Raw genomic sequence first — 72,089 nt, forward strand, 5'->3', positions numbered from 1 at the left:
GGTTATTTGGGATACAACCTTCTAGACAGAAAAATCCCTTTCTTCTACTTCTACTGGGACAATGACAGACTTGTAAGAGCAAAAAAACCAAAAAAGCCCAAATCCATTAGATTCTGCAACACTTTCAGAGAATATACATTTGTTTTATGCAAATATGTGTTATTTTTGAGTAATTTGATTTATATTTAACCTAATACTGACTTGAAAGTAATTCTTGGGCTGGAAAGGAGTTTAGGTCTCTACTTCTTCTGTCCTAGGCTGCAGGAAAAAAGTGCTGTCTTCCAGCCTTTTAAAACCAGCGTTTCTAAGAACTGAGACAGGAGTTAACAGAAGCAGATGCCTCTCAAACTGTGAGTTAAAAATTGTCTGCAGATAGATTCTCTTTCTACCTCTGTCTAGGACTTTCCTTTCTCCTATCAACGAGCTCACCAGCTCTTGCAATCTCCCACTTTCCTTTAGCTGGAAAGACATGTAGGGGGAAAGGGGAAAAGAGAAAAAAAAAACGAACAAAAAGAGAAATAAGATATGCAAACTTTAATTATCCTGCAAAGCACTGGAAGTTTTTCAAGTTAAACAAGAAATAGCTGGAATTTTAGCTTATAGTAATTGCTTATTTCTTAACATTTTATCTGTGTTTTTTGCAAAGTAAGCCACCTTTGGCTTTCAAATTCAAAGGCTCAGCTTCAACTTCCAAGATTTGGTCTCTGCAGCCACCAAGACTTGGCCTTGCTGCTGTCAGGAAAGGGAAACCCAGAATTTGAGGCACGGCCAGTGATTGAGCAGTCCCAGGGAGATTAACTCACACCAAACCCAGGATATTTGCTCAGCAATGACCAAGCTCCAGCCATGAGGCTGAGAGGAAGAGCTGCACAAAGAAATTGGTGATTCATTCTGCATCTTGCTTTAGAAATCACCCCACAGAGTGCCTGGGTGACCTCACCCTTTTGGTGCATTAACTCCTTTAAGCTCCCAGCTCTTGCTGTCCCCTGACTACTCTATTAAGGGCCAGGCACTCTCCTGTAGGACAGCGTGTGGCTGCTGAACTGTCACCTCCAGCACCCTGCTCCTTTTTTATCCCCACAGTCAGCCAGCAGCTATTCAGGCCCTGACAAAATTCCTCTTGCATTTGCAAATTTTTATTGTCAACTCCTAGGTTGGTTTAGGGGATCTCTAGGGCGTGTTTAGTGCATTGTGGAGCTTTTCTTCCTCGTGGTGTGGGTTTTGTTTTTTTTTTTAAAGATCCAATCCCTGGAGAGTGAGGTCACAAGACCCACTAACTATTGTGTTTAGCAACACAAAGACAACGCTCTGTTCTTATAAAATTCAGCAAAGCTTTAGGCAGGGAGATTTACATAGCAAAATCCCTTGGCAATAGAATTCATCAGCTTCTGGAATTATTGGAAATGAAGCAGGGCATGCATTTGTCAGGGTGTGCTCCATCCTTTTTTGCCCTGACAGACTTGCTGTACCACAGTTTAATCCTTGCTCTTGGAGGATGCTCAGGGTGCATCAGTCATACATCATTTAAACTGGACCTGAGCAAAATAAGGAAAGGAGAAAATATCCCTCTCATTTATGACGAGGAAGGCTGCAAGTGGCTTCTGCTGTTCTGGAAGTCATGTTTGTTACATTCAGAACTATTCATAGTGACAACATTATTCATATTTTGTGCTATTTTAAGAGTAAAGAAAATACTTGAATCATTAAAGCTTTAAAGTAGCAAATGAAGTTTTGTTAAATATTTACCTTAGAAAATATTTCACTGCAAAAATCTTAAAAGTGTTGCTTATGAAAAGGCAATTGCATTATTTCTAATTGAATATTGTAAGATTTTTGGACTGAACATACTTGGAAATGTCTGTACCATAGTCCTATAGAGACAACTGAAACAATTCTTCTAGAAGGGGACCAACTGCCCAAATTCTTGTTTCAGATTTTTTAACTAACTTCAGTGATCCTTTCAATATCTTTGAATCAGTAATTTTTAAAAAGGAAACAGGTTTTTGTCTTCAGAAGCATAGTTGGACGCCCATACCATAATTCTGACAGGTAATTTAACACAGGCAGATGGAAAATGTTACCAGTGATCTTTAAGAACCAGCAAAGGACTTTAGTGTTGTCATTAACATTTGCATCATTGTCAAGAACATAGTTTCTTACTTAATTTCTCATAACTGTTCTTAGATTTTTGTATTAATTTATTGGAAAAATGGTATAAAATGTAATAGAATTATGTATATTATGGAAAATAGCAATTTATAATTCATAATCTATCTCAGCTCTCTTTTTATTCACAAATTACTGTTAGAATGTTGCCTGGCATCAGGCAACTTTTTTTCCTCAGAAATTTAGGAGGTTTGTTATCTTATTTACTCAAGGTTTATGATAGCAAAATGCCGGACAAGTAACTGAAAAAAAGACTCAAATCCTGAATAGATCAAGAGCCAGTCAAACTAAAATGGACATATACCACAAAAAAAATCCCAAAAAACCCTAATTCAGAGTTGTGCTGCAGCTTTCTAAATCATTGCCACACACAAAGGCCCACCCAGAAATGAGGACCCCCCCCTGCAAAAGGCTCTGTACACAAACACCTTCAGAAGCTGTCATGATCTTGATATAAATTACCTGCTTATCTATGTGATAAGTGCTCTGAACAAGTTCATATTTTCATCACAGAGATATGAAACAGAAGTGTGGCAAGGCAGACAGATATTTTAATTTAATGGAGGAGAAAAAATATTAGCCAAGACCTCCAAGGTATCTTCTAACCTAGATCTAGGTCTTGACAGCAGCCAGAGATAACTGTAGGGGCAAGAAAGTGAAGAGAACACCAATTCTTCCTGCATATTTTCATTGGCATGGAATTACATTTCCATTTCCCTGCAGCCTCTGTGAGTCCCCCTAAACTACTGGATTTTGGGTTCCAGCACAGAAAGGGACATGGGATATGTCAGTACCAAGCAAGACTCCAAATCCTGTCCTCTTTGCACTCATTTGCTTCGTGGGGTTCCCCTAGGACAGCCAACAGATGTTTAAATGAAACCACATGGTGGGTTCTTTCTGCTGTATCTTGTAAAATTCTGTGACAGGGCATAGAGGAATTAGTTAAAAATGACTTGTGGTTTCATCATTTTCCAAGCTCCATGATGCTTCCTGCTTTGATTTTCAGAGGCCACATGTAGCATTAGAGAATAAACCAAATTTCTCCATGTTTAACCCTTTCTTTTATATACCAGCAGATGCTTTTTCTCTATAGACTCCCCTATTAATCTATGGAAGGTGTTTACTTGCAGAAAATATGTCACTATCCCACCTTTTTAATACAGAAAGCCATGACTGATGATGTGCCTCAAGAGTATGTCAACAACTGAATATGTACACAACTGAAAGATTCAGCACAGCCAGTGTTTAAAATATTTTCTTTTTTTTCTTTTTATTTATGGCAAAGGATCAATACAAAGCTGCATCTTGTAGAGTGAACAGCTTTTTTTGTTTTGTTTTGTTTTTTGTTTTTTGTTTTTTTGTTTTGGGGAAAAAAACTTGACTGGTTATTGTGGTTATTTATGTCTCAACATTAATGATGCTCCTATGACAGCGAAAGTTCACAAATGGATTGATGGTTAAAGCAGCAAAAGAGACAATGAGCAGTAAAACAGTGAAAGAAAAAGAAATAAACTGAGTTTTTTTACAGACAACTGGTGAATTTTGTTTGGTATGGAAAGCTGGGCTCCGACCATTCCTTGACAAAGTGAATGATGAATACAATAAATTTTGTATGGCAGAATTTGTTGTGACAATACTTTTCTAGAGCTTAAAATGCAACTGGTAATTATACAGATATTAATTCTGACGAGTGTGTTTTGAAGGTGCCAGAATACCAAATTTCCTCTTCACTGCAAGGAAAGAGAATATTTGTGTGCACCTCAAACAAGTTAAATATGAAGATGACTGATATGATTTTTTTCCCCCTGACAAAATTATTTGTTTTAAAATGAAAATTTTAGAGTCAGGGTCTGTGTTTACAGAAATGTGGGAATTAGGTGGGGAAGGAGAGGTCCATCATCATCTCAAACAGAAGAACAGGGGAACAAAATATTTCTTTGTAATCTTCTTGTGGAACCTGCTTTAATTCAGGGGCTTTCAAGTTATAAAACTTGCAGATCCCTAATAATTTTTCAATGGAAAAAGACACTTCTGTGTACTAAGTCCATTAAAATATGACTGATTTTCCAAGTGACTTGCTACTAGGAAAAATCCACATGTCTCTAAAGCTACCTATCTGATCTTAAGATACACATTTCTTTAGTCTGGAATGCTCAAGCCAGGATTAGTTATTCTAGGCACTTGCAACAGAAACTTATGGACTTTTACTGGTAGAAAAATCAGGGTGAGGGGGAAGGGAGAGAGGCTCTAACAACCCTGGTTACAGCCAGCTATGTGTAATAAAGTCTTTAATTAAGTAGTGCAAGTGAACTCTGTGAGCTCTTTTGGGATGGGAAGGTGGAGAGAGTGGGATTAGAGCCCACAGCACTAAATCAACATGCACAATTACAGGCACATATGGTGCAAGTGGAATTCAGTAGAAGTTTGAGACATCTGAGGCCAAATCAGCCTCACTGCTGTAAAGTTATCCCCTTAAAGGACAGCAGCAGAGGTCATGGCAGCTCATGCCAAATATAAAATTGAGAACTAGAGGCAGGAAACAGTGTTCAGATGTTACCAAGCTTTAAACCTGTTTTATGGCTGCTTTGGGCCCTCCATTTGTGCAGACACTGCACACCAAACCTGCTCTGACCACGTCAGGTACAGCACGGCCTCGTTTTTTAACCACCGTGAAAACAGCAGCTGTGTGCCCGCGCTATGTGGGATATTGGAACATGTTTGTGAAAATTAATTGCTGGAAATTAATGTATTTATAGCTTCCCTGCTCCCATTCTAATTCAAAATGTATTTGAATTCTTATCTTCCATATGTAGTAACAAAATATAAACCTCTCATCTGAATGAGACAGAGCAAAGTGGGACAGGATCAAGAAACAGGACACGGTTCCCAGCTGTGCACTGCAGAAAGTTCTCTGTGAAATGAACAGTGGCTACTAGGGCAGGATGAAAAAACCCCAGAACCTTTACTTTATCAAAGGTATCTTACAGCCTGAGTTTTAAAAAGGATTCTATACTTAAAATAAAATTTAAAAAAAAAGGAATACACTCTATCTAAGACAGAAGACCGTGTCTTTGTCTAAAATAGATTACTACATCCATTCCTTAACTCATAAATTTCAGCCCACAAGGTCAACTGGGTCTTATGGAGGCTGACCAAACCTTTTCTCAAAATCATCTACTTTAAGGAGGATAAGACTTTCCACAGCCTAAGGGCAACGGAGGTAGGAAGAGAATTGACATCAATTTCCAACTTGCAGAAGCAAGCCTTTGACTTTCAAACGCACCTTCCTCACTGAGAAAATGATATAACTGTGGATTTTTTTTATTCATTATTATCTTTTTCTAGAAACACTTTTTCCTACAAAACTTAAATTTCTGTGCTATATCTGACTTATGAATAAATTCACAAAGATTACTTTTATTAGCAAATTCCCTAACTTTTAGAACAAGTGGTATTAAAATCACTCATACACTCACTCACCTGGGAAAACTGAGGAAACTGTTATGAAACAATCTTTACATATGGTATTGAGGCCACATTTGCTGCAAGATGACAGACTAGTACTTATGGACTTTGCATACTGCTAACCACTTAATATCTGCTGGTATCATCATCATGACAGACAAACAATATTTCTGCTGGTCCCAGCAGTTCAACACTGCATTTATCCCATGTAGAATACAATACACGTATCCAAGTACATAGATGAAAATAGAATTTTGAATCAGTGCTGAACCTGCAACCATTTATCCTTTTGATCAAGGAGTCTGCTAAGAGAAACATTATTGATCTAGGGTTCAGTGCAGCTTTGCTGTGTAACTATTTTATGAATATGTGGTCTGGTAGTGCAGGGGATCTTGTTTCCATGCTGCCGTCAGGGGAACGTGCTTCCAGGGTTTCCCTGTTTTTTCAGAGTGGTAGCTCAGGGATGGAAAGGCTCCCTAGATTAATTAAAAGCTGTCTCAGAGGTGGTGAGACCATGGGAAAGGGGTGGGTTAAACCTCGTGGGCTCTCCAGGTGGACACAGGCAGCAGTTTTTGCAGCCTGACCAAGAAAGCAAACCACAGGGACAAGAGACAAGGGGAAATGAAAAAGGGGGAACAAAGCTGGCATGGATACAGAGCATTCCTTCGTTGGAATTGTACCTGCTTCTTTGTGGTTCCCTTCTACATCCATGTTTTACTTCATGGAGGTAATTTAGTAGTTAGTTATCATGAATATTGTTTCTAGGGCTAGAGACAATGAGCCCAGGGCTGCTAAGGCAGCAGTGATAAATCACAGGGAAGCCCAGCCTGTGCGTGGTGGGAGCAGTGTGAGTCAGCTGAGGGGTGATGGATTCTGGGGGTTATTTATTCCAGAGGATGCCAGGGTGAGCTGGAAGTGCAGTTGTCCCTGTGGTGACTGCAACAAATCATCTGATTAATAAAGTTTGTGTTTTAATCCCAGTGAATTTGAAAGGTCGATGTGTTTTGTAGTCCTCCCATTTTTCTCTCCTCTTGTTTAAAAGAGAAATGGCTGAATGTAAATATATTTAGCAAGCAGGTAGCAAAATGTCACTGCAACTGGGCATCTAATAACTAAACTAAAAGTCAGATTAGTACATAATAGTTATAGTTGCCAGCTGCCTGAAAATGTTGCCTAATATTAACATGAAGAGCACTTTGACTGTGGATAATTTTTATCACTCATATTTCTGCATCTAATAAAAGCTAGTTTAGTTCTCACGACTTCTATTTCCCTTGCAAAATGAGAAAAAAGGAGAAAAATTACTGCTTATTTCAGACTCCAGCATCCCCCAGAGTCTGAGTCACGCTTTACCCCTAGTTCAGCAGGGCAAAAACATAATCTGATTCAATCCTCCCCATAGGTAGCTGGAGATTGGTGGGATTTTTGAAAGAGGGGCTAATGCAGGGAGATAAGTTACACATGTCCAATGCAGGATAGCAAGTTGCTGCTGATTAGTGATCTTCTGTAATGGTAATGCAGCCCAGTCTTCAGGGGATTGCAATTGATCTCTTTTGAAGACACACAGGGTGCCCCTTCATTGACCCAGTCTCTGAGGCTGCGCAGCACACTGGCAGTGGAGGATGAGAACAACTTTGAAAAGCAATGTTAAAAATTCAGCTTAAATCAAGACAATTTCCAGGTTTTGTTTGTTTGCTTGCTTTTAGAAGTGTTCCATTGCTGTGTCAATGCTACTGCAGTTAATAGAGCTAAGGGCAACTTTAAATCCCAAATATCTGGGTTGTTTACCCCCTGATGGTTATGGCAATCACAAGTTTTGACAATGGCTGCTTGTTCAGTGGCATCCTGGAAAGAATCCTTTCCCTGAAATCAGAGAAATCTGCAAAATCAGACTGAGCTGTGCCATTCCTCCCAGAAATTTGTTTGAACTTATCTGCAGTATTTCACTGGTGGGGACTCTGCTAACTTCCTAGACATTTATTCCCACTGCTTGCTTAAACAAAGAGATTTCTGCATCAGAATTGGTGAGCACAGTTGACATAGATGCTCAGGGAGTGAGAGGCAGAAGGACACTTGGTTATATTTACAGAGGACATCTGTGCTGAAGTTGAACTTGGCTGCAGAGGGAAGCAGCACATTCTCAGTGTCAGGGGAAGAGGAATGCTTTGTTCTCTGTCCTGTGCCCCTCACAGAGTCTCTCAGCTCAAACCAAACAGCCCTGAGTGAATTAAACAAGTTCATGCTCTCCTCTTGCTCCAAAACAGCCTCAGCCAAAAGCAGTGGGGAAAAATCCTCCTTAGGGTTCACCTGTAATCTTCTCAGAAATAAATGGTGATCAGTGGCTAATTTAAAGTCCTGTGTAGCTCCCCAATTTCTGAGTTTCTCCAAAAGATCTCCTGTTAATAAGGCATTGCTGCTTCAAACTTCATCATCTCAAGCCCTGCACAACAGCTAGATGTCAATAAAATGCCCACAAACATTGTTGTAATGTGACATGGAATTTAGCAAACTAGATTAGAAAAGCAAAAAACCTTCTAGCTCCTTACAAATTTTCTACTGTCAGCTCCAAATTCAAACATTTTCCTATGAGCTATAAACCACCCCAATTTTGCACTTGATTATTTTTCTGAGGGAGAATGAATTCTTGACACATTTGAAACAGGGAGATTTTAAGAAAAAAAAATTTGGATCCAAGAGGTTGCAGAGCTCACAGGGCACCAACTATTTGTCTGTTGTGCCTATTCCTGATTAAAATCCTTTCAACCAAGCTATGTAAGCTCTGTACTCTTATCATCCTTGGCTAGCTCAGGCACATGGAAATTTACTAAAAATGGGTTTTGGCTGATCCTAGAACATCATAACAGGAGTTCCTAAAGAAGAGTATTTTCCAGGGGATTTTGGTGCAATTTGTCCTTTTGTAACTCCAAATATCTGCACCTCCATAGGTGCTGCTGCTTTGAAGAGCTTTGTGTGTTCTGTTGTGAGTGCAGGTGGTCAAACCCAGCACAAATCCATGTGCAGGGATGCACTTTGCCAATCACAATTCCAGCACTGAAGGGTTGTGTGCCGATGGCTGATGTGCAGCCAACCCACCTGTCAAGACACAGGGAGAAATTACTTAAAATGAAGAACCCCTGGTGTAAATCAAATATTGATGAAAGGAGGCCTTTAATCACCTGCCTGCAGCTCCACGAGGCACGATGAGAGTTGATTTCAGACTTATTTACTGAGTTCCTTTCACCTTTCCCCCCTTCATTAATTTGCTGGGAAATGCTAAATGGAGAGGTAGAAGCCTGTTGGCTAAAGGACAGATTTTTTTGCAAGCACTGCTGGTTCTGATACTCTTCCTCTCTACTTTCCTGCTTAAAGGAGACCTTCCCACATATACACACACTGTGCACAATGAGCTGTGCAGTCATGGCACTATCTACATTTTATTCAAAACCACAATATATTTACTCAGTGTTCTTCCAGCTGCATGTTTTAGACCTGCTCGTTAGTCTTGAGTCCTCTCTGGCTCTTTTTATCTTGGGAGATTTGACCATGGGTGCAGGTAAAAGGACTTCACAGCTTAAAGCTCCTTTAATCAGGTGGTTTGTCTTTTTCTGCTTGCTCACTTCTGCTTAGGGGCAGATGGGGGAGAGAGTTTGGAAAAAATTGGATAAGAGAATTGGAATTAAGAGATGATAGGCCCACATCTTTCCATTCAGTTTTAGGGATCTGACCACTAGCCAGGCACACTATTTTGGCCAGGGACGTTGCATTTTTTGATTGCTTGGCGCTTTTTCTCTGTCCTGGATTAAGAAGAGTTCAAAGCCAAAAAGGAAAGAGAGAATGGAATGAAAACAGTCGATTGGGGGGCTGTGAAAGACAACATTGCTGTGAAGCTGGGATAATAAACAGTGACCCATGATGATCATTACTGAGCAGCTACAAAAGCACTGGGAAAAAGGGAAACATCACTCAGCTGCAATAGAGTCTTTAAGTGACTGGTCTGAACATCCGCTCAGATGGTTGGGAAATCAGCAGGGCTTGAGGGAGCCCAGACATTTTGCTATTAAAAACCTTGATGTCCTCTCAGCACTGATGGCAGGAACACGTCTGGAGGTGCAGAGCATCTGTTCAGCTCCCTCTCCTGAAGCTGGCTGCAGTCTCAGCACGGAGAACATTTAACTGTTTCCCCCATGCACTTCCTGCCTGATGCAGGATGCTGTCTCCCACAGCAATAAAGGAAATGATAGCCTCCCATATACATTCAAGTAATAATAAAATAAGAAGTAGGTAATAATAACCAGAGCCATATGAAATATGCACTTCATGAACCAAAATTAAACTGGAGAAATGGCTAAGCAGGAAAGGTCAGGGCTCATAAACTGAACATAATCTCCTGTGCTTTACGCCTCCCTCCCCAAAAGCAAATTAAATTTTAATGATTTTTGGAAGCTTTGACTGCTAAATACCATTTCCAACCTTCTGTATGAAATGACAGCATAACCCTAAGGCCAGTGAAAGTGGCCAAGACCGTGTACTTTTACACTCAGTGTGTTGGATTATTCCCTGATGTATAGAACATACATCCTGGTGGGATGATGCAAGCAGTTAGGACTGGAAGTTCTGCTCAGAGCTCAGAGGGGGACTTCAGTGTCCACCAGGATCAGAAGGGAGGGTTTCAGGAGGATGTCAGGAGCTAAGCAAGGACAAGAGGAAAAGGCAGAAACTGATGGACAGGAGGTTCCACCTGAATATGTGGAAGGATTTTGCTGTGCAGGGACCGAGCACTGGGACAGGTTGCCCAGAGAGGTGAAGATTCTCCTTCACTGGAGATATTCCAGAACTTTCTGGACATAATCCTGTGCCGTGTGCTCTGGGATGGCCCTGCTAGAGCAGATGAGCCACTGTGGTCCCTTCCAACCTGACCCACTCTGGGATTCTGTGATCTCCGCTGCTCTAATGCTGACAGTGCCATGAAAAATCCCTCCTAGAGCAGAAGACAAGGGTGCTGTGTTCACTTTACATAAAATTAAACATCCACACTAACTGTAATATGTTGGGAGATAAGGCTTAAATTATTCTGCAAAGGTAAATTATTGATATAACTCAAAAACTGCAAAGCTTTGCTTCAAAACACAGGTACGCTTCTTTTTTTTGTCCTTTTTACTTATTTTTTTCACTACTACTCTATTGATATAAGTATTTCATATTCTGAACTCTATTCAGTATCCATAAATCAGGATGATAAAAGAAAATGAAAGCCTAACATGGTTTCTAAGATATTTCTTCAGCTTCAGATGAATTTTTTAGTCTTTGATTGAAATTACAGGTGTTAAGCTGGGAAGTAAAACAGCACAAAATTTATGTGGACCACAGCAAGAAAGTTTTTAGGACCCTGGTCTAATGTGTCTGGGATAAAGAAAAGGAACTCAGTCTAAAATGCAGGAGAGGCTGTATCTAAGTCAAACCACAGGTAACTCCTCACACCAAATACTTCCTCCATGTTCATCTCAGCTGCTAAATAACCAGCTAAAATTGGCAGCAGATTTTTAAAGGGCTGTTGGTGGCTTATTCAGTTACTTGAACTGGTTTTTTGGTTTACATATTTGTTTAAAGCTTGCTTGTTTTCAAATAAAATGAACACAAAATGCAAGAGTAAACTGGAAGAGTACAAGCTTTCTTAAATATATTCTGCACTGACTCAGATGTATTAAATAAATTTGCATGAAAAAAGGATGGGGTTTTTGAGAGCTTTCTAAGCATACAAAATCATGGCATTCACAATAAAAGGCAAAACATCAAACAAACTTCAACTTTCATGATAAACAAATATTATTTCTACTGCCAACCTGTACATCACCATTCGTTTAAAAATAATCTGCAATGATGAATCTTTCCTGTTTTACAGAAGAAGAAATAGGAATTAAATTTCATACAGTCAGCAGAAAAAAATCTGGACTAAAACTTGTTCCCAACTCATCCTGTTCTGATTGTTGGACACACTGGGAATTAGAATTAGTGTTTGTATTCTGTGTTGTTTAGAAGTATGGGAAAAGTGACTGGCAGAACACAAGAAAGGCAGAGGAGATGCATAAATTTAAAAAAAGCCATCCTTTTCTGATGTGAGACTGTGGCGCTGACAATTGCAGAACAAGCCTCTCTTTACAAAAATCAGATCATCTCCGGGTCATTATCACACTTGCAAAACCTCTGAGCATCGCTGACTTTTCACAGCTTTTGTGCTCGCCCATCTGTCATCGCATCCTTGTCTTCCTCGCACGCCGGGGGATGAATGGCAGGGAAAGCAGCGGGGTAATTACCGGGGCTGCTGCCTCGGGAGGTGCCCCCTTTTGTGCGGGCCAGCTCTGATGTATTCTTTAGAGACACGCAGAACACTCGGGAGCGCTCCTGCGCTGCCTCATCTCCATACTTGAGGGGCTGGAGAAGCATTAAACACACAAAAAATAATAATAAATAAAAACAAAAGGATAAGGAGACTCATGACGTACAGATAAGTGTATTTGGTTGAAGGACTGCGATGCTCAGAGGTTTTGCTCATTTTATTTGAAAACAAACAAACTTTAAACAAATATGTAAACCAAATAACCAGTTCAAGTAATAATGAATAAGCCACCAACAACTTATTGCCATTTAACTTTCCAACCCACTCACATTGTAATAAGCTCACAAATAAAAATGTGGTTGCACAATAAACTCCAGGAGATGCTTGCTGGTGAGAGGAAAGTTCATATCTTTAAAATTTTTTTGATGGGTGGAGATATGGGTGTTAACATCTTTGAAATGCATCTTAATGTCTCTACTAGCTTCAGGAACCAGGTTTACTGCAGAGCCCAGACAGCTTGGCTTCTGAAACAGAGAAGTGAATCTGTACAAAGCTGAACTTCTGAACTTTGGGGTAAAATAGTAGGTTCAAGGGGGAATTACTGAAGGTAGGCGGCTCGGAAAGGCTGTGCCTTCCCAAAACCTCAGCCGATGGGTACCGAGAGGGGGCGATGAGAAAAAATGCCGCGAGGCCCAGAGCGGCAGTCAGGCGCTGGTTTGGGGAAGGATTTTTACAAGGGAGCGTGGAGAAATACGGGTAAGGAAAGAACAGCGAGGACTGGGAAGCTCTCTGCTTCAAAACCTGCAGGCTAATAGAGAACCAGCTGCAAGTGGTTTGTACCGCCGGCCTCCAGGAGAGGGAAAGCAGGGAGGTGCTGCTCCTACAGCCCCAGCAATCCCCGGGACATTTTGGGACCACGGTGGAGGGACCTCGTGCTGCACAGAGCTTTTGGGGCTGTACAGAGCTTGTGGGGCTGGCAGAGCTTGTGGGGCTGCAAGGTACAGAACAGGCTGTGGTGTGCCCTGTGAGGTACAGGGACAGGCTGTGGTGTGCAGTGTATGGTACAGGGATAGGATGTGGTGTATGGTACAGGGACCACCTTTGGTGTACCCTGTAAGAGATAATGTGTTACCAAAGCCTGGCCTGATACACAAAGGGATTTTGTATGGCTCACTGGGGAGGTGAGTGATTTTACAAAGAATTTGGTGGCTGTGGGAGGGTGAGAGCCCACGTGCAGGGGATGGAGAGGTGGCTGAGTCTGCCAGGAATTGGTTAGAAAGGGATCTCAGAAAGATGTGAAAGAAGGGATAAGGAAAAGGTACAGGCAAGGATAATGGCACAGTTTTTACATCCCCCAATGGAAAAAGCACAGGGAGCCTCAGGACAATATGGAAGGGGGAAGCTACCAGGACAGTGACTAGGAAGGAGTCAATGTGCCTTTTGTAAAAAACACCATTAGAAATGGGTTGTTAAGGGTGTCAGGATCTGCTGTTGTACCTCACTGCAGCCCTTACTGGACCAAGAAGTGTTTCCTGCTAGACACGGGAACGTCTGTGTCTGATGTGAATTTTATGCCAAAGGGGGAAGACTTTTCAGATGTTCTTTAGTGAAGTGGGGAAGATGAGCAGATGCATTTGATTCAAGCACTATTGGTGAATGTGTGTGGATGGGAATGAGCACTCTGTGTGTTATATCCACAGCTGCCATTCCCTTCAAACACCTTGTACAGGGCTGGGAGAGGCCAGGAAGAATGAGACATGAGCAGTCTCGTGTCCACTGAGTTGTTTTACACTTTTTCTCTGTGGAACAAGAATTGCTTTTGGTTTCTTTAACCCAGTTTGGGACTCTGGGTACTGACTGTGTGCAGCAGAACTGAGGGGCTGCCACGAGCCAGGTGAGTTCTCTGGCTTGCTCAGATCCTGCTGCTGAGGAGCCAACTCCTCAGGAAGAAGAGATGGATGGAGGGACCAGACAGGGAGGGAAGTTGTGGGAGAGCCTGCCTGGCACCCCTGCCCCTGCCAGCCTGGTTCTGATGGACTGCTCCTCCCCAGGAGCTGGGGTGCAGAACCCCAGGGGCTGCTTGAGGTCACAGGGGTTTCTTGAGATCATTTAGGGTTTCTTGAGGTCACTGTAGTCCCTGGGAGGCTGTCTCTCTGTTAATGGGCCATCAAGTGTCACTGCATGCCTCAAAAATGACATCATCCCATTGTGAGATGCTCCACCCAGGGGGAGGAGCCAAGCACCGACCTGGATATAATGGAGGGGAACACCGGAGCAGCCTTTTCTACAGGAGTCCCAGGGGACAAGAGCTACATAACCACCACTGGACCTTCAGAAGAAGGCCCTTCTACAGACCCTTCTACAAGATCACTGCTTCAACAGAACTACATCTGTCACTCCAGGAGGACTGCAGCCACCATTTCAATAGGACTGCTACCACCACCCTGACCTCCAGGGTGCCAGGTTGTATCCTGACTCTGTCAGTGTTTCTGTGTTAATGCATTTATTTTAATTTCCCTATTAAATTGTAGTTCTGACTTGGAATCTCCCACTGGTTTATTTTCAGACTAGCACATATTTTGGCAGCCTGTGTGGGGCCAGTCCTGAAAGGAGCCAGAATTACAATTTTGTGTTAGAAAAGAACACCTATTCACCATGATGCTCACCATGCTTACATGGGTCTTATACCTTGCTCTCTATATTTTTCTGCACAGGGGGAACTACCTGCCTGCTGCAATGCTCCCGTTGAGTTCAGGGAATAGTAGGAATATTGCTTTATTGGTTTATTATGTATGTTGCATGATAACATCTGAGGCAGTGAACATTGTTCATAATATATATGCAGTTTTGTTTGTCCTAGTCTGGGCTGCTACATCTGGGTCCTCCTCAACGTCACACCCAGCCCTTGGGAGTAAGAGTAGAGAATGGCTCCTTCCAGTCTTTCAGACCTGACACAGCAGTTTTTGAAAATATTTAGTTCTTTCTGGATGTCAAAGATGGCATAATCTTGTTAGTTCTGCTTTGTTTTCTCTGAACAGCCTGCACCATGTACACCATGCTTGGGAGCACAACATCTTCTCAAGGAGGAGGAGGAGAGAAGGAGAAAATCAGCAGGCACTACATCTGCACAGCCCGCCATGGAGAGAAAAGGAACCCAAAGGGCAGTCAGTGCTTCCACACAGATCATCACTGAGCCAGGGCAGCCCAAGCCAGCAGCAGCTGCCCCCGTTCAGAAGAAATCCAACAGAAAATCCATTTACACAGTGACCACAAGGAGGTGGCTGGACCCTCACACCCAGCAGAAGAGCCAGAGCCAGAGGTCATCACTCTCTGCCCCTGGGTGGGCTGTCTGACCTGTGGAAGGAGCTCAGCCCCCAGACCAACGAGGCCATCCTGGCCTGGGACACCACAGCCAGTGACAGCACTCTGGGCAGGCAGCTGGGATCCCTGTCCTGGGATGTGGTCATTAACCAAGGGATCAGAAGAACCCAGAAAACTCTCAGCCTCTGGCAGTGACTGCTGGTGAGTGTAAGGGATGGACACCTTTGTAAGGGATGGATGGATACGGATGGATGCCTTTGTAAAGAAGATCTCCAGGTGCACCAGGGGAGATGGAGCACAATGGAAGAAGGAGATAATTTTCCCCTAAGAGCCCCAAGGATGTACAGTGCACATTGCAGATGTGGATGGGATTTGCATGCCTTGGACCAGAGAGATCCTCCTGTTACCTGGAGATGCTGCAGTGGGGGAAGGAGAGGACAAGGCAGGAGCACTGGTCAACAAATTAATAATTTACAAGGACACTGTCACTCTTCTGTTATGCACCCATCTCTCATCCTTGGAAACAAAGCTGGCTGAGCATGTCTGGAACTTGATTGAAGAAGGCCACCAGAAACTGAGAAAGGAGCTTGAGGAAGGGATTTACCACATCTCACCAGAACCAACAAGTCTCTGCATTAGGAGCAGATGTCCCCCAGCCAGGTAGAGAGGATACACTCCACAAGGTAACCTCTGTTTTTAATTCCAGGAACATGGGATGGGAACTCCCCTCCTCCTTAGCAGCCCGGGTACCTGAACTGAAAAGAGGAACAAGAAGCTCATCTGTTGTCAACGCTGCCCCAGTCTCTCATGGACAGAACTCCAGTTGGAATAAGAATGATAATATTTTTCTGATTCTCTTGAAGGGACCTCAGGAACACATTTACAGGAGACCAGCTGTACCTTGACCAGGATTAGAGGGGCCCTGCTGCCAGCCAGCTGGAGGAGAAGGAGAATTGGATCTCCTGGACTGTGTGGGTCCATGGCCTGGCACATCTGACCCACAGAGGGACAGCTGTGGTGCACACTGGCCCTCAGTGTCCCCTGATGCCACCAAGGGGCGTGGGAGTGGATCCTATTTCCATTTCTGGGCTCACAGGAGGACCCCAGCAGCTGCAGGGAATTACCTGGGAAGGAGTGGCACAAACAGCCCGTGGTGGCTCGCCCAGAGGCTCTGCAGCCCCAGCACAGACCGGCTCAGCAGCGAGTGCTGCAGAGACCCAAAGGACAGCGCTGGGCTTTTGGCATTGCTGCTGCACAGACAGGAGCCATCAGAGAGCTGAGTGCCCTGCCTGGTCCCTCGGATCAGCCTCTGCTGTGGGACTGCTGAGGGCTGAACAACAGCAGGTACCAATCCCCACAGCAGCCCTGCACCATCAGCAACTCCTCATCATAACACAAACTGGCTCTAGAACAGCCCAACAAAGGCAAAGTGCTTTGGTTTCTTTCCTCCCCTTAATTAAACCAAAATAAAGCCCTAAATAAGACTTGTCTCAGCTTGTGTCTGTGATTCCCTTTCCCAGGAGATGATTTGGGAACTGAGGAGCCAAGGGGGGCTCAGCAAGGCCTGTTCAGCCCTGTAGGGCCAGTGCCTGAGTCCAGTGGACATTTGGGATTATTTTCAAACCAGTACAGGTTATTTAAAGGCATTTAGGTCCCTACTCAGGGTTACTTTAGGTCACAGGGGTCACAAGAGGTCATTTGAGGTCACAATCGGGGTTACTCTAGGTCATAGGGGTCGTTTGAGGTCACAATTGGGGTTACTCCAGGTCATAGGGGTCATTTGAGGTCACAGGGGTTACTCTAGGTCATTTGAAAATTTTTTGGTTTCTCCAGGGGTTACTTTAGGTCATTTTTTACCCTCCTCGGGTCATTTGAGGTCATGATCGGGGTTACTCCAGGTCATAGGGGTCGTTTGAGGTCACAATCGGGGTTACTCCAGGTCATAGGGGTCGTTTGAGGTCACAATCGGGGTTACTCCAGGTCATAGGGGTCATTTGAGGACACAGAGGTTACTTTAGGTCATTTCAGAATTTTTTGGTTTCTCCAGGGGTTACTTTAGGTCATTTTTTACCCTCCTCGGGGTCATTTGAGGTCACAATCGAGGTTACTCCAGGTCATAGGGGTCATTTGAGGTCACAATCGAGGTTACTCCAGGTCATAGGGGTCGTTTGAGGTCACCATCGGGGTTACTCCAGGTCATAGGGGTCGTTTGAGGTCACAATCGGGGTTACTCCAGGTCATAGGGGTCATTTGAGGACACAGAGGTTACTTTAGGTCATTTCAGAATTTTTTGGTTTCTCCAGGGGTTACTTTAGGTCATTTTTTACCCTCCTCGGGGTCATTTGAGGTCACAATCGAGGTTACTCCAGGTCATAGGGGTCGTTTGAGGTCACAATCGAGGTTACTCCAGGTCATAGGGGTCATTTGAGGTCACCATCGGGGTTACTCCAGGTCATAGGGGTCATTTGAGGTCACAATCGGGGTTACTCCAGGTCATAGGGGTCATTTGAGGACACAGAGGTTACTTTAGGTCATTTCAGAATTTTTTGGTTTCTCCAGGGGTTACTTTAGGTCATTTTTTACCCTCCTCGGGGTCATTTGAGGTCATGATCGGGGTTACTCCAGGTCATAGGGGTCGTTTGAGGTCACAGTCGGGGTTACTCCAGGTCATAGGGGTCGTTTGAGTTCACAATTGGGGTTACTCCAGGTCGTAGGGGTCGTTTGAGGTCACAATCGGGGTTACTCTATGTCATAGGGGTCATTTGAGGTCATTTGAGTATTTTAAAATTTATTTTATAATTTGATTTAATTTTTTTTAATTTTTACTTGAGTTAGTTTGGGATTACTTGAAATGGAAGCCCAGTTACAAAGATGCTGCCTCTGGACTTTGTTGTCCATAACATCCAGCCAGGACAGCTGGACATGGGTGGACAGATCACACTCAGGTCAAGGTCTAAAACCCTGGAGATTTGGACTTCTCAGCAGGAAGAAAAAGATGGGACACCTCAGCTCTCAGTCGCCAGGAGCAAGGACCTCTAGTGATTAATGGGCGAAGTGACAGTGTCTGCTTTATTCTCTGGATTTACTTACCACACCTCTTACAGGACCAGAGGTGGAAAAGTCAGGAAGGGATGGTTCAAATGTTCCAGGTTGTTAAAAAGGGTTCAGTTCATAACTAGGGTTTGTAAAGACAAAGTGAGAAATAAGAAGAGGAGGATTGAGAGGAAAGCTCATGTGTTTACAAAAAATTTGAGGGGTGAAGGTATGGCTGTTAACATCCTTGAAATGGGTCTTGGTGTTTCTGTCAGCTTCAAGCAGCAGGTTTGTTGCAAAGCACACACAAGCTTGTTCGCTGGTCGACTCTCTCCTTTTATTCCAGTAAATCTGCAGGACTCCTCTGTCTCCTTTCTGGACATAAACCTCTGGCATTTGTGGATTTTCCTGACACAGGAAATTGCTATACCTGCTATTCTCCAGTATTTGTGGAGGCAGTGGAAATACTATACCTCTTTAGAACTGCTCCTTTTGTTGGTTTCTCTTGAAAAACTGTACCTGCTAAAATTGTAGCAGAGCCCCAAACATTTTTTTTTTTTAATCCATGAAAAACATCTCTCAAGAGATGGAACCTGTTGGAGTTCAGGAAGCTGCAGGCATTCCCCTCATTCACCTCCTCTCTGCTGGCACAGGAAGGAACCTGGATCCATCTCAGCAGCCTTACCTTGACATCCCTGCAGAGCCCACAAGCATCCTGAATCACTCTGCTCTGCCACAACCACTTAATCACACTTCTTACGGCTGTGGTTGCCACTGAAACAGTAATTACAGCTGTACCATTCCCCTCCCAGGCAGAAGGATATTTGTCCTCCCCCCTCATCACACCTTCCACAGAAATTTCTTATGTTTTGAGGCGTGGCAGTAACATGGGGTTTGCTGCTGAAAGTCTCAAACTTTTGTTTTCTGCTTGCCCACTTGCAGTATCTGAGGTGCTGGTGCCTGGCAAAGCTGTGCCTTTGCACCACCAAGCATTCTGCAAGATGTGACAAGATAGTCTAAAAACACCCTGGAGAGAGAAAAAAGCATCCAAATTCCCACTTTTCCCAGCATTTTTAACTTGTGATTAATCCATGTGACTCCTTTTCAATGAGATCATTAGATCCTAAGAAACAAACCCTGCATTAATCTTGCACCTTATAATTCTGGCAATTAAAGTTTTTGCTACTGCTCTGACTTGGACACACAGGCTGGGATTTATTTTCTCCTTTTGACTTCACAATTCTTTCTCACTTATATATTTTTAAAGGTACATTTATATCTACATGGATTTGCACTGTGAGTTTGCAGCACATTTCTGGGGTAATGTGCTCCATCCATACATTAAAAACCTCAGAATCACAATCAAGGATAGGCACTGAAATAAAAAATTTATCCCAAAGGCAAGATGCTGGATTTCTTGAGATTGAGAATTGATGAGGAATGGCCCTACATCCCTAATTTTTACTTATGGTTTGGGGGGAAAATACAATTTATGCTGATAGATTAGAAAGATTCGAGGGTTAATTTGATTTCATTCAGAACTTGAGTATAATTTTCACTTACAAATCCAGGAGGAATATTTATCTATATTAAAGGATATGTAAAACTTATCATAACTTACTGGAGATAAAGAGGTTTGAAGATCCCCTCCATGGTTAAATCTTGAATCTTGCTGGAAAGCATGGACATGGAACTTCCCTGCAAAGACAGGATGAGAAAATTGGGAATTTTCATTAAACAGCATTCACCATTCTTGGTTAAGGGAGTCACTACACAGAGGAAACTATTCACAGATGTTTTATTCATTTCAACTTTTTACAGAACTAAAATGAGGTCTTTTCCCTTTTATTTGGCTCTTATATGATAGATAATCTATCTTCAGACAGCTAAATTTCAGGTCCATATCTTATTAATATAGACCTTAAATTCAATATTTTAAACTGCTCTGAGCAGCATTTCTGTCTCTCTGTTGATTACTTGAGAGCTTGATTTTTTAGTCATAGACCACTAAAAGTGCATTTAAACGCTCAGTGTTAGAAATTGGGTCAGATAAATAAAATGTATGACATGACTTTTCAGGATGGTTTACATGTATCATAAGAAATATAAATCTGTCTCTGATTTATGCCATAAATGCTCTTACAGTTAACTACCAGCAATGCAGCTAAAGCAAATGAAAAACTTTGAGATTTGAGTCCTAAAGAATTAGAAATGATTGACTTAAATTTTTCTGTACAAGTCTCCCAAACAATTATTTTAGGTCATTTTGATGTTGGCCACATAAAAAAGTGCTGGAATTCCATAGTTCTTACACAAATTAGACTGATTGCATCTACCCTGACATAATCCACAATTCCTTTATATCTTTCTTTACTGAGCTTTCCTCTCCAGTTTCTTACATTTTTTACCATTTCTTCACAACCTTGGCTTTGGGTGTTTGGATGTTTTGTTGGTTTGGGGTGTTTTTTCTGTTGTTTTGGGGGTTTTGGTGGGTTTTTTTTTTTGGAGGGGACTGGTTGCATGGGGCAGGGAAGCTGCTGAGCATTCCCTTCAAAGAGGTTTTGCCTACAGTAAAGGCAGTTATTAAGTTATTATGCATTTTAGATGTGGGAAGGTCTCATAAAACACAAATACACCCATCAAATATTTCCCTGAGCAAGATTTGACAGAGGGGAGGATGGGAACGGGATGCAGTTTAACTTAAGCTGTAATAATGTCCCCAGCTGAGGCCACATGAAGCAGAAAGATCCAGTGTTTGTCTCCACAGACAATCATACTGACAGTGTTTATCAATCACAGATAAAGCAAGAAGTGCCAACAAGCCCTGTCCCTACCTTGCCTGAGACAGTCCCCTGACACTGGTCCATTCCTGTGCTCCCCCTGTTAAATTATCCTAGTCTAGGTTGCTTCTGTCACAGATCTCTGGAGAAGCTCCCATCTCTCAGAGCAGGATTACTTATCCTGTGGCCTTTCTCTCTTTCACAGATGTCTAAACCCATATACACCTGTTTGATTTCTATCAGCTCCTTCCTGGGGAGACCTAATCTATCTGTCTCTGGCAATCTGCACAAGAGCCACGAGAGACAGGAGCCATCCTGCCAAGTGTAGCCTGTCCTGCCTATCTGGAGCCAGGATAACATTTCATTCCTGGCTGAACCAACAGGCCAATGACTATTTTTACATACATGAAAATGCAGAATTTGTAGATATTTTCCTGGTTATGGCAGTACACATCTGTTCCAGACAGCAGAAAAGCAGTGGGTGTCACACACAGCACTGATGTGTGCCCTGTGCCTTTAAAAACTGACCACACATCCCATTGAAAGAATCCCGTAAATGTCAGTCAAGGCATAATTAGTGTCTGCAAAGGTACTTCCTGGCAATAATTGATTTCTTAATCCAGATCCCAATCTGCTCCACTGATATTCTTTAATGACTTTCTGAAGTCAGTGATAACAAATTGGATAAGAAAAGATGTTTTTGTCAATCTGGAGGACTCACAGGAGACACAAAGGCGGAGTTAACGTGGTGCTGTTGCCAAGAGTGACTCAACAAACAGTGTTTGCAATTACAATTCACCTCCCTAAATTCGTTTCCAGCAAAGCAGCAGCACTTTAAGTTTAATTATGGCAGCCCCAGAGTAAAGCAGAGGGGGGAAATAATTGCTTTCCATCACTTATTTGTTCTTTTGTCTTTCACACTTCTTAGCAAACTCCATCATATAATTAAACTCTAAAGGCTACTTGCTGACAACCTGTGTTCAAAACGTAAGGAAAGATGATAATCAAGCTCAAGGCAGGTCCCCTCCTTCCTGCAGTGCCAGGTTCTGCCAAAGTGCTTCCTCTGCACAAAGTGCTGCACATCAAAATCAGGTCATTGGGAAGTGGGGTGTGATGTGAGTGGAGCTGGCAAGTTTTAAAAGCTCGCCATTACAATTGCTTAACGAGGAACTGCATTAATAGCCTGTTTCTCCCACACCTCCCATTCAGAGGAAAGGGTAAATTCAGCCATTAGAGTGGCTGGAAAACACTGGTGTCTCATTTCAAAATTCCACTCAAATTCACCCCTAAGAGTAATAAGCTGCTGTGGCCTCTAATTTCAATAAAAGCAATATATAGCATGGGGAGGGAGGGCTGAGCTCCCCAAGGAAAGGGAAACACCAGAACATTTTCAGACATCATGGGGAAAAAATTGAATTACAAAGATTTGGGAATCTTAATGTCATAAAAAGCAATCCCAAGGTTGTTTTATATTGCTTTCCAGCTTATATCTGCACACGGTAATATACCAACATATAAACTGATTTTTCTTCTACTATTGAAAAATCAAATAAATGAAACAGAGACTCTTGAAGGAAATTCTACAGTGAGAAAAGCTTGCTAAATTTCAATTCTGTGAGTAAATTGAGACAAGAGACACAGTCCCATCATTTTAACAATCTTCTGGCTCTACCAGGCTGCCTCTCTGTGGCTTATCAATCTAGAGAACATTCAGGGTCTCAAATGATAGGAGAAACAATTAAACACAGAATAGGACCCAGGATGATTTAGAGGAACCTTGGTCAGCTTTGGATGCAGACAGAGCCATGGTCAGCAACTCCCCCTGCCCACTGAGCACTTACTGGTGTACGAAGAAATAAGTAGGAGAAACAAAGGCTCCAAGCTGGAAAAGGTCTGGCTGCTGTTTGTTAGTTGCAATCCTGTGGAGAAAAAAAGGCTTTTTCTCCTCATCTCCCTTTAAATATAACACCTGCTGAAGTTTCTGGCAGGTGTGGGGCACTGGGGCCAGGTGCAACAAAATTGGAATTGGGAGAGCCTGGTGAGGACTGGTCCATGGCAGGGGGCAGGCAGAGCCAAGAGTCAGAGGTGACAAAATAAGGTGGCTTTTGCAGAGACCCACAGGATCAATGCAAGTGTTTGTGCAACTCAGAAAGATGCTGAAAGCTGCTGAGGCAAAAAGTGAGCCTGGAGGGAAGAAATGCCCCAGGAATTTGGGAATATTTGCTCTCCAGCTGGCTCTGCCTCACCCCAGCATCTCTGAGCTCCTGCCTTTTGAACAAGGTTTCCTTGTTCCAGTTCCATGATTTTTGTGCTCTAAATATGACTTTACAGCTAGAAAGTCACTGATCACTCTTGATGAGCTCACTTTGAAGAAAAGATTCCCACCAGGACTTCAGGGAATCGTAAACACCTCTCAGAATTCACTGGGTGTTTGCATCAGCAGTCCCAGCTGCTCCCTGTGAGCAGTGGCAGCCTAGGGGTGCCCTCCCTGCAGCCCATCCATCTCTTGTCTCAATCTGGAAGGGGCTGAGCCATGGGGATGATTCATGATGGTGATGACCGATGGATGTAACTCTTCTGTCCCTCCCAGTCCTGCATTTGACACTTTTCTCCACTCAGGCAGGGATAACTGGAGGGTTAAGGTGTGGCCCTGTATTGTACAGGCTGAAGTAGAGATTCCAGCACCAGTGCAGGTGCTGCAAACATCACCACTCTGGTCCTGAGGGCAGCCAAACTTTGCTCCTCTAGCTGCTTAAAGTCCCTCTCCATCTGATTTTTCCACCATTTATGAACCCTCCCTTCTGTTCCCAGCATCTGATTTTCAAATTCATACACCATTGTGTTGCCTGTAGTTTTCTTTAGGCTTTGACATGTTAGTTATCTAATGTCAATTAAACTGCTGGGAATGTCAGCATTTTAATTTTCTGGGAAGCTGCTTGCTTCTCAACACATTCTAATCTTGAATTTCAACTTTTTTTTTTTTTTTTTTCCAGGCCTAGACCTTTCCTAAGTACACAGGGACAAAAGCTCCAAATTATCCTGTGGTTTGGTGATTCTGAGCAAAATGTGCCCTGGGGCTTAGCCTGAGAACATCAACTCATTTTCTTTAGTGACAGATAACCAGAGGCTGGGTTTCCAAAGGTGAAAGGCTGCTGTCACTAAGCCACTGCAGCAACTTAATTGAATGTTTTCTCCCAGCACCAGCAGCAAAGGCTGCTTTTACTGTTTGTTCAGTGTTGGGATTAGGATGGAGTATTTGCCCGATCTGGCTCCGAACAAAAACTGTAAAAGGAAAAAAAAATTGTTTGCAATTACTTATTGAGCACCATCCTGACGTATCCAAGGGTCATTTGCACAGTCTGCCAGTCACTCTGGGTCAAAACTCATTTCTGCCTTGGTATATCACACCCAGGATGGCTTTGTTGCATGTTATGCCCTGACCCACATCCACAGATCATCAAACATTTGAATTAAACAGCACAAACTCCATACTGCCTTTTATTTCTTTTCTTCTCCCCCCCACAGAGCTCTTGCATATTTTTGGGGTTGTTTCCTATTTATTTTCCCAAATATAAATGTTTAATTCATAATATTTCATTTCCATTAGGTTTGGAATGGAATTCTGCATTTATCTGGGGTGGGGGGAGCTTGGAGGAGTCACCAGGACGTTCATTAATTCCCAGTGGGGCTATGCAGATCAGTTCACAGCCTGAACCTGAGAACATTTGCTTTTCTTCTCCACCCCTTTGCATGCACACCCTCCTAATGGAGATGGAGGAGAGATAATCAGAGAGGGAACAGGCAGCTCTTCACCATTTGTGAGACTAATGAGCCCCTTCATTTAGTCTCATTATAAATATGCCACCTCTGGCACCAGGCTTTGGTTCTGTTCCTAGCTACATCAACATCAATTTCGAGGCACGCTGATGCATCACTAACACACACGACAGCCAAACCTCTCCTTTTCAGCATTTTTTTGTCTGAGACCTTCCCTTCCTCACTGCTCCCCCTCCAAGAGGCAGAGGAGCCCAGATTGAAAAGTAATGAGACAATTAATTAGGGCTTCTCTAAAGGAAACCTATCCTGACTGGATGTTGTCTCTGTCTCAGTCTTTGTTCCAGCCATGTTCTGTGAGATTCATACTTGTTTACACAGATTCATACAATAAATTAATATCTCCAGCTAGGGGAAAAAGAAAAAGTCAGCCTGAGTAAGAAGGCTGATTATTCCTGAGGTGGACAGTTGGGGTTCATTTTGTGGAGACACAACCATTTTGTATTCTTTGCGCCTCTTTTCTCCTTTGAAAACTGTGTTTTAGGGCAGTTGCTGAGTGCAGCAAGGGAGAGACACAGAAATGTTTCCTAGGCTGCTCATCAATTTTGGCTGTTCACACGCTATCCAGGCCATGGGGGTGGGAATCTGTTCCCTCAGCAATTTAGAGGTCTGGCTGAAATGAGTTTGTGGTCTCCTGTCCAAGAAAATGCAGCCCTCTGTGGAGATTTTATAGTTGAACCACACTCATTGAGAACTGAGCAGATAATGGCTGATTTTAGCTGAAATTATTCCTTTATTGAGAAATGTAAACGTAACCACAATACAAATAAACAATGCAACACCAGGTTATGTTCTACTGTCATGGATCAGTCAAGGTACAAGTTGTCCAGGACATCCAGTTGTTGATGTGATCATTACTGCTTATATTGTGCCTTTTTAATCTAAAAAAAATCCTAAATAAAAGCTGATTTTACTCTTACTATCTGCCAAATATCGTAATGAGACCTCTTTCTGTGATATTAATGACACAATGCTTTTAACAATCTGATTTTTTAAGAAATAAGATTTTTAACCTCTGAAGTAACATTATACTATTTTAGTTTCCCTGTTAGCAACCTCTAAAGTAAACAGGATCTAGCTGAAGGTTAGAAAGACAAATCCTTTAGCTTTTAAAAAATCTAAACCAGGAAACCAACACCAAAAAATTTCTCCAAAATGGTAAAAGATCAATTATTTTTCTGATCAATCAATAATTTTCCAAGCAGCTTTATATGTATACATTTTTTTTCCTTAAAGTATGCAGCATACACGAAAAATTCAGTTTTAAATAAAACCAGGTATCTTCAAATAGAAATAAACACAACTGCTGAAATAAATGTCATTAAAATTGTATTGCTATTAAAAGCAGCAGCTAAATATTCTCAAAACAGAAATTTCAAAATTAAAGAGAAGAGAAAAAATGGTCAATAAAATGAATAAATTCAGTAGGTCAAGATGAACCCCTGTATTCAAAAATTTGGTACATCCACTTAGGAAGAATTTCAGTTATTTTAATAGAATCCCACTATTAGGCTTGTGAAAGTCTCTCTTGCTTGTAAAAAATGACAAATGGTGAGTGCCAGATCTGCATTGGCAGAAGGTTTCTTCCTTTCATCTTCTAAATACAGCTGCTCTGGCTGGATCTGAAAGCCTGGCCTGGATGCAGCAGTCCCAGCCAAACACTGCCTCCATATCCAAAATCTCTTTCCTGAAGGAAACCCACAGACAATAATGACAAATACATCTAATTGGAAACCTTCTGGTTTAGGCACAATCTGCATTTCGACCAGGATATGGATTTGAAAAAGAAATATTCTTTGTGATAATGAAGAAAAGAGCTGTGCTTTCCTCTTCTCCTGGGCTTCAACACTCTGCTGAGCACAATTTGCTGCTGTCTCACAGAACAGAGAAAAATGTGGTTTCTTCCTCAAAAGATGCAGCTTTCCACACTTTGCTACTGATCTGGAAGAAGAAAAGATCTATTTCATTTCCTTGAGCCACCTAAGTGTGGTCAGAAAATATCAAGACACCTAACAAATATAAGCACAAGTCCAGACCAAAGTAAATATAAGTATAATATATATATTTACTTTATATATATATATAGTAAATATACATAAGTACATAAGCCTACTTGCTTATTTATAAAGCAGGTATTTATAGATATATATAAAAATGTAAATTTAAGCCCAAATACCAAGTCCTTGGTATGCAGCCAGATCAGAAGTTTTGTGAAGTTCACAGCACTGTTGGTCAGCTCAGCTGTTGGACGCTTGCTGGTCAAAGCTTTCAAGAGCAACACCTCATGGTGGTGCTTTCTAGCACAACTCAAATAACCAGGGTGGTGATCTCACCTTGCTAACTCATGGTTCTTTTACCTCCTGGCTGAACTGCCTTAATGGAACACATGTGTTTGAGAAGTATTTTACTTTCTGTATTTTACTGCACCCCTACTCTGAGCTAGCACACACCAAAGCATACAGCTTGTTTTCCTAAGAAAGGATTTAAAAGTACTCTGTAGGATCTACTGCAGGGCCTACCACTTTCATTGGCTTTGGATTAAAAATGTATTTATTTTGCTTGACATCAGTACCAAACTGTCAAACTACTTTCCCATAAAATTCTAACGAAGAATTTTAACTCTTCTAAAGGAAGAAGCTACTGTGCTATTCCTGTTAGCCCAGATTTGTGTCCTGCTTGCTGGAATGACAAGTAATTTTTCAATTCAAGACATTCTGCCTCCTTGTCCTTCAGCAAAGCAGAGAAAAATCCCACTGAAGAAGTTACAGGTTAAAAATTTTAGTATTTCCCAAAAGAAAATTGTTATCATTCCAGCAACTCTGTTCACAAGTTTTATAGGCAGCTTTCTATTCACACAAATGTGTGAATCTCCTGCCTTGAGACCTCCACTGCTTCCACCCAAATTTGAGTCTTGCACCTGCCTTCCCATCTTAATAACTGATGGAAAATCTCACATCCTCTCCCCAGGAAATACTGAGATAATTGTTAACCACAAAAATCTTTACACTTTGACCTTATCCCCTACTTTCCCTTTTTAGTTTTCTTTTACCTATTAGTAAAAAAGAATCCTTGGCAACAAGAAATTTCTCTGTCCTTAACAAGTATCACAAGTGCCACAGAGAATAGGAAACAAAGATTTGTCATAATGAAACAAAACTGAAAAATTCTTACCTCTCTCTATTCTTTTTTTGTTGTTTTGTGACCTCTATCACCAAATGTAGATTTTCAGTTTGTCAGACATGCACTGGAGATTGGAATGGAGCCATGTAGAAAATCTTTCTATCAGACAGAATAATACAAAGAAATCTGAAAGCAGTCCAGCTCAGAGCTCTACAGATAAAAAGAATAGTGAAAGAGGGAGATATTAGGTGGTTTGGATGAAAATAAAAGGTTTTTTTTCTTTTTCTAAAATCCTCCAATTCAATTTATTTCAGCAGAAAAAAATCTAGTCTTGTTTCTGTCCTTGGCTACTAAGCCATAGATGTTTAGTTGTAGAATACTTTATAACATCTATTTCACTTGACAGAAGCCATAAACTTTCCTAACTTCCTTAACAAACTTAAAAACTACAATAAAATCTCCAAAACTAGAATTATTGCCAAGAAACCAATAAGCCACTTTCCTGACATAGCAGGAAAAATTCAATAAAAGCCCCAGCTACATCTGAGCTGGCTTCTGTGTCCATAGCACAGAAAGAAGCCAAAAGGAGCAAAATCTAAATGCTACCAGTCTGAAGGAAGAACTCTTCTCCAGCCCCAAATTTGAGAGGTACATGGTGTGAACTGGGTAAAAAAATAACAGAAATATTAGGGGTTTGGGAGTACTGGGAAGCTCCATCCTTTTATCATATCTCTGTAACCTTTTTTTAGGGGATCAGAGGGGAATGGGGAGTGAAATGCTCTGAGGATGTGAGGGAGGGAGAAGCAATAAGAGAGGAAATGATGGAAACCTTGGAAGATGGGACATTACCAAACAAACAGCATGCCCAACAATTTCAGATCCTTTCAACAGAATTTCTTCTCCCAGTCTCAAGAACTCCAGCTCAATTTGGCTCATATTCTTCTAAACAGAAACTTCTGAATATTACCAACCTTCTAATTTTGAGTCTAAATTTATTCATTACTCCATGATAAATAGTTATGTTTTAACTGTCTCTTCCTCTTTAGTGATAATTATCCCTCAGCCCTGGATGCATTTACCAACATCTGTTCACTCAGCTTCCCTCTGACTATTTTCACAACCAAGTTCTCTTTTCATAAGAGAGATAATCCATTCATTTCATCATCCCAGGAAGTTTTGTTCTCTATCTGTTTTCCTTTCATTTTTTTGTTCTTCAGGAACCATAACCAGAACTATTTGTATTCTGATTTCTTTCTGTATTTTCCTATATATTCTACAATTGCAGTTATATATCCTGAACAACACGATTTGTCCTTGGAATTTTGCAGCTCCATTCTGCAGCTCAAAATGATCAGATGAGACAACATACTTTTGGTCTCTTTCCTTCCCTGTCACCTCCAGCTGACAAATTCTAATTAAACCTTGATTTAAGTCCTCACAGAAACTTTTTACTATGCATTATAATCTTAGTATGACCTGGTTTTGCTACTGTTACAACTTTAAATAATACATTTATGCTGTCCACAATCAAAGATGTTTCTGCTCTAAGTGCTGACCTGTCAGAAAGGCCAAACCCACTAAATATGTTGTATCTTTCTTAACAAGCTCCTTAAATAGTTTTTTAATCTGAGATATTAATTTATTAGAGCAAGAAAATGCCAATAATTTATGTATGTGTATACACGGGGACCTATCTCCAAATTATCCTCATTAGGCACTGAATGAGGGGATGTGGATTTTTTAATGAAAAGGGCTCTGAGTGGAATAATTAACTGACTTAAAACTAAGTTGCTGACAATGATTTCAATTATCAGCCTCATTAACAGGGTGAGGTTATGACTCCAGGTTGGAGTAGTCAGCAAAGAGTGTTGCTAGGCTGAAACAATGTTTGCACGAAGTTCAGGTGTCTATATTTGTAAAATAAAGGTCAGGAGGGCAGAAAGTCCATTAAAAATGTGTCCCACAGCTCAGTAATAAAATTCAAGAATGCATCTCGCTTGTGAAGATATCCTGATTTGTTATTCAGATGATTTTTTCCCCCGTTTTTAGAACTGTCTGAAGTCCGATTACTGTGTTCTAACTTTTATCTGAAATTGCTTTGGACTTCTGAATTTCCCTCAGATTTACTTGTAATTGCCTGGGTCTCTGCTATTCAACAGCTTGGAAATTCCATTTTCCAGAACGAAATGGCAAAGCGTCTTCATGCGGAAGAAAAGGCAGACTCTCGATGCCATGAAGGAAGGCTCAGTTTCTATAAATACTGGCCTATTTCCCATTCAGCTGAACATGCCTGCAGCGTGGGATGCATCTCTCCACAGCAGATCACTCAGACAGTGTCACAGGGGTTTCACATTTCCTATTGGAAATTGCCAATCAACAGATTTTTACACTGAGTTCGTTTTTAGTCAGTGGCACATCATTCTGGAGTGACAAATTACAGGGAGGTATTTAGGACTGTGTCATAAATTCTGGCAAAAACTTCAACAGCTCTGGGTGGGCTGAGCCTAAGTTTCAATGGATACCAAATATTTTTATATTTAACCCCCTTATAATAAGATGTATATTTCTAGATAGATCTCCATGGCACAGCACTAATAAACATGGAACTAGAAGTGATCCAGCACCACACATAAAAAAACCTCCCAAATGCACTTAGGAGGTTTGAACTGTTCAAGGGTATGATCAAAGCTGAGTAGAGTGAATGGGAAGGCTCATATCAATGGGCTATGGAACAGGCTCGATGTGTTGACAGCTAGAGAAATGCTCTGAAACCATCTGAAAATAAATTCAGAGTCTGATAGGCCACTGTGGCAAAGAGATACCATTGCTTCATTCTCTGCCATGTCAGGAAATTATCTCTGAGCTGTCAGAGCGGGTTTCTCATTTTAGTGTTTGTGTTTCTAGCCCATCTCTCACCAAATGGCTTTCCTTTTGTGTGTATGACAATTGATTAGTAACAAAAAGCAACAGGGTCATAAAAGTAGCACACTTTGCATCTATAATATGAAATATTCTTGCACACAGCCAAGTATTTCAAATAACATTCACCACACTCCAGAAAAAGCTGAGACAAATCGGTCTCTGCTAACACGGGGCCCATGTACTTCAGCATTCCCTTACATAACATTAGTGAGAAAATTTTAACTTTCCCCTAAGCTCTAATCCACCTTAAAAGCAGCAGTCTCATTCCAATCGATTTGGTGAGATGAATGTTATTTACACTTCAGTTTGCACCTTTTTCTAAGATTTCATAAAAGAATAAATCCACACTTCCAGGGACGGCTGTGCAGGAGGAAGTCTGGGGCTGTTAAGAAGAAGTGTTAGACACGTATGGGAATGTATTAGTAAGGGTCACACCTCCATCTTAAGATTTTTAAGTGACAGCAAGAGCATAAAAGACAGCAGGATGGCAAAGAGAGATTGATTGCATGTGGGTTTTTTTCCTTTATAGCCAGGGTTCTTAAATTGTTAAGCATCGCTCTCCAACAACCTAGACAGACCAGGCTGTCTAGGTGCACCTCCATAAATAAGACAAATGAAGCTTTTGATGAAATAAATCCTTTCAATTAAATATATCATTTCCATGCTATGTATGCTGAGGCCAGCAAACACCTCATAACAAATGTGTTGACAAAACAGAGGTCGGTTAAAGAAAAACTGTGTTTTTCGTGATAAAAATTCCTTGGAGCAGCCAGGTGAAATTGAGAGGACTCTTCCCGAAGGTTAGAATTAGGGTTAGAAAAAATTCTGAGAAATTTACACTAAAGAAGAACAGTGATTATATCACTTTTCAATTCTAACACTTCCCTTTCTTTTGCCTGTCTTTTCTCTCACCCCAGTGTATTTTCCCCAGCCATCAGAAAAGTAACACTGGAAATGTCATTACAGTGATCTCTCCAAAGTGATTTGTTCATGGATCCTGCAAGCACAACCAGAACCTCTTCTCTGGGCTTCAGTTCCATCTGCTGCAGCACTTAAATCACATCATGGCCTTTTACATGGCCTGGTCACCCAGAGAGCTGCTCTGGAGGAGAAATCTGTTCAAGCTCTGCCCCATGATCAGTGCTCTTGGTCTTGTTGGAGATGCCACTGTCACCTCTTCTTGGCACTTTCAGGATGTTCTTCAGGAGAGCTACCAGTTATTCTTGGCTTTGCCTTTGTGACAGCACAACTGAGTAAATTGTCAGCTCTTAACAAAACACCTGACTTCACTGGCAGCCAAATTATTATTTTTTCTTACAGGTTTTTGCAGGCTGCACAAAGCTGTGGTCTCCTGAGCAAAACAATCTGAAAATGCTGTAAAGACCAGTCCTCTTCTCACCACATACCAGTGCAGTCTGTGCTTGAAACCAGCTGCCTTAAAAATCAGCCTGACTCAAACTCTACACTGCAAGAGCAAAAATACAGTGGTGGCCTGGTCCTTTTTTGGTACCACTGGGTTGTGTTTAGGGAAAGCTGAGGCATTGCCACACTGAGAAATTCTGTCCCAGTCTAGGCTGGGATGGCTGGGATGAAAGATAATATTTGTCCTTGTTTGGTCTGAGTTACCAAAGGATTCAAAAGCATTTTTGAAAAGTTTAAAGCCTTGAAACTATCTTCCCTAGTCAAACAACCCCCTTACAGCCATTCTAGAATTTTCCCACCAATTCTTCCTTATTTTCCTTAAGGCAAAATCAGCTTGGGTTTTAAGGGCTTACACCAAAGGTAAGAAGAAAGCCCAGTTCTGGATGATGGCTGATCTAACAGTCTTTCCTGGATGCTCACTTTTCTGCACCATGACCCTGTGAAGGTCACACCCACCGTGTTATGGGAAATTTTACATATGAAGACTTTCATTTGTTTTGATTTAAAAAGAATGGATTCAACAGCACAGAAATATTTTATAGGTTCATTTTTTGTTATTAATTCTTTGTTTTTAAAAAGTTCTGGAAGAATGAAAATAGAAGATTTTTTTGATGTTTCTGATGTTTTCTATGATGTTTTTAATTTCAAGGCAGCACTTTTAAAATGGACATAACTGAAATGAAACTGTTTATCTGTTTATCTGTGTACAGCACCAAAAATGGTATTTGTACAGAGTGAATTAGAGGTATTTTTTGATGGCTAAGGGGATGACAAGCGTTGATGTGTGCTGATAGCAATCATTCTGCAGTGGATGTAGGAGAAGTAAACAGCTTGGAAGGGGTGAAGCAAGGTCTCCCTGAGGATTTTCTCTTCTGTGACACCAATTTCCCCCACCCTCCTTGCTACAAGTACTTCTGGCTTGGTTTTTTACCAGACTGTCCGGTAGCTCCTTTCTGCCTGTTCACAAAGCATCACAAATCAAGCAAGAGCTGTCCTATGGAAGCCAGAGCTAACAAGAGGGGACTATTTTTAGCATCAAAGTGAGTTTAACAAATGGATCATGGCTAAGGCAGCATGACAGCTCTGCTGCCTAATTAATAGAGACACCAAAGGTGATTTTGCTACAGAGCCAGAATCCCCACTATGCTGGGCCTTCAGAGTCTGCCGCTCTCTTGTGTTAAGCAACCAGAAAAAGCAGCCTAAATATACCCAAAACCGGGCCCATAAATGCTCTAACTCACTGTGCTTTGAGACAGATAATAAAAGGTTTTCTTGTTTTGTTTTGGCTTCACTCTTTGTTTATCCTAGCATACAATCAGAACTCATTGTTTTCACTCTTTCTCTCTTTTTACTCATAAAAAAAAGACTAATACCTCTTGAGATGGACCATGGTGGACTGGACTGAAGGCCTCCAGGTAAAAAAGGGCTGAAACTCCTTCTCTGTAGGGAAACAGGTGACAACATTGGCACAAAAGTGGGACAGAAACCAGTCAGAACTTGAGATTTTTCTCCTATCCCACCATGTGATTATGGCTAAACCCTGTCCCCTCTTGTGCTCTAAGGATTTTATGGGTGTGTAGATTTTTGAATCCTTGGCATGGAAAACTGAAAATATACCAGGCTCTTTATTAATGTCTCCCAAACTCTCCATATATCTTTTTAAAGGACATTGAATGCAATTGCCTGAGAGATAATTTTATAGCAAACAATTTTACCAACACAGAATTTTTTTCCACAAATGAACTTGCTGTGCCTGCAAGACAGTCTCTCTATGCTTTCCCATCCTTTGAATTCCTATTAAATTTGGCTGAAGCCACATGAGTTTAAAAAGACATTTTTCTCAGTAGGCCATCCTGTTTCAGGAAGTCCTCAGCTCACCATGGCTAAGCTTGTCTTTGGAAATTATTATCTCAGAAGCTGCTCTCCAGGGAAATTACTGCAATCCAATCACCACAAATGTAAATTAAATCAGCATCCCATACAGCCACAGTGGTTTGTGTTCCTCCCCACTCCTTTCTCCCTTAGAGAAACCTAATTCTGAAACCACTGGAATAAATTCTGTTGCCCCCCTCCCACAAGGAAAGAGCTGCAAGGATCTGAGAGCAGATACAGTCTGCAGGAAATCACAGTACAACTTGCTTGTGATGCTTATTTTGGGTCATGACTTCAGCAGCTTTCCTGCTGCTCAGCCCCTCTCCTCCTCTGCATTTGTTCCATATTCTCTGTGGCAGAGATAAAACTTCCAATCTCCCCTCTTATGTTGGACCCTGTTTCCAACATCCTATTCTGGAAGGTGTGCAGGTCTGGGAACGCTCCTCCTGTGAGCTAAGATGTAGAACCAGGCAGCAAAACGTTCTGAGAAGTTTAGGATGTGCCTCACCCCATGACTCTCTAAAGGTTTTTCAGCTTGGAGCAGTGTAATACTATTTAGGTAAAAGCATCAGGTTTCATTTAATAGCAACTAACAAACCAAAATAAGGAAAGGGGTAGGTGAGAAGAAGCTGAAGGAGTGATGAAGAAAGTTGAAAGCCTTTGGAACTGAAAATATCAAGAACAAAAGTGGGTTATCCAAAATTGTAACTTTGGACTCAACCCTTACTCAAGTACAAATTCAGTTTCATGTGACAGATAGATGCTCACAAGTCTGATTATTCAGAGGCAGAGGAAATAAAGCAGTGAAATACCTTCAGCTGTGTGTCCCCAGTCACTAATTGTTCTGCATTGTGGGTCTGAAGGAAGCCAGTGCTAGAACAAATCACTCTGAGTAACTTTTATGGTTGTTTAACAAATATTGGCTAGAATGTAGAACAGTGATGTTCTCTCTTCAAAATAAAATCTCCACATAACCTGCAGTGATGAAAACTGGGCATATTAACAAAAGTCACATTTAACATTTAAAAGCTATTCCATATCAATTTTCATGGAAAAAATATTGTTCTGCTTGGGATAAAAATGCTATCCCTCAAAAAATGAACAATATTCAAAGAGTTTCTACAAATCTTGAGAGAATCTTCCCATCAGTTACACGTCTTTATTTTGGTTTGAATATGAAGGGTTTAAAACTCTAGATTATGCTTTAAAAAGCACAATCTTACTCTTATGCCATTTATAAATCTTTGTTTTAGTCATGTGGAGTCAAAGTGCATCATAATTATTATTAACAATATTAATAATAGCTAATCTTCAACAATTAAGCAACAGTGATATAAAGAACAGACAAAAATTAATGTCTTTATCTTGTAAATCTAAAAAGATATGTTAAAATTTTGGATTTTTCTTTGTCAAGTGCATATATACACACACCTTCATTTACTTCTGCTCAGCAAAACAACAATTTTCCTTCTAAATGCATATTAGGAAGTAATGGTAAATATTGTACAAAATATATCTTTTGAGTTATAAGAAAACTTTTAACTGAAATTACCATGAGTATTTGAATGTGCAGGCATCATCCAGAAATCTATATTGATAGCCAGTGTTGGTCTCACAGCAGAGCACAGTAAGTGGATATAGAGGTTTTTATGTCTTGGAATGAAGATGCAATACAGCTGGACAATAAAAAAAAAAACCTTTTTATTATGTAAGAAGGATAGGCTTTGATGCTTTTCCAGATTTTCATTCTGCCTTTCTGAAGCTTTAAGTTTTCTAAGTATCAGCAGTCCCTAGAATGTTGCTTCTGAGCAACTTTACCCAGTCTCAGAAGGGAAAGATTATTTGTACACAGGATTTATACATAGCTTTGTTAAACTCCCTTTAAATCAGAAAATTCTGGGAACTCTGGAGGTAGAAAAGACAAGTGAATCAGTTCAGCTGTTATACAATTTCTAGCACGTCATGGGGGTCAGAGAAAAAAAAATTCAGGGACAATTCTGTCAGTTGTAAACATGGGCAGAAATGGTAAAATATAGTTAAAAAGTGCATTTAAGTATGCAGCTGTATTCCAATGGATGGCATCATCCAGGGAGTGATAGAGGCCCAGACTGGTAATGTAATGTAAGCAATTAGTTCTGGCAGCTACAAAAGAGCTGCTGAAGCAGAAAAATCAGTCTCAAGAACTAATCTGTATCTGCACAATAGCAATGTCTTGATAACACATCTGAAACATGGCAGTTCAAACAGGCAGGGCAGAGGAGCTCTATGGATGCCTCAGAGAGCTGTCACCCACTAATGACTCCTAGAGCCAGGTGGAAGCAGGGAATTATCATCTGGAAAAGCTGGAAGGGAATACAGGCAAACCACCTCCCAATAAAAAAAAAAAAAAATACAAAAAAATTGAAAAATGTGCTTCAGTGAAAAAACCCCCATCATTTAAATTTCAATTTTACAGAACAGTTTTCCCAAAGAGCACTGCTTGCTATTCATCAGCAAATTTAAAGCACTGTGTGCACTCACAGCATACAGCGGCTGTAACCCCACAAACCATTTATATTTAAATTTGTACCATTCCAACATAATATCAATTTGTCTAAATGATTATGTTTTTTCTGTGTTTTTACTGTACCTACAGTTCTCACTCTGAACTCCTTTGTGGACTTTGTAAAGGCTGAGCTCCTGCTGCTTGCTGGGACATTAATAGGATCTCTCCCTTTGTTCAGCTATTTCTCCCAGAAATAAACACAGTATCCTGGACACACCTCTTGTAATATCAGACCAAAAACTGGCCAGAGATGATGTAGATTTTAGGTAGAGGAAGGCAGAAGGAAGAAGAGGATTAAAAATTCAATGTAGATAAATCTTGCTGCTTTAACAAAGCGATCTAAAAAAGAGCAGGTACTTTTACAAGTCTTCAGCAGGGGAGGATTGTACAGGTCCTGATCTACACACTGTGAAAGTTATTTTCAAAAATCACACATGTAAGTATCCCAATATTACTTGCACAGAATTTTTACAATATAACAATTTTTAAAGGCCTACTGGTTTGAAATTGCAACAAAATTTGTATTTGTTTTTTATATTCTAAAGTCTTTTGCCATCCCCAGGCATAATTTTACTTTGTAATTGTACAAAGTAAAAAGTATGCCTGGGGATGGCAAAAGACTTTAGACACATACCTGAAATTTATCTTTCATTTACAATAGTTAAAGTGGAAAGACAAAAAAAGAAAACGTCAGATTATTTGATCCAGTGGGTCATTCTTGTTTCAAAAGTAGCTCAGTTCAGCCTCAGACTGTGGATTGCTGAGTGGCATTTATGTAAAAGCTGAAAAGCTCTCTTCTCTCTTCCCTCTGCTACCAACCAGAATGCCTTGCATAAGATGTCAGAGCAAAGCACAAAACCCCTATTCAGATTTATTTTGAGAAATATCACAGCTTCTCTTCATTTACTTCCTAACTTTTTTGGTTTGAATATCTTAGCAAAGTACTCGATGAACAACTACAGAGGCTGGAATAATTTATAAATTCAGCTATGATGAGACATCACAGCATCATTTCCCAGAGGAACTCTGGTGAGAGAAGAAAAATGTTGATTCCTTGTGACAATGACATCCCACAGCACGTGGCAGAATAGCTCAGAGTCACCCCATTGCCCACACAAAGCAACACTCTGGAGGGTGCCCAGAGTCCTCCCACTCTGTATGTGGCAGACACAACCTCATGGTGGGGGACAGAGGTGAGAAACAGCTTTGACCAAGCCACCCCCCTGGATGGGTGGCATTGGGTCACCTCTGGGACCTGTGTGTCCATCTGTCCCAGAGGGGAGGTCATGAGCTTGACCGTGCACCCACCGTGGGCTCTCGGCTCTGCCTCTCCCCTGTGCCTTTCACATCTCCCTCCTTTGGCACACACAAATTTCCTGCAGAACAGCAAGAATCACCTTAAATTCTGGATGCTTTCTTTCCTCACCTAGATTAACAGCCTTCTTGCAAAAAGCACTTTTGTAAATGTCATGATGCGCTGGAATCAATTGTAGTACATACCCTTTAAATAAAACAACAAAGTAATTCCTGAGAGCCGTGGTATTTCAAGACATCCAGGCTAAACAGAAAATTTTGTTGGTGCTTGGGTTTATTCTCAGGTGATCCAACAAGACAGAAATACAAGAAAAATCTGTGGTTGTAGCAGAGACATTGCTGGGAGGGGATTTTGCCATGTGTGTATTCTACTCTCCACGGAAAGAGGAGATAAAGCCAAGTGTGGTTTCCTAAAAATGTGTGACCAGTGAATTACTTCCTGCTTAATAAAACATAACTAAATGCATCTAAGTTTCTCCAGATGGATATTATTTATGAATCAGGGAAAAGATAAAATTAATAGGAACATCAAAGATGTGCTGAAAAGTTTCCTGATTAAACATTATCTGACCTCCAAATGGTCTTCCTCTGCATTTCCTGGAGCAATTTGGCTATTAGTCAACCCATTCCTTCCACAGAAATGGAGATGACAGGTTTATAAATATCTGAATTGGAGCTGGAATCTAAACTTCACTTTGATTTAAATGCTGTTCAGCAAGGTGACATTTTTTCCAGGGACCAGATGCCCTGGCAAAAGAGGGAGGACACGCTTTTTGCACTCAGGATTTTTCCAGCATAGCCAAATATTTATTATCCGTGGACAGAGGGATTGCTTGGTGTGAATGACCACGGCACACTGCTTTTGTTAGGGCAGGAGTTCTTGTGTGGATAAAAGTCTGCAGGCTGCTGTGGTGACTGAGCCATAAAGGCATTTATCATACTTAGGCTTGCTCACACACTGCAGCTCAGAGCTGAACTATAGAACAGAAATACAGGCACTGCTCTGTCCCAAAGTCAAGGGGATTCAAAGGATGCAGAATGACTTCTCCACATTCTTTCTCCCACCCATACTTGATGTACATATTAGACAAAACTCTCTTTTTCAGTTTTTCCCCTGAAAAAAACCCTAAAATGCAAGGATGTCCTTGGGAGAGCTTCACTCTGTTGGTGAACTTCCACACTCTGAATTTCTGCCACTCCAGTAATATCTCTCTCTCTCAAAACACAAACATGCTGGGAGAAGCTCATAGCTGCAAATCCCAGGAAGCCTCTTCAGGCTCATCATTAAGAGCATCCTCTGAGCTGGCACTTCACAGAAATCAGAGGAGGGAGAGTGAGTAATAGCCTGTGTTAGACAGAATTTCATTAAAATAAATGATCCACTCTGTGTACATTCTGAAGGAGCTTTAGGAACAAGTGTCAAAACACTTCAGTAACAATTGTGACTATTATTCCTTCTGCTGAACTGTAGCTTTTACTGCTGTAAGCAGAATTCCAGGAACATACCTGCTGCTCCAGAGCTCCACATTCCACATCAAGCAGATCTGGCAGGGCAAATCTGGTCAATTCCGCTGCAGGAGAGCACAGGAGCTACAGTGCACCAGGAAAAGAGCCCAAGCACACACAGAATAAAAACACACCATGAGCAGTGAGGCTTCAACAGTGCCATCAACTGCCAAGTGCTACAAAAAAATTACCAGCTCAGAGTCTCAGAGAATGCCTGCAGAAGAATCACAGACATTGCATTCCCACTATGAGCTGTAATCAAGGAGAAAGGAGGATCTTCCAGAAATCTCTGATCTGCATAGTACATTCTGTGTGTTTAGTTAAAGATTTGTCAGATAATTAATTCAGTGAATTTTAAGGGGCCATATTATTCTCTCTGAAAGTTGAGATTAATTTACATCCCAAAGTATCTAGTTGTGTTTGCTGAGCTAACTGGATCACACAGCACTTTTCTGTGCATTTAATCTTTACATATCCATAGAGACAACTTCAACTTGGTGATATCCTGCAAAGCCTATACATTGCTCTGGGAAGCCCAGCTGCTTCAGAACATGCAGGAGCTAATTAGAAATGCAAACTAATCTCCTCCTGTGCCACAGGTCAGTTTCTGCTGAATGCACCCAGAGCCTGGATATTTTTCAAAGAACGCCTCAAATGGCCATGCCTCACACTAGGAATTCCTGCCTCATCTGAGTGATCTTTCACTGCCACGATGGGACTGAAATCCTGCCATAAATGTGCCCTGGGATGAGTTCTCCTCAATCACATTGCTCTTCTTTATGTCCACAAAGACATTCTGAGATGTCTGTGCTGGGATAAATGCAATTTCTGAGGAGGATGAAGATGGTCAGTGTTGTCAGGCTGCTGCAAACGTTCAAACTCTGAAATGGTTCATGAGGCCACACAACTCCACAGGACCAGAGAGCCACAGTTTTTGCCTTGCATCCAATAATGCAACACAAAGACTGGGAAAAATGGTTGCAGTTAATCTGTTCTGCAACTGTACCTTTTCCTCCTTCCTGCACATGGGAGAGCTCTCCATGGTTGCTTGGGCTTTGCTTTTGTGGCTTTGTTATCGCCTTTCCTTTTTTTTTTACAAACAGGGAAGTTTTGTCATATGCTGTCATTCATTATTCATTATTTAGGGTGTAGCTGGAACTGGCTGCATCTCTGAAATTAGGATTCACTTTTCCAAATGTCTCCACTCTCATTGCTGGCAGAATAAACTCTCCCAGACACATTTCAGCCCAGAATATTTTTGAGTAGCGCAGTCTAGTGGAAGGTGTCCCTGCTCACTGCAGAGGGTTTGGAGCTAGATTACCTTTAAAGGTCCCTTCCAATCTAAACCATTCTAGGATTCAATGTAAATCCCTTTCCAGAGGTTACCTTTTAATATCTATGAGGCTTCAATGAAAATAGTATGAAAAATAATAAAAATTTCTAGTACATCTATGACAACAGACTGAGAGCAAACATATCTAAATATCCAGGGTAATTTTTGCAGTAATTTTGTTTTCAATTGTATATATTATTAAAATTAATTTTAAACATATATAAAACACTTCTATCCACAACAAAGTTATTTTATGGGCTGTACACACCAGTTCTTTACACAAATCCTTCTTTTCCAGAATTCAGACAGTCATTATGGGAATGACATTCTCTTGCAAAAGACATTAGTTGTCATCTTGGGAAGAGCATCAGTTCTCTTACCTGTTTTTAGGCAGAAAAAATACAAATGAAAATGTCTTGAACTCAGTTACTGTCAAAAGCCACTCTAAGTTTTAAAACTAAATTGCAGCTAAAAAGTTTTTTTTTAATTCCTAGTTAGAATTTGCAGAGTCAGAATTCAGTGAAATTTTAACTCTGCATGTGTGTAATACAACACCTGCACTAATTGTTAAGAGATGTTTTGAAAGATCTATATCATAACAAGCTTCAAAACCTTACTTTTGTTCCATTGGTGCCTTGACCTACCGCTTTATTAACAATGCTAGAGAAGAAATTACCTAAAAAATATTTATCTACTATAAGAAAACTCCAATGCCATGTCTAAAACACTAGAAATACATTCTGCAGGCAGAAAAAAATGTCCTGACCTATAATTACATGAGCATTTTATTTGTTACTGGCTTATATGTTGATATCACAGCAACACCAACAGCCAAGCTGGGTGCACTGCACTGCTACCACACCCATACATCATGACAAATAATGAGAGTGCAAATACTATTAATTCAGCTGCACAGCTCATTATGATGAAAAATTTATTTGTAGATACTTTCTTGATTAATGCCTAATGCCTGGTTAATCTAAGACACATCCAATAGGAAAGGAACTGAAGTCAATGAGAGGTACCTGACATGGGAGTAAGCACAATTTATCACTCCAGTGAATGGTCCACGGCATTGTTCACTGTGCACACAAACAGATACAAACACTTCCACAAGCTCCCTGGAATAATGAGGTATCTGGGAAAAATACCAAAGGGCAGAAAACTCATGAGGCATGTAGTGTAGGTATTTGCATAGCCAGTAGACAAAGGCAGCTGTGAGAAAGAGACAGAAGACATGCTGGCTGGAAAGAAAGCTGCTCTGCTCTCTTCTGCTGCACTCAGTGGCATTTGAGGAGTTGCCAAAATTGTCAGTGCTTTCTGCTTCAGCACATCTACCCGATTTCCTCCAGTGTTTGGAGCTGCAGCTCTCCTGGATTTACTTCCTATGAGTACTGAGGAGCATATTCCTTGTGTGGCTGTTGCTCACGTCTTAGATTTCTACTACTTGGAAGAGTTATCAATGACCTATGAAAATATATAATGTTATAAATTATCCATGATCTATAAAAAGCACTGTATTAAGTACTCTGCACTAAACTGTGTCATAGTAAGTCCAGTCTTTCATAATTTTTTTGCAAATGTTTAACTAGTCTTGAAACTAAGATTGGAGCCTTTGAGGAATGGCTTTACATGCAACAGATCAGATCAATGCCCCACCCAGTGCAGGAGGAGCAGAAAGAGCAGCATGAAAAGAGTTTTTGAGCCTGGCCCTCCTCTTGGAGCACTCCACCTGGAGAAATCTCGTCCATTGCAATGCAGGTACTCAAACCTCCCTACAAACTAGCCTGAGATTCAGACCTAACCTCTACATTATTTCCAGTTTTGTGCACAGAACAGGTTTTCCCATCAAACAAATAATGGGATGATTTCACTGAGCTAACTTTTCTTTTATAATAATTCCATTAATCAAGAGTAATAATTCAATGGAGTGTCCCTTCAGTGCGCACACAGTTACTTTGAACAACTCATGAGCTCTGGGAGCAAATGCAATTTTCTGCTCAGAAATATTGACATCCCCAACATCTACCAGCCATGAAATTCCCCTTTTTTGGACTCAAAAGGGCAACCCCAACACCCTGCCAGTGCCAAGGTTCTTCCTTCCAAAGCATCCTCTGGGAGTGTGTCTGAGAGAGGAGGAAAGGGCTGGGCTGTGCCAGGGGAGTTCTCCATGCCCTGCCAAACCCTGCAGATCACCTTCCACAGGTAAAACACATTTTAAAATGTCCCAGTCTCACACTGGTGACACACAGCTCCCACTGAGGAACATGGAACAGCTGCTCTGCAAGCACTCTGGAGAAAATCTGCCTGGAAATTCAGATTTATCAGCTGCTACTTTGCCCTAGATAGAATTCTGCTCGAATTTCATTTCTATCTCATGTCACATTTTTAAACATAACATTTAAGCTAATTAAAGGGGGAAAATTACCCTATTTCAAGGTTTTCTAGAGATGGTTGAAATATCTAATTTTAAAATAATCCTGGAATTTTTTATAGTCCTTTCAATGGGAAAAAAATACTTTCCTTTTAGCTATATTACCAGCCAAACATTTCTCTTATAGAAGTAAGTGATTAAAGAAAAGCAAACAGTGAAATAAATAGAAGATTTTTTTATTCTTCGGTACTTACAAACAGAAAGAGATGATGAGAATATTAACTAGAGAGAGCTTGAATAAAATTAACAAAAATGAACTAAAAATAAGGAAGAGCTTTTCAATTCCAAATAGAGAAAGAAAAGAACATGCACCTGCAGTAGCTCCAGTGGTCTGCAGCTTTACAAAGCACAACATAAATTACTGAGTAAAATCTATGAAGCTGTAACAAGATTGGTTTTTGAATTTGCTGCCACTAAAACTCAACTAAAGTTACTAGAGCAGGGAAGGAAAATTAGAAAAGTCAATATGATCTTGCCTTAAATTAAAGATTTCTTGCCAAAAAAATAAACAGGGAAAAAAAATTCACCAGACTGGGAAATATAAGAAGGACTTTTTATTTATAGAGGTTATTTAGGAACAATAAATAGAAAAACAGAAAGCCAATTAAAAGCAAGAGAGGAAGGAAACAAAAATCTTGTGCTACTGGTAGATTTTCAAGATTTTTGTAATGCCTGATTAGTCAGTAGTTCATTGACTTCTTCAGCCCATGGAAAAGTAAAAATCTTAGTGGTGAAAAGCCCATGAGAAATTCTATGCTGCAGAAAGGCACAGAACTTGTTGAAAATATGTAGGGCAGACATCTGAAATAAAGTCCACGGAAGGGCCCTGCAGGTGCCATGACCTACATCCATCAGAAATTTGGAATATTAAAAGGCCAAATTATTTGGTAAATCCAGGACCTGACTGAACAGAATTTGGCCAGGGAGCAGAAGCCAGTCCTTAAATGTGAACACTTCATGCTATACTCCTGGAGTGTTCAGACGCAGGAGAGACCTCAGGGATAAGAGAAAGTACAGTTCTAGTCCAAAAAGTCTCTAAATATTCAATAATCAGAGTATCTGACTCCTTAAAAATAAGAATTGCCTGACCCTGTGTCTCCACACAGGAGTAAAATGTCAGTAACTCCTGTGTTTGGAGTCTGGCACACAATTTTTAAGGTTTCCTTGGCACTTTTTACAAATGACCACTGGTTCTCTACCATTGTTCTGAGACGCTACAGAGGCTCTGTGGAAAAGAAAGTTCAGCAATGACTAAAGAATGAGTCTTTTGAAGTGGTTTGCAGACTACCTCTAGAACATTAGAGTGCTGAAAATAGTTCCTTATCTGCCCTGCAGTTCACAGGGCCGGATGAGATGAACTCTTTGTAATAAAAGGCAGGAGAACCCCTAAGGATATTGGTTTGCTGGGAAATAAGGATAGAGAAGAAAGAAGCTGTTAGAGTGAAAGATGGTGAGCTTGAAAGGGGAGAAATGAAAGAAAAAAAAGAATGAAATATTTTCAGAAACCGACATGAGTGCCAAGAAGGGGGAAAGAAGGAAAGAAAACTGAAAGCTACTGAGTGACCTTTACTTTTAGCATGGAAAATAAATGTTTCCTTTTATAGTTTCTTGTTAAAATAAGACCAGTAAGGGATCATGAATCTTTATACAATTTTATGGTTTCCTTTTCAGTGAACCATTTCAGTTTTACACACAATTTTATAATGTAACTGCACAAGAAACTGAGCTTACCTTTACAATGCCACGATGGCAGCCTGTAAAGCTGCAACTACATACATCCACATATTTATTTCTGAGGAAGAAAAAAAGAATCTGCAACATTTTTTTAATTCACACAAAAAATCTGCTTTGAAATTGAACTGAAATTATTTTTCCTAACAGATTAATAATTAAATCAACAGAGAAAACAGAATACCCCCCACACCATACATGCACACAGCTGTAATCACTATTTTTTAGCAGACACTGCGCCTTTGATCTTCCCTGGCCCTCTTCCATCTTCTAGACAGTACAATCCCAAAGGAATCATTGTCTACCAGATACTTCTCCATCCCTCACTGGCCCTGCACTGTCTGCCTCTGCAGCAATGTCATATGGAAAACACAGCAACATCCTGCTGGAAGCAAGGAAGTCAATACCCACAGACTCAGTATCTGACTTGTTCTTCCCCTGGAGACAGAGCCCTGGCTTCCCAGAAGTCCCTAAGAGCTGCTGGAAAAGAAGGTGAACACACCACAAGTGACCTGTCCTCTCAGCTGTGCTTTTCTTGTATCTGTGTGCTGGTCCTGAGGAGGCTGATAGGACCCTGGCGTTCATGAAACCTTTCCTTATGGAAAACTTTCACTGGCATTGTCTGAGTAAGCAGGACCAGTTCAGGGTAAAGCTCCTAGACAATTCTCTCAGAATATTTGGAGATTTTTCTGCTTTCCATGCAGTTTGCTGGTGCCAGGGCCCAAACCCCTCCAGCAGCCCACCAGAACAGCAGCTCTGAGCTGACATTGACACTGGTTCTCCAGCTCCCAGCTCTGATACCATGTTCAGCTCCTGCCCTGCAAACTCTTCCCCTACCTTCTGGAGATGGAAGGTTTCTGCCACCTGCTTTGCAGTGAATGGGATGGCTCAGATGCCTCCAGCACTGATTTGGTGTTTTATCTCTGCTGCATTATGGCAATTTTCATGTCTGTGCTGGCTTCTGCACTGATCTGACATTCCTCTGCAGGCAGTGGGACACAGAGGGGGAGGAGTCATCTTCTGTCTTTCCTTATGATTTCAATTATTCTGGTCTGTAGCTCACATTCTTAGGGGGTTTTGTGAGTCTCCATGTTTGATTTTTCTTGGTTTTTCTCCATTCAGGTTATGAATACCCAAATCAAATTACACCTGGCTTCAAGATCAGGCCCATCAAGTAATAAAATCCTGGCAGTTCCTCAGTTTAGAATATAAAATAAATAACTAGCTAAACAATGAATAGATAAACAATTAATAATAAATTAATTAACAAAGCCAAGATTTTTTATAGCAATTGGATTCATCTCATGCTCTGCCCTTCAGTGCTTGCCATCAGACCAGAACAGGAAAGAAATGGAAATGAAAAGGTCACCTTCCATTCCCTCCCCATGGCCAGAGAGAAAATCCCTGTCCACCTCCCTCTTTGCTCTGCCCAGAAAGAAGAATCTCCCCTATAAAATTTCAGTGAAAGGAGTGGGTGCTTTTTAAAGCTGTCTCCAGAACTTCTCTATGCCTTCCATTTTATCAAATATGTTCAACCTATGTCAGGGTGTATTCTTGAGTTTTGAATTCTGATTTTTCCAGGAACTCAGGATAGAGAAAAAAAACCCTAATTAGAGAAATTTCAGTCCCCTGAAGTCAATGCCACACAATGGGAATCCACATGATACACCAGAGATTATTACATCTTTTGTTCTCCCTTTGTGCTACATGAAATAGAGCTTTATCAATGAAGTCATCCTAGCCATAACTTCTGCTAAATACATGGTCCATAGCCACTAAAAGGAAAATTAAAACACTTTCATTGATGGATACAAGGCCCCTCACACAATGTATTTCTGGACACACTATTATAAGTGGCAGCAGCAATCTATTCTTCTGCTTTTTGATATACTGGGACTCAGGGCTGGCCTTAAAAATAGATGCATTGCCTTATAAATTACACAGCATATTGAAGCATGCTCGTGACATGCTGCCAAATTTATATTCTGTTGATGGCTGAACCCTGAATTAGATCCCCTCTTCTGCCTGATGGTAGAGGCTCAGCAGAAAAGGAAGGATGGACACAGCAAAAGCTGACAGGAGATGTTAGGGCAGAGGAAACACAAACCCAAGTGAAAGGCAAGAGATTAGCAGCAAACCCAGCTGCCTCTGTTGTGCTTTTCTGTCAAGTTTCATGAGAGATAGGACATTGTGGGAAGGGATCCATCCTGATTTGTGTTGCATTAGATGTGTTTTCTGTCAGCACAGGCCCTCCACAGAGCTGCTCACCCTTCCCACTTATGCAAAGCCTCAGCAGCTGCCTCATCCATGTCCTGCTGGAAGAAGAGGCAGAAATCATCCATGGCAGAGATCTGAAAAAGCAAAGCAGCAAAGGAGAAAAGCCTCAGGCTGAATTTTTACCATCCCTGTTCCTCTGGATGCTGAGGGACTCTGCTCTCTGACCCCACTCTGGTATAAATCAGCACCATCTCTGTGACATTGAGTGAGTTGTTTCACTGCAGGGTCACAAATAAGTCCTCTTGTGTTTCCACTTCAGGATATATTTCCCATTATGATTCCTAAATGTATGGAGAGGCAAGGGGATACACATAGACACAGACTGGCATGCACCATTCCTCTGCATGTAGGCATCCTCCCCCTGAAAATAAAATAAAATAAGGGGTTTGCAACTCCTTCAGCAAGTAGTGCTGCATGTGGTTACTTTTAATGAAAATGTCAAGCACCAGTTCTGCCCAAAAATGATCTGAACTAAAAACCTCTTTTCTGAGTCAAGCTGAGCAGGACTTAAGGTGTGCACTCCTCCCATCACAAATTATTGCCTGAAATCAGCAAGATAAAGTAGATACCTGATGTGCACTCTTCTGTCTCCCAGAGCTAGAGTAAAAAAAAGAAAAATTTTCCTTCATTTCGTTGTCAGCCTGAAAAAAGCCACACCAAACCCCTGGAAACCACTGAAAGCAGGTACTGTCATCCCTGCCCTGGTGAGTGGCCCATGAGGTCAGCAATAAACTTCTGGTGTTTGCTGCTGCTGCAGCTCTAATCCATCTGCTCAGTCCTTGAAATGACTCCCATTTCTCTGGGCTCCAGAAGTCCATTTTTCCTCATCTGGCTGATGGGTGTGCTCCCCATCATCCCAATAATCCCCTACAGTCCTTGGGTCCCTCTCAGCAGAGTTATCCTCAACTGCTCATTACAGCACCTGAATGAAACCCTAATTTTCACTGGAAGAGTTCAAGTAGCTTCAATAGCTTGTTCAAAAGAGACTATTAATTTATAATTCTTTTACCAAGCATACCCTAGTAGATCTGTATTTTGCTTTTAAAAAACCCAAAAAAACAAAACAAACAAAACTCCCAACAACACAGGCAGAGGGTTTCATCCTTCTAAAGAGGGTTAAAACTATTTTATCTCAGTGGAAAGGCAAGCCTGGCCTGGGTATATTGCAAATTAGCAGGAGTCTTAAACCCTGAAATCAAAAATTCACTTCCACTTTCTGAATGACAGACCAGTGTAGGGCCAGAAGAGTCAACAGAGCAGATTTTGATATTTTAGAAGGCATTATCAGCAAAATACTCCAAATAAAAGCAGTTCCTGTCCAAGATACCTTGTGAAGGCTGGCCTAGAACAGAGACTAGATGGTGCTAAAGAATAAAGTAGGGATTTTTTAAAAGGCCTCAATGGATCCACCTTGGGCAGCACAAGAGCCCAGCCAGGGCTGCACCCAAGATGAACCAAAATGGTCCCAAAATGCATGAGCACTCACGGGGTCTCTCACTTTTAGAAGTTCTGCTCCATTTGCATCTTGCAGTTCATCGTCCAATTCCAGCTTTAGCCCATGCTGTCCCATCTTTCTTGTTTTTCTCTCTTCAGCTCACGTTGTTTATGCTCTTGGGCCTGAGATTTAGATCATTTGTCCTTGGTAGAGCAGGAATTGTTTTGTCTCCCTACTCTGTGAAGAGAGCTCACCATCCCATAATATGAAGCTCAAAAGTACACAGTAAAGCAGCACAGAATCTGAAAAATATAAAAGCTAAAACCTCCATATCCTGGGAGGATGAAGACAGTCCCCTAGGAGAGCTCAAACACAATACAGGATGACTGACATTATCTGGGACAAGCACAGGATAACAACAGAGTTACATTCAGTGACCACAGGATACCCCTTACATAGGCTCAGAGAATATTTTAGGTTGGAAGAGACCTTCAAGATCATCAAGTCTGACCCTAAACACCCTAAACTTAGTAATTCCAAGTTCACCACTAAGTCATGTCTGCAAGCACTGCATCTTTACTGCATCTTTACTGCTTTTTGAACAGCTCCAGTGATGTTTTCCTGACAGGGCAGCCTGTTCAAGTGCTTGACATTTCTCTTGGTGACAAACTTTTAACCTAATACCCCATCCTAACCTCCACTACTGCAGCTTGAGGATGTTTCCTCTCATCCTGACACTTGTTACTTGAGAGAAGAGTCTGATCCCAACCTCACTCACAAAGGAGAGGGTGATAAGGTCTCCCTTGAACCTCCTTTGCTCTATGCTAAACAACCCCAAGTCACTCAGCTGTTCCTCACAAGACTCCTTCCAGCACCTCAATGTCTGTCTTGTCCTGAGGGGCCACAAGATAAAAATTATCTCTGAGCAACAGAAATATATAAATATTTATCTATTTTTTTATATTAAAAAAAAAAATCTGCGCATCTGTGGTGCTGCACATCTGTGAAGCTTGGCTGTGACAGATGCAAAATATTTGTGTGTTTTTAATGAGTGAAGGGCAGGGGATTGCCACCTTCAAAGCCCATGGTGGTAAAAGAATGTTTAAACACAGCAACATGAAAGGGAAGATTGATCATTGCATTCATGGACTCACCAGTAGGTCCAACATTCACCCAAAAAAGTGTCACTGGTATCACTACTTACAGGCTTGAGGAGCTAATTGATGCAGCTGCAGCTGAACTCAGTATTTTTGCTGGCAAAAAACCTGAGGTGGAGTTGAATTAGAATTCAAAGGAGTTGCAGGTGGTCTGAGGAGAGATGCAGCAGGAGACCAGGTTCACTCCACAAGCGCAAAACAGTCTCAGAATGGAGAGACACCGTGGGTTTGGGGGGTTTGTGAGGACAGGTAAAATCTGGGAAACCCCCAGCAAGTCCTGACCTGGAGGATCAGGAGGTGAATATCTGGAATACCAACACTGCAGCTCAGTGATCTCTCATTTAAAGACATAACCCCCTCTTTATCCACAGCCTGAACCAGAAATTTCAGGTTTGCTTCCCATATTTGCTTCCAGCTCCTCTCCATTCCACCATCCCTTTTTTCCCTTTAAGAGCATTTGGAAAAATGAAAATTCATATACTAAAGTGACCCCAGTGATCCTCTGGATAGGTATGGGTCATCTAGCTCAGGAGATTCTTCAAAATAAATGCTTCATTTTGCACTTCCCAGTTGAGAATTTTACTTAATCTCACCCTATGAAAGTAATTGTTCATGTAACTAAAAATTTGGACACTTCAGTTTTTATCCTGTTTTGCAAACCTCACATTAATATAAAGGACAATTTCTTGGAACAAAACATTGTGGTGCCCTATTAAATTTTGACATCTTGTAAAACAATGAATTATTTGCAATCTGTATATTCATACATGCTCTTAGGATCTCTCTTCTCTTGCTTGGTGACTGTTTTCATGACAAACTATATAAAGCTACTAGAAACTGAGACTCCTAATTCATGTTAAATTTTTTTGTACACCTGTCTTTTGGTCTTACAAAGGCACCAATATAAGGAATAAAGATTTAAAGAATCCTTCTAGAGCACCAAAGCATCAGAGCAGGATCTGTCTTTCTTTTCTAGAGTTTTTTCCTAGTGCTCACTCTGAGCTCTGCAGAAGTGGAGTCACTTTATATATATATATATATATATATATATATACACAAAAATTATTGTTATTATTATTACTATTGTTTATTCTTAAAATATTGGGTTTTAGATTTAGAAGCAAAGCACATCTTTAATGTTGTATTGCACTGTGAGTTACTACAACTACTTTACATCATCTACAGAGAACTTGATCATGACCACAAAAGGCTGAGTTTGAAAGTCTTGTAAAGAACTATGTGTCTAAAGGCTCAGCATCATCTTCCTAAACCTGAAAACACCTAAAAACCAACATAACTATATGTTCAAGTAATTTTTAATTCACCAAGAGCAAGCTGGGGAGATGTTTTTTGTGGATCTGAGTAAGCTGAATGCATTATATGTACACTGGTAATTCTCAACACATTTTTCCTGCACTGAAAAACAATGGCAACTTGTAAATTCCCCTGCCCATAGTAGAAAAACCATAAAGCCTTTTAGATAAAGAACTTTTTCTTTTGTTTTTACCTTATAGCACACAAAAAATTTCATTCAATAGTTGAGCTTAGCAATGCTGCAGGAGGACATGTTATGAGAATTTTTTTACTCACAAGACACTAATGCTACACCCAGGAAAGAATTATATATAGCAAAGGGAGTAATGTGCAAATTTACCAAATGTTTATTATTTTGAATGTATGTTTGCAATCATAAATCACTCCTCACCTAAGAAATTGAGTTTCAAGCCCTAATTTTCCTTAACTAAAGCACTACCTATGGTACAGGCAACAAAAACCTTATAGCAACCACCCAAAAACTTATTATATATGATTTACACTTCTTTTCCCCATCAAAATAATCTTCCTGCTCATACCATTTGATCAGTTAGTATAGAAAGCAACACTAGAGCTGTATGGGTGAAATTTGTTCATATTTATATTTATTTGTAAAGAAGCGATATTATATCATGGGTTGAAAAGAATAAAGGTTTAGATAGACAATTCATGGCCAACTCGACATCTATTTTTAATGAAATTTTGAAATTTATCTCAGTTCTTAATTATCACATCTCTTCTCTGAAAAAATAGACTTTACCATGCGCTGAACTTGTCTTGGGAGACAGAGAAAACAAAGGAAAAAAAAATGATCAGCAAGAATAAATTTTACAAAAACTTACCATTTCTATCCCTGCTTCCCAGCAGCCACAAAGAATCACATCCAGTTGTGTTTCCTAAAGGTAAATCTCCACAAAACCAACATATTATTTAAATAATAAAATTTGGGGATCAATTGGTTACAAAATTCTTTGTACTACTCCTAAGTGGCAATTCCCAGTTTTGTTTTTTAGATGTAGAACTTATTCCTGAAATACTGGTTTTTTAAAAAAAAAGTAGAGCTCAACTTTGGCACATTACTGAATACCTTTTCCCCATTCAGCTGATGCACAGAGAACATTTCTGTAGCAAATCCTTGAAAAAGGGGCAATAAAAATGCATTACAGTTCAAGCGGAGATTTACAAGTAGATAAATTGCAATCAACTTTTAAAAGAAAAAAAGAAATAAATGAAACACTACAAATGTCAAGTTTATAAATTTAAGAATTATACATGAGGCCAATAAAAGTTCCTATAAATTCTCCATACCTTCAGGAAGTATTTACATTAAGGAGGTTATTCCTGGTGAGACACCCATGCAAACACAAGGAATGGAGCAGGCACTGGAGAGGTCAAGGCCAGAAGTGGTTCCTGGAAGGAACTTGCAACTATTAAAAATTAGAAAAATATTAGCTGTTAGAAAAATAAAGCCCCATCCAGACAATGTTCAGGGAGTGCTTTTTTGCATATTTTTCAAGCAAATTGATGTAGGTAGACTAATTTGAAGCCTGTGAAACCTTATAATCTCTAAATAGCTTTTGCACAAAATAAAAGAGGTGGTTTTTTTAGCTACCATCCCTTCCAAAGTGGTAGAGAAAAACTTCTGTGCATCTGTAAGGTAGTGCCTTTATGTTTGAGATGCTCCAGAAATCCAACACTCACTGGTGTCATTATTCACAGGGAGAGAGGGGGGCATGGTGACAACACATTTGACTGCTGGCTGAGTTGTTAACTGCAATAAAATTATTTGGAACAGAGAGGCCTGATGGTTTTATTTAGTTCATAAAAGACAATTACTGCAGCAGTGTTTTGAGAATCACTATTTTTTGGGTTTTTTTTTGCCAAACTATGACACTCTTGAGCACGGAAACATTGAAATATAGAACAAGAAAAGAGTATCTATTCTTGAATTAAAGCATTTATGAGTATGAATGAGAATATATGTGTGTTTGCGTGTATATACTCACACATGTTCTGCCTAACCCTAACCGAATTATTTTCACATGGAGCGGCCAGCTGCAGCTCCAAAATCCTGAATCTCAGCCCATGACTGAGTGGTGTTCCTGTCACAGAACTCAAGTGAAATACCCAAAAAGAGGCCACACCATTTCCAGTTCACACAGAAGGTTCCAACCACTTCCTTAGCTGCCCACATGGGAAGAGAAGTATTAAAAAACCTTGAAAGTAAGATATGGGGGGAAAAAATAAAATAATTAATTGGAGATGCAAGTTCAAACCTACCAAAAATGAAGAAAATAGTAAATAAATAACTTTTGTCATTTCTAATGGATTCAATGCCATTAATTGTAGGGGAATTGAAATGGGAAGGTCATATTGGGTGTTAGAGGAGAAGAAAGGGCACCAACTGAAATCCTTGTTTCACCTTGCACAAATGATGATTTTTTTTTTTCTGTACTCTTCATGTGCTGAATTTTTGTAGTTTAATGTGAAAATACTCTGAATTACTGAACTTCCACTGGAAGCTGCTTTTCAAACGTGTGATGTGTGTCCTGCATAAAGTTCTAAGCTCCAAAACCCCAGCACTAATGAATTTTTTCCCATGATTATTTGAATTACTGTTTGGAGGTTCCAAAACTTGAAGTGACTCCAACTTTGGTGAGTTTGATATAAGGGAGAAAATATGAAATATCTGCTCTTCCAAACCCACAACAACCACATGGAATATTTTGCTAACATGATCTGTATTTTTGGGTGGACTTAGCACTAAATATATTGAGAACAGACCAGCCAATCCCAGCCTTTCCCATTTTCACCTTCTAGATCAGACTGAGAATTCCACGAGTCTGTAGATATCCCTTTCACGGATTTAACTCAGGTTTCACACCACTGGAATTTTGTCAAGAATAAAATTTCAAGTTTCTTAAACTGTACCTGGCTCTACTGACACAGGTTGCACTTCAAAATGTATTTATGGATCTTCCTGGAGCTTGTTCTGGTCAATTTTACAAGCTCCAAATTGAAAGGCAAAGTCTACCTGCCAGGACAGTCCATTCTTGCCATCCCATAATTTTTCCCATCTATCTTATTGCCATATAACCCAAAACGATCCCACCTTAATATCTAAAATTAAGACCCCATGTTCCAATGTTGGTATTTTGACAGAACCAATCTGTTCTCAAACTTGGTTCAGTGAAGAGTGGCATGGAAATTTGGAGAATTCGGGGACTGAAGAGTTTTTTTCCTTAAATATTGGAATTCTGCGTCAAACAGCATTCCCCAGGTTGCACCAAGATCACCTCCCTTTTTGCTGAGATATGTAATGAACATGAGAAGCCTGTTGAAGAGAGGAAGATGAGTTCATGAAGTACCAAAACACATATTCCATCACACACTAAAAAATTTACATGCTTTTGGACACAAGCCATACCATATTAGGCAAAATATTTAACTTTTCTCGTGGGGAAAGCAGATCTCTCTTCTGTCCCAAAACTGTCTTGTTTTGTTTGTTTGAAAAAAAGAAGTGTTAGCCAATATCTCTGTTAAAAGATAAAAATGATTGAAAGTACTTTTTGCCATTTGTACATATGAATGGTGTTTCATTTTAAGCTCTTCTAGAGTTTGCATCCTTCAGATTCCATGAGATTCCATGTCCAAATCTGTTTAAAAAAGTCAGCCAGAGGAGCAGGACCTTATAGTTAAACTCTAATTCCTCACCACTTGTTGTTACCCAACTCTCTCTAATAATGTCTTCATTAAAATAAGAATTGTCTAATTAAAAAAAAAAAGGTGGAGGGAAACCTCTTGTTTTTCTTTTTTGCTTTCATTGAGTTAAAGTTCATGTAAAAGTAATTTTAAAATAAAATTAAATTAAAAAATAAAGAGTCATTTGGGAAGTCTGCAGACACTAATATTAAATCTTCTCTTCATTAAAGTCAGCAGATCCTCTAAGGAATTTTTTAATGTACAGAAATTGTATCTAGCATAGGTTGTTTGATAAAATAACACAACAAGCTCAAGTTAATCAAAGAAAGAAAATCAAGCTGACCACTGTCACTACTCTCAGCAAACTGGAACATGCTGAGAAGCTCACTTCTCTAAAAATGAGCCCACAGGACTTTTCATGTCTGCAAAGATGCATTTTTAAAAATTACATCTGGATAAAACCTGCATCATTGGAGGCATCTGAGCTACTTCTTGTTGTGTTACTTTTCTCCTAAATATTGGCTGCAAAATACTTCATTATCAGACAGGAAAAAAAAGACCTGTGACAAATTTAATATTAAGGAACACATTCATAATAATTATTTTCTTCATAAAAGTTGGTATGCCTGTTTTAACTGACTTTTCTCTGTTTTTCAATATTTTCTTGCTTCTGCCTACATCTGCAACAAATTTGGCACATAATGTTCACAGCTTTGTATAAGGCTCGGGTGCCTTGTATTCACACTGATGGAGTATATGATTGTGTACAGATGCTTGTTTTCCTTTTCCAACTAATTTTCCTTTCCTATCCAGACTACTTCTGGCAGTGTTTAAAGTAGAAGAGGGGCTGAGAGGTGAAGCAAGCTAAAAAGGGGAGGGTCTTGGGAAGAATTACATGGTGTGTATGTGAAATAAATATTTACAAAGGCAGCAATTTGCTGTTCAAAAAGAAATTAAAACTGCCCAGTTCTATTTACATACCTGGGGAGAGTCTGCAGGATTCAGTCACCTGAGCAGCTGACAGAGCTTGGATTTCACCATGTCCTAGTGCAGGGCACTTCAGCTCCCCCTGTTAATAAATAATTTTAATTTTGACTGCACTTTTATGTTATTGATGGGATAAGGAATTTATGAAATTCAGATGAGCTGGACAGAGCACCAGTCACACCAGCTGCTGGATGGGTTTGGGACAGGAAGCAGCCAAAATCCCCATCCTGGCAGCATCCCTCTGTCACACCTCTGTGTCACACGATAACTTGTGGAAATGCTGAAAGAATGAATAATGTTATGAGTTAGGATTTAATGCCAGAGAACTTACGCTAGCAGGCAATTTTGGAGAGCAGGGTGCTGAGAGCTGTGTTGTGTTTTCAGCATTGCAACAACTTGTCTCAGCCCTCCACAAAAGAGGCACAAATTTTTCCACTCATCACTTTGCTTAGAACAAGGCCCTGAACAGAGAAAATGTGAAATCCCAGAACTGCAATCCTGTTCCTGGGTCCTACCCAATCTGGAAGTTTAGATTAATCAAGCTCAAATTTCCAGAACCTCATAGTTCTGAGGTGCCCTGAATCTTAATGGATTAGATAATGTGAGGATTGCCAGAACTTCAGAAGCTCCTGGTGCTCTTAAACGAAAAACTTAAACAACACAGTCCAAAACAAAACCCAAGTTGGGAACACCAGGCAAACCCCACAAATCAGGCTTTTACAACACTGTCTGGATGTTTCCCATCTGCAAAAATGACAGCAAAATCCTATCCCAAGGCAAGATTACCATCAGATATTTACTCAGACTGTGGATGAAGGAGGCTGTCTCCAAACTTTTATGAAATTAGTTGTACCAAGGAGAAAGGGAGTGAGGCACATTGTGTGTTGCTCAGTTTGCTATTTCACAAACCTCCTTGCTTTTTGAATATTTTTTTCAGAATAATTTTCTTTCCTGCATTCTCAATTTTGCTCTGCTCAGCTTTCATGGAAAGTTGCTACCTTAGTCAGAGCATGGAAAAAATTATCAGCACTGTATTTTTATTGCCTTTTTTTTTTTTTTTTAATTTACACAAACTACACATCTGGCTGAAGCTTTCATTTCAATTATTAGGTCTCCACAGCTTCCTGTAAAGAGAACAAAATTCTTATTCAGGCCAGAACTTGTCCAGCAGAGTTCAAACTCTAAAAAACAATTCCAGCCAAGGTCAAGGAATACAAAGTGAGTCTAGGAAGGCAGGTTGCAAGGAAGTCAGTAGATCTGAAGGTGATGGATGACATCTATAGGTACCTGTCCTCTGGTTACTCTTGGAAGAACAAGTTTATATCACAGTTGTCAAAGATGAAGCCTTAGTTTAAGGAGTTCATGCTAATCAGGCAGTGACTGACATTCTCCTTGGGTCTCCTTCCAGAGAAACTCCACCTGAATCCGAGACACCGAGGAATCTCAAATGAGGTGAAATTTGTTTGGTGCTTTTCACAGACATTTGTTCTGTAACAGCTAATTTTGTGCTGATCATTTTATACCAGCAGGCCACCCCTTTGCCACAAGCCTGCTTAGGCTTTGCCACTGTTTTCACAGAGAATCAGACACCCACAGGAGCTCTCAGATCTCCTTGGGAGCCATCAGTTCTCTGTGCTGTCATTTCCTGAATCAACAGATCCCTGCTCCTCACAGCCTTCTCCTGAAACCTGGATCTGCTCTGCAGAAGGACATGGGCCGAATGTGATGCATGGATCTAACAAATGTGATCTAACCTACTTGGATAATTACCTCTGTTGAATCAGTAAATAAAGGATAATTGAACTGGGGACCAAAGTATCTCCATACTTACCACACCATTTCACTTTCCAGTTGCGATTAGCATCAACACCATGACAGGGAAACCTCATGTTCTTTGATCTTGTTTTTCTCCAAAATCGATCCTAGCATAAGTTACAAGATATTTAAATAGAATATTACTCTATTTTGGCAAAAATCTATTTGCACACATAACAAATCAACCATGGTAAACATATTCAGTATTCTGTTTTAAATGGAATAATTTATTTCCAAGGCACAAAGTGATGGACCATATGCAGAGTCATACATTCTCACACCTTCCCTGTCCTACAAATACAAACAGGTTTGGCTGCCCTGGGGTCCTTCCCAGCTTTTGGAGTCCTGAGGTGCTTTTACAAGACTGAATATTCCTATTGACTCTGTTCCTGCAGCTCCTGGATATTTCTAGGAAGCCATGACTTCAGCTACTTGTGCTGCCCTGATTTAATCCAGATAATATTTCCACTCGCTTATGAGGTGGAATTACTTAAAGTTTTGTTTTCAGAAAGGGTGGTTTGTGGTTTTTTTCTTCTTGTTTTAAATATGGGTTTGGTCATCAAAAAAAACCCCACACTCTCACTGAATGAAATTACTTCTGATTTAGGAAGAAGTGAACACACACAAGGAAAGACACACATCTGGAAAATACAGGAAATGCAATTCAAGCGCTCCGAGTAGGTGGTTCAAGTTACTTTTCCCAGGTAATTATTCTCCTGCTCCCTTTCTACTCACAGACATTCAAGCACTTCATAGACTTAGAATAGAAACAGAAGTCTTTTCAGCCTGTAAATAAGCATGCAAACCTTCAATTTTCTATGTGTGCTGAGAAAGGACGTCTGCTTTCATTGCAAAGGAAGGCAACTTCTACCTGGTTTGCCTAAAAACAAATTTATGTCTTCTGGTGCTATGAGTTACATAGAGCCCAATTTTAACAATCTGTCTCCTAAGAGTTTTCAATATGCCAACTTTTCACAGCATTTTCATTGCCTTTGAATTTCTGTATCCTTAAGAAATTTACCTAATCCATTACAAATTTCAGTTGTAATAGCTATGCTACTGCAGAGAGAGTGGGTACATGTGCATACCTTTGGCAATTTGCAGTGTAAATTGCCATTTTTCAGTAAATTCAAGTCTGTTTTTCTACCAGTGAAAATATCTTCATTCAGATTTTCAGTCTCTGTATTTGCTGAAATACTGAGGATTAATGGTATCTCACCCTACAGAGTTCCCAAGTTCCAAGGCACGCATCAGGAAAAATAATCATGTTTGCCTTTAGCTTGAATTAAACATTTCAGTTCACTCTTAAAAATGTCAAGTAATTAGAAAGTAGTCCCAGAAATCAAGCTGCATTTCAAAGTAATCCAACAGCTGAGGTGTGGCAGAGGCAAAATTTTGTACCATGGACCTTGCTCTGCATCATTACTTGAACCCTGAGCCTCAAACATATCCTAGAGCAGGATTGCGTGAATCTTAGTCCAGGCACCAGCAAAGGAAGCTTGTCCTTGTTAAGGAAGGCTTTCAATCTTTGTTACAGTCACAATTAAGATATGGTGATTAATTAAGATAACCCAGGGGTGAAATTTTGCCTTTGCTGATTCATCTTGCCCCAAGCACCAGCAGAAAATGAGTTTCTCCATCCAATTTTGCTTCCCCCACAAATGTATCCCTAAATATTCTCTTACAGCCTTCCCAAAGGCAAGGATCCCTTTCCCTTTTCAGTAGCCTGGGGATAGAACTTTCTGTCATTTCTTTGCCATTGGCAGGGAGTTGGCTCAGAAATTAGGCTGGAATGTTCCCCTTCCCCCTCTGGGAACTGAATTTGAGTTCCCCTGCTTCTGCAGGGAGCAAGGAAATCAAGAAGGGATTTTCTCTCAGTGCCTCAGATACACATCAGACAGGAACTCCTAGTCTCAGCATCTGGCCTTTCCAAAAGGAGCCAACCATAAGGTCAAAAAACCCTAAATCATCACTCAGCAGTGCCTTCCAGAGTGCTGGCCATGCTCATAAATTTCACAAGCAAAGGGAAGAGACAGGTTAAGAACTCACCACAGTCTCAAATCCACATTTATCCTGAAGCCCCAGTTTCTCATTTTTTGTTGGCCTCCTGGTTTCTGAATTTGACTCTTTCCAATCACGACAATGTGATCCTAAATAATTCACTAGCAGGAATGAAGCCGCTTGGAAATAAGAACATGCCTGCAATTTCTTTCACAACTTGTCTCAAGACCACCATTTCTATTAGCAATAGCTGTATTTCAGGAGTTTTTATCTTATTTTTGTGGCTTCCTGAAGTTGCCATTGATTAAAATACAAAGCATAAATCAATAGTGAATATAACCATGCAGGATTCTTAGGATGTCATGGGAATGGGTTTTCTTTCAGCAATTTTTTTAGGAGCTTACAGACCCCCAACAGCTCAACATCTGCTGGTCCTGCAGCTCCACAAAGGAAGTACCAACTTTATGCCAACAAAAAACATCACTGCTGAATCAAATACCTGGTTTAATCCACCCCACCAAGGAACAGCAGAGCTGTGCATCTAAAACTATTCTCTTAGTGTGAACAGGAGATTCTCAATACATTTCATGTACATCTCACTCACCAAAATATTCACAGGCAGGCCAATTTTAAACTCACAACTTCCTAAAAGGTTTCAGGAAACTGGAGAAGACTGTGATTGGTATTTGCTTTAGCATTCATAAATGCCAGAACACACCTAATCTTCATTCCTAATAGTTGGGAAATGCCTTTGCAGATCTAGCTTGGATCTGTGCATTGAAAACTTTCCATTGAAAATCTTGCTATTTTAACACTGACCTCAGATTGTATATAAATGAAAGCATTAAAAATAATTAAAAAAATGAGAATGCTGAAAAATAAATGCAGAAGGGTAATAATCTTTAAATAAATTATTGAAATTGTATTACCTTTCTCAAAATCAAATCTTATTGATTGTCTGTAAAAATAGCTGTATTTGAAGCTGACTGTGCTAGCTAAGATATTGCTGAATGCAGAACTATTTTACTGAAGACTCCATTTGATCCAATTTATGGTCACACAGAGACCAACACTTGAAACCCCACTCACTTCACAGGGGCTAGAATTCAACTTGGTTAAAATGTCCATATGATCCCTTAGACTTTTTACACACATATTTTTCCAAAAATTCCTTTTAGCATTCAGCAGCGAGTGCTATGATTTGTGTAAAAGAATTAACTGGAATTTTAAGACTGATTTTTTTTAACCTTTTCAGTGAAGGTAGGATGCCAGATTGATTTTATCTGTCTTTCAACTCTGCTCTCTGTGCATTTGCACATATTTCTTTTGATTTTCCTAACATCTGGAAACGAGCTGCAAGAGGCTGTTTTCTATACATGAAGCAGCAGAAATTTCTTCCCTGGCCAAAGACACCCCAGCCACTGCTGGTGGCACTTCAGAATCTGATCAGCCTGGGTATCTCCACAGGCCAGGAGTGACTGATATCACCCTGGGAGAGCTGCCCTTGTCATGCAGCAGCTCCTTATTCCCACTATGCCTTGCCATCAGCTCTGTCCCCATCCCACCAGGTGTATTTGCCTGTCTACAACAAACTTGAGCTGGGCTTTTCCCACCCCAGCCTTTCATTCAAGCTTCCCTTTAATTCCAGTAGTGGCCATTAGAAATGTCACTTTGTGCTCCCTGGCTCTCTGCCGAGGATAACTCCTGCTCTGCTCAGTGCAGATGATATTAAAGGTGCACTCTCTCATGACTCTGGTGAAAGCAATCCCTGCTGGAAACCCCCAGTTTGCTCAGAGCTGCCAACAACCCATAATGGGAGGCATGCTGAGAGAGGGAACACACAAAAACAAAGGGGCAGCCCCTGCCAGCAATTAAAACACCCCAGGCTGGGCATGGCTGGCAGGCCAGAACAAAGGCTGGCTGCCACTGTGGTGGGGCCAGGCCTGGAAAGTGCCATCCCAGAGCACGGCATGCTTCCCTCTGGGGTTTATCTTCTGAATGGAAACCACTGTGCCTCCATCCCTCATTTTAAGAATGGGAGAAAATTGCCCCTTCCATGGCAGACCTACTGATCTAATTGCCATTTATAAGAAAGCCAAGTGACAGTCACTGATGCAACATTAAGACATCCTGAATGTAATTCCTTCCCACAGCCAGGGAGGAAAGAACAACAGAAACAAAAAGTGCCAGCGAGATCATTTAATTTGCATCCTTGCTTATTGACATTTCCATAGCAACTTCATTAGGAAGTCATTCATTTTAATTCTCCTGCTTGTTTTGTTCACAAATTCCTGCTCAGTCCTCTTTCCAGTGATGGTAATTTGCAGGAAAGTTTGTTTTGTTTTTTTTTTTGTGGTATAAGTCAAAGAAGTCACTCAGAAACAGACTGACATGGTTTAGGGAGCTACATTTTTCACTAAAAAAAAAAAAAAAATAGAAAATAAGGAATGTGTTTGGTTTACCTTGAGGGAATATTATGCAGATCATGATTCATGGAGGCATTTAAGCACATGCTTCACTCCATCCAAGGCAGGGCTTTAACTCACTTGACTTTCACCTGAATAGGCACCAACATGAGCCAAAAAAGGTTCTTGAATCAGGGCTTTAAAACATCTGTCAATCATCACTTACTCTACAGGTCTATGAAGTATTAATGCACCGAGGCCAACACAATAAAAAAATGAAGCCAATAATGTACAAACTGTTATGGGCAACTAAAGTAATTCAAAACATATGGGTTTCCTCATGATCATAAAGTCACTCTTAGTTTTTGTGTAGAGTGTATACATCAAGGCCTTTCCTCTCTCCTGTTATTTGAGTATCTTGGTAATCATCCCACCTGAAAATGTCACATAAAATCCATAGGCCTTTTTAAGCCCCTTGGGCTAAAGTCAACATTTGATCTTGGAAAGGAAACCTAAATCATCTTCTCTGGAAAGTCTTTCACTTGTATTTATAATTTTTTTTCATGATTGTACTAAACAGCTAAAAAGTATAATGGAATCACAGAAAATTTCCTATAAAGAAGAAATCATAAGGACTGCCCTGCAAAGAAATAAGCAGCAATGCAACTAATGCAGTTTCTCTCTTTGAATTTCTCCGACAGTCTAAGGTGAGGAAACCCAAATTCTTTCCCCAAATGATTTAGCTGGGAACAGACTCAAATTAACAGATGGCAAAAGCCAATCTCATTACAGGACAAAACAGATAAAAGCAGAAGTCCAGTATGTGAAGGATAAGAAGAAAGCATAAATGAAGATATTGAAATGGCCCTGCCAACCACCTACTGCATGCAGTCCAGAGAAATATCTGCAGATCCATATTTTATATAGAAACCAGCAGACACCTGATTTTATAGCAAAGTCCCATAGCTTTAAGTCTGTCTGTCACATTTGAATGTAAGTTCTTAAACCAGCTAAAGAGGAAAAGGAAATGTAAGACATTTATTGATCTAACACAGCATGAGAATACAGGATATTGTGAGAATTGTTGTTGCTTTTGAGATATGCAATCAAGTAAAAAAATGCATTCCGGTAGCTGCTATAAATGTGGAGTTTTCTGCTCACCCATTTTTCCACACCTTGTGCTTTCTCAAGTACAGCATTTGAACAGGACAAGTTCTTAACCTAAAGTATCACAAAACTGTAAATCAAAGACTTCTGAAGAGTTGCAGTGAGATTTCTCCTGAATCAGAGATGGCTTCAAATGGAAGAATTCACATCCAGACCAAACTAACTTATTCTTACTAAATAAAATCTCTTTACTTATGCACAGCCATTTAATTCCTCTTTGCTTTAGGTGCTGCTCCAACGAGAAAATCTTAGGAAAAGAGATTTCTCCCACTCCTAAGATGTACAGCACATGTTGCTTTGTGCTGAATGTGTGAACATGGCACTGCTGGTCTTTCAAATAGCACATGCTAACACCTGAGGATTTCTTGGAGCACAGCTTAACAGAAAACTCAGGAATACCATTCCAGCAGAGTTCCCCACCTCCTCCACTTTCCCTGAAAATGCTACTGTTAAAAGATTGCTTTAATATCTCTGCTTTGATTTATTTACACTCTCCCATCCCTCATAACTGCCTTGTTATGATTCATCCTGCCTTCCCAACATTCCATCAGTCATACCAGCTCAGGGTGCAGCTGCATTTCAAGCAGAGATTTGCACAGAGGGCACCAAATTTCTCAGCACCAGAATCCAGGACGCGCCCCACACGCGCATTCCACTCGTGCTGCAAGGTCACCAGGAGCAGGGGGGCTGCTTCTCTAACAAAGAAGAGGGGGAAAAATTAAAAATCCAGGCTGCCCTGGGACAAGGCCACTTGTTTTCTCCACTGTGACAGAGTCTGACATTTATGTGATGTCAGTATAAACTGCATGACATTATTCTGTGACACACCATGGCACGCAGCAAGAATTTATGTCCTCGTCTGACATAATCTATGGGCTTGGTTTTAAGCTGGGAAAAATAGACACTGCTGATCCTTGTTTGAATGTGGTGCCCCTGGAGAAGGTATTTCCTGCCTTGTAGCACTTTTATCACTAATTGTGACAGTTGCTGCTCAAAGGGCAGCTTGCATTCAGAAAAAATCATCCCAATTGTATCTCTGATACCACATTTTGGTCATTATAAGTGAAAAAAAGCTAATTTTTCTGTAGAAATCATTAGCCTGGAAGAACAAGGAGAAAAAAAAACAGATGAATGATCAAATGAAAATTGAAAAGACTTAGTTTTGTCTCCAAGGAAGTCTAGGTGTCAACAATGCAAGTGAATAAAGGCTTCCAAGAACTGCATTTATGCAGTTTTTAGAACTTTCTGTTGCAAAATGGAAAAAATCGCCAAACAAATAAAAATCTACTTAGAATAAATAAAACTTTAGCTGTTATGGAATTAAAATTTCATTATGAAATTTTTAATCTTTAATAAACTTACATACTATAAAAACAGTAAGAAAAAATGAAGAAAAAGTACTATAGAAATATTAAAAATCTTGAAGCTTACTTGTTTTAGCCATTATCCTGCAGAAAATAAAAATATCTATCTTAGTTAAATTTTCTGCAAAATGCTTTGCTTTTCACAAGATTTCATTTCCTAGTAGAAGGCACTTCAAATAAAAATTTTCAAGTACTGCATGGAATTTATAGGGTTTGACAAACAGTACTTGTCTTGTACTTCAGGTTTCTGTGTCATCAAGAGCCACCATGACACAGATGAACAATAAAATAAACAGTGTTACTTCAGAATTGATTTTGGTTTTACAAAGATTTACAGATTGTTAGTAATTTTCCAACAAATCCATCTTTCACAGAGAAGTTTGAAACATTGAGACTTCTAAGCAGTGCCAGCTGCTTTGAAAAACACATTTTGTGATCCTTTAAATTTAAAGGCTAATAAAATACAGATTCTGGGAGACGGAGAGCAGGCAGGGAGCTTCTGCCTTCTCTCTGAGCATGGATTATTGTAAAAAAAAAGGTGTTAGGATGGATCTCACAGCAGTGGGAAAGAAGAAAAGAGAGGGTAGGCAAACAACTGGGACAGTGTTGGGTCAAAATCCTTGAGTGACACCCTGAAGGAACATGGTGGCATTTCCCTGGGAGCCTGGTGCAGGATGGTGCTCTGCTGATCAGGATGTTCATTAATTAATTACTTCAAAAGTGTAAGAAAAATAATTAGTGAAGCTTATAGAAAAAAAAAAAAAGGAAAGAAAAGCTGCAACAAATTCTTTAATGGTGATGATAATTCAAATTGCCCCAAAAAACTGGAAGCAGATTTTTTCATTGTTAGAAATTTTCCCATTTGAACGTGATAGTTTTTTAATTTGAAAATATTCTAATTCAAACAAGATTCATTTAAGTCATAAGATACTTGATTTGTGAAACAACCAAACAAAAACAAGTAATGTCACCTTATTAATTAGCTAAATTAGTATTTCCTTTTAACTTTGCCTTTCTTTCTTCTTGGAGCTGGAGAACCAAGGCCCTGGCCCCTGCGTTTTCCACAAGAGCACACTGTACCAAAGATAAACCCCCCCCAATTCTGTTGGGAAGAAAAGCTGAGTATTTATTTTGATTTTCTGGCTCCTGCTTATATGTTCTCAGCACTCAGGACTGGGAGGCAGTGCAGTCCATAGTACAGGGATGAGGGGATCCTTTATGTCATCCTGAGTGACAAGAATTTCTGTTATCCAGGTTGGACCTTTTGATCTCACCACAGCTCTGTGTAAACCTCAGGACTTCCTTCACACAGACAAAATCAGAAAAACAAAATAAACCCCAGTTCCATCTCTATTTTGTTTCCAGTGAACTCTGTCTGTTTAAAGAAGAGATGACTGTTTTCCCAGAAAAGAATAAATATTCTGCTTGGAATTTATTTACTTTTAGGTGATATTGGCAGAGAGATTTTGCCCTTCAATTGAAATTTCCATATGAAAGACTGAAACAATTAAAGAGTTCTTTACCTTAATCTTATTCCTACCTTGAATTGAAGAAATGTGTCTGTGAAGACACATTCTTAGTAAAAATCTGAGTTAAATACTGGAAAGACACCAAAGTTACCCAAACACCCTCTCTTTAGATGTCTGTGCTTCTCAGACTCATCAAGCTGTTTCCTCCTGTATTTCCTGGCAAAATACACCAAGGCAGAAATTAAATTGCCTCTCTTCCACTTGGAAAGCAAAAACCCACAAAAGTTTCTATTTTAATAGAAACCCTGTCCCTGTTCTGCCCAAACTTCAATGAGAAGCCCCCTGACACATGATCCAACCGTGGTTAAACACATCGGGGCAGGATGGCCCATGCCAGAGCCTGGAGTCACCAAGAGGAACCTGATTCCCTTTGTCCCTGGGTGCCACGGAGAGCTGATGTCATGGAATGCCTCTGAGGAGGAATAATACCATCAGCACTGTTTATTTAATTAGCAACCAGGGTAAAACCCTCCTAATGCAGCTTGATCAAGGGTCAGCTCCAGGGGCCTTTATCCGAGCCTGGGTAGCCTTCAGTGGCTGAGGCTTAATAATAATCTCTAGACTTCAATTTCCTACTAATAAAGGGTAATATAATGTAGGGTAAGCCCTCTTATTTGTTCAGATCTTTTTAACCACTGAGGAGCTAATATGCAACAACTGAACAAACAGTGGCCACACAGGTTTCATTTTTAGAAGCACAGATGACCTCTGATGAAAGAAATGATCAGTCAAGCTCTGAGGCAAGGATGGAAAGCCAGCTAGAAAATGCATTCTCTTTTTTTTTTTTTTTCTTTTTGCTGTGCACCAAAAGAAATGTTACTTTTAAATAATCATTTATGATATCAAGTGAAATTGCTTGACAATAACTGTGGAGTTATTACACCACAAAACTTTTAATGAATTTGTGTTCTAGGGTCCTAATGAACATCACAAGTGTATTTTACTAACTAGAGTCTGTGGAAATCTCTGCAGTTGTTACATTTCATTTGTGATGCAGCTGCTGAAGCCTGAACATTGTCTCTGTACAATTCTAATACCACCTAAGCTTCACTGTGTTGTTTACTGCCACACACACTATCCCAAATATCTGCCAAAGTTTAATCTGCCTCGGGAAACTCCTGCCTATGCAGCTCAAATACAAAAGATTTTTCCCACTACAGAAAAACATGATTAAACCATGATTTTGCTCCTTTTTTTCTCTTTTTTTTTTTTTTTTTTAATTCCAAACTCTAGATACTGCAGTAGCCTCCAGATGTCAGGGCCAATTTCAGCACAAATGCAAGAGAGCAGAGACATGTCCAACAAGCCAACTTGCTGGAGGGGGGAAGTATTTCTCTTTAATCCAGGATTTTTAAGAATGTGTTCCAATTTTTTTCTTCTTGAAACTTGTGGGGTTTTGTTTCCAGTGCGCCCACAGGTGTCTGAGTTTAGCTTGCAGCCCACCATTCTCTGGATGCCTCCTTCCTCACCTTTCTTTCTAATTTGCCACCTTCTAACTTACCTGGGTGGTTGCTCTGAGGTCACCCTCAGGGGTGACCCTGAATTCCCACTTCAGAATTTTAATCCACTGTGTCTTTTTCTCTGGGGTGGGTGATCAATACTGAGAGTCAGATTTATGTCTCTCTAAATGTATCAGCTGTGAAATAACCATTGCTGTATTATCGGGAAAGAGTTGCAATAAAAACAATGCTATTATGGTTTTATTCCTCTCTGATCAAAATAAATTTGAAGACAAAGTTGTTAAAATCAAATATTGAAAATAATTGTAAATATGCTGTAGTATTTTATCTACACGATTCTTTTTACCTGTGCATAGAAAGAAAGAGAAGCAAATTAAAGAATATGGGCTCCAGTGCAGAGGAAATGTAAATCCTATTAATGCTTATAGGAATTACATATACACATTTAAAGGGCAGTATAGAAGACCTTTAAATTGATTACCTAACAAATGGCTGTAAAATGAGAATAATTTTTTTTTCAAACACTGCATGACTCTATTTCAAACTACACATTTCATGGATTTTACAGCCCAGGAAGCAGAGTTTGTAAAGGTTATAAAAATGTGAAAAATATAGAACAATGGAAAATAGCACAAAAACTTAGTGTTTACCAAAATAATAATAATAATCATCACTAAAAACTATGGTTAATTCAACATCGATAAAATAGGTGCCAATATGATTGTAATCAACCAGGCAGGGGAACTGTACTGGATAAAGACGGAAGCTCTGGTGGTAGTAGAGTAACTTAAAAGCATCTACTTAACAGGCCAAAGAAATTATACAGCAGCAAAGCTATGGAACATATCTGGGAAACCTTTTGAGAAGTCCAATATTGGTGCAAACAGCAAAAATCCTGCAGCATGTGAGAGAGAGGGAGAAGAGCACAAAGGGGTGAAATTATTTCAAATCTCTCATTTAACAAAAATATGATCTGAAGGCGTCGGATGAAATTCAGTGACTCTGACAACCTCATGCTTATTTTTTCCTGCAAACATCCTCTAATGGTGCAGAATTCTCAGCATTCTATTCTCATTCTTCCCTTGCAGCAACATAAGAAGGATTATTTAGCATATTGGCAGGAGCAAATGCCTTGCCAATTCCTTCCAGAAAAGTTTGATTCCAATGAATCCTGACACTCTGAGAATTTAGATTATTTCAGATAAGGTTATTGACAAGGTATTTAAGGGTACATACTCTCTTCAAACCTCTTGATAGCACAGCAGTTTGCTTTCTGTTCATGCATTTCATAAAAGTTTTTTGTTATCAGCACCACCCACCTCTCATCCCAACCCTTCTCTTTCATATTTTCTATTCCTCCATGCTATGAATTTCTGGTCTTCATTCTGACTGGTTTCTACAAAGGCATTATCATTATTTTTTCCTCTCATCTTCAGATTGACACCATTTCTCGTTAGTGACCTGCAGTTGGATTCTCACCCTCCCATCCCCCTCTGATGGCAAGCAGGAAACTTTCCCCAGACAGATCCTCAGCCAGCAATGATGGAATAAAACTGTTACATCACCTCCCATCCTTCCAGAGCTCCTAAGCCCTTTCTGCTTCATTTTTCACTGTCATTGGCATGGCATAGACAGTGACTTGCTAGATTGGAAGAGGTTGCATTGCACATTAATAAAGAACTAGCTAAAGTAATTAGCTAAGGACTGATTGCATCCTATGTCCTCAAATGCTGTAATCAGCCTTCAAAAGCAGGTACAAACAGCATCAAATCATTGCAATACTTGGGAAAAGAAAAAAAATCTCTAATAAAATAACCCAACTAAAACCCACAGGCAGTCTTTTCTCAGTCTTGCTTAATAAGCTACAAATTTATTCCTTGACAAAAGCAAATCCTATGATCGCATATAAAATGGGTGAATTAAGCATTTACTTATAACACAATGCAGGATGTTTCTTACATGTAATATTTGTACATAAAAATATCATTATCATTGAGTTGTGCAGGTCAAAGAGATGTCCAGGTTAAAATATCCTGTGGAATTTGGACTGCAAACCTCTGCTTTTCAAATTGTTGACTTTCTGCAATGCAAAATGAAATAAACATGAAGTCCTGTATTGCTTGCACAATCAGATCATTAGATAATTAAAACAACAAAAGACACGCAGAAATATTGGCTATAGCTGTAAATCAATTACTCCAGAAGCAATTACTTTGGATCTAAATTAGCCAGGGTTATATGGGAGATATATAATATTCAATTTGCTGTATGACTCTGGCATAAATCCAGACAGCAGCAGCAGCAAACAAAAGTCACCACTTCTCATTCAAGGTAAGGAACAACCCAATCACTCTCTGCTGGTGACTCCAGCTTTAAAGAAAAGATGTAATTAGTGCTGCAACAAGTTCTGGCATGGAAAGAAAATTGTCCCATCCCAATTCAACTCAGAATGAAAAGAGCTGACCAGAAGGCAGAATGAGAACTGGGATCACAAACCCTTCCAGGAGAAGACAAAGTGAGGGAGGGAAGATTTCTTTCAAAAGTGTTTCCTCTATTTTGGAAAGCTCCATCTATTTGCTCATGGCAAAATTCACTGCAACATTCATGTTTCCTTTTTTCCCAATCTGAACGTATGCTACATTTCTTATGCCTTTTTACAATCTGCTGCTTGGCCCCCAAACCCCTCAGTTACTGCCCTGCTCAGAGCAAAGCTGGGATTTTTTGCATTAGGGATGCTCAGGGTTCAGTACCTGGTGAGTACTTTGGGCAGTATTTTCTGTTGTTAAGGAGGACCTTACACCAGCTGTGCTCTGGAATTTTCAGAGGAAAAATTTGCATTTTCACCTGATTACAAAAAAAAAACAATTAAAAACCTTAGTCTACAGCTATAAAAAAAAGTCTTTGCTTTCTCAGCCAGTCACCCAGATTTGGCAAGGGGTGCTCTGGCACACAGCCCAAGTGCACCAGGGAAAATCTTCACCATCAATTTCAAGTCACTTTCCATGGGGGGAACTGCACAATGAATGGGTTTTATTCTCCAAAAGCAAAAACCAGCTGCAGCTCTAAGAGCTCTGAAGGTTGGTTGATGTTACTCCTTCCCCAGAAGGAGAAGTCTCTGTAAGTGACTGCTGAGAACACAATCCAGAGGTACAGCTGGCCATTATCAGGGCAGGTAAAACACACTCACATCAGTTGTAGGACATGTACAATCTCTCCCATGTCCCCAAGTGCTTCAAAGAGCTACATAATTTCAGATAAAAAAATAATTTTTGTGTCAGGCAAATGCAAATCTAAAGTCACAGTCAAGCCTTTTCTGTTTGGTGGGAAGCCCAGGGGAGCCAATATGAAGTTTCATTTTCATTCTCCCTCAGAGTGAGAGGATGTGGGGGAAAAGAGAAGAGTTTGGATTTATGGTCAGAAGAAAATAAAGGTAATAAAATCCTACAAAAGGAGAAGGGTAATAGCTGCAGCTCATCAAAAAGAAAATTGCCCAAAATACCATAAGTACTTCTAAGAAAACCTCAAATCCCCCTTAAGAACTTAAAATAGGACAAATCTGGGGTTGGAGTTGTTCCGAATATCTTAGTCTGTGCTGCTAAATCAACTCTCTTTCAGTGCACATTTAATCTGCCCCTCTATAAACAAACATTTGGGTGAGTGAAGTTCAAGGACAGGGCAGGGATGCAGGAAGGTTCAGTTTTGGGAGCAGATCTCTCCAAAGCAGTAATTTCAAAACAGGCTTTGGAGAGCTAGACCCTTCTAACACACTAAATGAAATAATCTATTAATCAGGGGGACAGAAGCTTCTGTCATGCCTGTGTCTCACCCCCCCCACCTCCTGATGAGGGGAGTCTGAGCAAAAAGCCCCCATCCTTGATCCTGTGCAACTACTGGAAAAACAAATTACCAAGCTAGGAATGTGAGAGAAAGAGCAATTAAATTTTCCCCCCACTTTTTTAATCAAGGACTGTTTTGCCTCTGGGGCTTGGAGGGATAGGAAATCAGGCTTTTCAAGCTTCTGCAGAGTAGGCTTTGGAAAATATCTGTAGCAGACATCCCCGTCCTTTACAGATTGTGCTCTGCCCTTTTTCCTTTCCCTTATGGGCACACGTGTGGGGGAAGATTTGTTAGACCTTAAACTTGTCACAAATGTAGTTGCTAACCATTTACCCCGGTGTTCAGACGCTCTCTCGATTGCTTTCCCCAGTAATTACTCAGTGGGAATGTCACAGCGAGCTCCATAAGTTACAGCTAATCACTCTTAAGTGCTGGAAGCAGGACTGTATTTGTGCAAAGAAACAGCAATCAAATACGGTAAGCAGATGGCTGCTCCTTGTCCTGTTA

The 72,089-nt window shown here is 40.3% G+C and overlaps 1 protein-coding gene across 1 annotated transcript; it reads right to left on the bottom strand.

Annotated features, from left to right (window-relative positions):
• Positions 1-25,641: 25,641 nt before the first annotated feature.
• LOC143693420 (uncharacterized) lies at positions 25,642-50,944 on the bottom strand. Its single transcript, XM_077174601.1, has 11 exons — positions 47,979-50,944; positions 47,401-47,483; positions 45,133-45,193; positions 41,993-42,105; positions 41,236-41,347; positions 39,635-39,718; positions 35,822-35,945; positions 35,082-35,244; positions 33,771-33,837; positions 28,105-28,263; positions 25,642-26,874 (listed from the first exon to the last, which is right to left on the bottom strand). Exons 1-5 carry the CDS (start codon positions 48,225-48,227, stop codon positions 41,344-41,346), a joined length of 510 nt encoding a protein of 169 aa, XP_077030716.1. The 5' UTR covers positions 48,228-50,944; the 3' UTR covers positions 25,642-26,874; positions 28,105-28,263; positions 33,771-33,837; positions 35,082-35,244; positions 35,822-35,945; positions 39,635-39,718; positions 41,236-41,343.
• Between the last annotated feature and the right edge of the window lie 21,145 nt (positions 50,945-72,089).

The sequence above is a fragment of the Agelaius phoeniceus genome, chromosome 2 (assembly GCF_051311805.1).
Source record: "Agelaius phoeniceus isolate bAgePho1 chromosome 2, bAgePho1.hap1, whole genome shotgun sequence".
Classification (NCBI taxonomy): Eukaryota; Metazoa; Chordata; class Aves; order Passeriformes; family Icteridae; genus Agelaius; species Agelaius phoeniceus.

Coding starts and splice junctions, on each gene's coding strand:
- LOC143693420 (XM_077174601.1), bottom strand. CDS start 48,227: ATGGACTTCTGGAGCCCAGAGAAATGGGAGTCATTTCAAGGACTGAGC. Junction 47,484..47,978: donor GACAGAAGAGTGCACATCAG/GTATCTACTTTA, acceptor TTGCTTTTTCAG/ATCTCTGCCATGGATGATTT. Junction 45,194..47,400: donor GCTTTGCATAAGTGGGAAGG/GTGAGCAGCTCT, acceptor TTTCTTCCTCAG/AAATAAATATGTGGATGTAT.